This window comes from Amblyraja radiata, chromosome 22 (genome assembly GCF_010909765.2).
Source record: "Amblyraja radiata isolate CabotCenter1 chromosome 22, sAmbRad1.1.pri, whole genome shotgun sequence".
NCBI classification, from domain to species: Eukaryota; Metazoa; Chordata; class Chondrichthyes; order Rajiformes; family Rajidae; genus Amblyraja; species Amblyraja radiata.
Window position 1 is genome coordinate 13,271,306 of NC_045977.1, and position 72,089 is coordinate 13,343,394.

The window sequence follows — 72,089 nt, forward strand, 5'->3', positions numbered from 1 at the left end:
TGCCTGGTCGGAGAGGCAGCTTTTTCTCCGGGCTGCAGTTTCGACCCGTCCTCGCGGCCTACCAGCGGGCCTGGAGCGGTGTTTCCTGACGGGGACCGCCCAGAACCACGGCTTCGGCAGCGGCACAGCGCTGGAGCACTATCGTGGAGCGGGCGATGCCTTGCCTGGGTCGCCGCGCTGGAGCTCCGGTGAGCTGAAGACCGCCGGGAACAACATCGCGGAGCTGCGGGTCTGAGGAGCGGCCAGCTGCGGCCGGCGGCGCCGAACTGTACACCGGGAGCCTGGGATCTCACGACGAGATCGCCAGTAGTGGAGCACCAACCGGCGCGGCCTTGTTGGCTTTGGAAGCCGCGGCCTCCAGTACGGAAGCGGCCGTTCCAGGTGTCCCAAGCCGCTGTGAGGATTCTCCCGACGCCGGAGCACCATTACCCGGCGAGAACGGCCAGGAACATCGGGCCTCCGTAGAGGCAACTGTGGAGGCCTCAATTGGCTCGACTATGGGTGAACTGGGGTTGGGGACTGGACTTTGTGCCTTCCCTCATGGTGGGAGCCATTGTGGGGGGATGTTCTTTATGTTTAAATCTCTTATTAATGTTATGTCTGTATTCTTTCTTTATGTGCTGCATTGGCAAGAAGCATTTCACTACACCTAGGTGTATGTGACCAATAAATAACCTTTGAACCTTTGAACCTTTGAACCTTTGCTTCGCATAAGTAAATCAATGTTAAAAATGCAAGCCTTTGTTATTTTTTTTCCTTTTAAAGAGTAAAAGTGATGTCAGACGCTCGATATACTGGCTAGAAAAGCTGAGCATTAGGTAAACTGTAACTTAGATGTACTGACTTTTAGAATAATGATCAGCAAGATAAATAATCATTAATTCTATTGTCTACATGAAACTCTCAGCCTGGTAGCACTGACCTGACTTTTGGTTTGCCGGGAACTCTAAATTGTGAGAGATTTAATACAAAGTTGTAGTCATAACAAAATGGGTGTGGTTTTGAAGCACCATTTATTGATAGAAATCCCTCCCAACCAGTTTACCAAAGCAGTCCTGATCAAAAGAGTTAAAATAAAGTTTTGAATTTTAATTCCAATTCTATTGAAAGAGGTGTCTGCTGCCCACTCCAACACCAATACAAGTCGACCGCTGATTTTCAAGCAACTGGTGATCCGGCACCACCATTAGTCCAGACAAAATGACAAGAGCGCACTTGAATTCCCCCCCGGACGTCCCCCCGAGGATGTGACGCCCAGACCAGGTGAGGTGGCTGATCTCGACCTCATTGGGACTTCCACGGCCGATTGATGGGTCGAATTTGCCCCCTGCGGCTGGGGCTCTGGAACTCCAGCCTGGCCTGTGCTGGTGGATCCGTCCCCATAGCTGACTTCTGAGGCCGGTCTTTATGGATTGGTATCTCGGTCTTCCGGCGGCCTAGTCGGTCCATTCCTGTACCAGAGTTCGATTCTTCTTGGAGGCCGTGACCTCTGTTGATCCGGCCATATGGATAATCAATCTGGCAAGGCTCTGGAACCAAGGATTGGCGAACAATTGGTGGCAGAGCTGTATTCACTTCCAATAAAAATGGAGGAAATCCATCAGCCAGCCACTGCACACCAAGGTCCCAAACACAGCAATACATTCCTAATTTATTTTCAATGTTAAAAATGGAAAATGTTGGAAATACTCAGCAAGTCAGGCAGCATTGACAGAGAGATCAACAAAGATTAATGTATCAGATCGATTAACTTCTGTCAAAACTGGGAAAAAGTTAGAGATGATTAAATGTTTAAAATTGCAGAGAATGGGGAGGAGTAGAGAGAATGAACATAATTGGATGCCTGAAAGAGCAGGGTCTGGACTTAAATAACACAATAAATGCCAAGGAAGGTTTAAATAAGAAGGGAAGAACACCCATTGAAAATATCAAGAGAGAGAAAAAATCCTGAATGTAGGAGTTATGAGTTACACAATTGGATTTTCTGATTATCTGAAATAGGTGAATCAATGTTTGAGTTCAGGGGCTGTAAGGTGTTTGGACAGAAGATGGAGTGTCATTCCTTGAGCTGACTGTGTCATTTCAGACTGGGTCCTGACCCGAAGCGTCACCTATCCACGTTCTCCAGAAAAGCTGTTTGACCCACTGTTACTTCAGCAATTTGTGTCTTGTTTGTAAACCAGTATCAGCAATTTGTTGTGTCTCCATTCCTTAAATTGTGATGGAATGGCATTCTTGCCAGGAAATTGAGTTGTAGGGAATGTAATCAAGGCAGCAGTGGGAGTTTCTGGGCTAGTAATGGAGGTTAGTCACTAACCTATCCTTCAACTGGAGATTGAGATGTTATGAAAGGGAAGTGAACAGCTGAGTTGCTGCCTCACAGCGCCCGAGACCTAGGTTCGATCCTAACCTTGGGTGCTATCTTTGAAGAGGAAGAGTATAAGAGGAAGCAGATTAGACTTTATTGCCTTCCATCGCAGTGGGGAATGTGGGGAATCTGCTGTGGTGGATGATTATGTTAACTTTTGTGTAGCTGTGTGTCTTGTTGCTTTTTTTAGTATGGCTGTATGGTAATCCGAGTTTTACTGTACCTTAATTGGTACACGTGACAATAAACAGACCTTTGAACCTTTGAACCTTGTGGAATTTGCGGATCTCCCTGTGATCGTGTGGCTTTCCTCTGGTGCCCCAGTTTCCTCCCACATCCCAAAGACATGTGAGTTTGCAGGTTAATGGGCCTCTGTAAATTGTCCCCTAGTGTGTTGGGAGTGGAAGAGAAAGTGGGATGACAAAGAACTAGTGTGAACGGGTAGTCGACATGGACCTGGTAGGCCGAAGGCCTGTTTCAATGCTGTATATATTTAAACCTTAAATCGTAAAGTCAGAGATAGATCATGTGAGTGTAAGAGTAGAGGTAATATCAGCAGCAGAGTGGATGAAAGTTTCAATTACTGAATACAAGGGTAGAACATTGTATGAATGTAGGAATGAATTGGAGGAATAATGTTGCAAGATAATTTTCCCTGCCAATTCCAATACTTGTGAATTATTTATTTCTTAATAAGTGCAATTGCCTGGGATATGGTTAGAGGTACAATAGGTTTTGAGTTAAAAAGCGGAGATTGCTCGGTATTTTGAAAGTTCTTGAATAGTACGGGGGTCAAAGTTTACAGGGAGAAGGCAGGAGAATGGAGTTGAGATGGAAAAATAGATCAGCCATGATTGAATGGCAGAGTAGTCTTGATGGGCTGAATGGCATAATTATGGTCCTATGTCTTGTGAAAGTATGGACTTATAAGTAGTGGGATTCATCATAGGGTAGGTCCCCCATTAGTTTGTCTTCTGAATCATGTCTTTGGCTTAAAGAAAGAGATTCTCCTGCAACTTTGAAGGAAAAGAATCAGCTGCCAGCTGTGACAGCTGTTAAACCAACATATTTATCCACTATCTTCACTGGGAACCTTTGAACCTTGTGGAAAACCTCCCACACTTAAAAAAAAAACACTTGAACTAGATCGCTGAACCCAGCCTGCCTGAGCATTTGGAGGATGAAGCTGTCAAACTGCAGGAGGATAAATGAAGATGCGTTAACTGAGCTGTCATCTAAATTGGAGGACTGATCTGCACTATGATTAGTACTGAAGAGAAAAATGCTTTTGCTCAGATGCATTCACTCTTTCCTTGCTCTCCTGCTGTACAATGGTGTTAACAGCTTTATCGCCAGCTCAAGAAAAGAGATTGCATTTTCTTGAAGTGTATTATTTTACGGCAATGAACCAAATCAAGCACTATAAACTGTATAAAGCCAGATCTCAATTAGTCATGAAAATCAATCCCTTAATAAATTTGTAGGACAATTTTGGTAAAGGATTATGGTACAAAGGACGGTCTGGCGATGAAGGAATACTGTAAAAACAAAGAAAGAAAGAAAGAACCGGTGATGCAGGTTGATTCACAAAGGGACACAGAGTGCTGGAGTAACTCAACGGGTCGGGCAGCATCTCTGGAGAAGATGGATAGGTGACGTTTCTGGTCGGGACCCTTTTTCAAACTTCGGAATGAAGTCTTCAGACTTCAGAATGCCTGAAGTAAATCTGAAGAAGGTTCCTGACCCAAAGCATCACCTATCCAAATTTTCCAGAGATGCTACCTGACCTACACTGAGATACTCACCCTCTGTGTTCTTTAATAAAGAAACTCTGTTGATGTGGAGTATGTGGACTTCCAAAAGCGATTCAAAAAGAGCCTCATAAAAAATGTGTCATCAAGATTGAGGAGCAGAAGGGGCATGTTTGGAAAATAGGTTGTGACAGGAAATTGGAAGTAATAGTGAACAATTTGGACCAAAGGAAAATGGACATTGTTCCCAGGTTCAGTAGTACAACCATTGCATTAAAAATATGTATATTATTGATTTGATCGAGATGATTGGGCACTATTACAAGGTTTGTAGAGAACACAAAACTTGGAAGATTGAAGAATCCCAAGAAGGGTAGTAGTAGATATCAAATGGATATGGCAACCTCTTAGAATGAGTGGACATTTGCCTTAATGTAGTAAAATGCGGTATGATATTTCAATAGGAAGAATGACGAGAGGCGATATAAGCTGGAAGACATGATTCAAAAAGGCTGAAAGATCTAGGATTTCAAGTGCCGTTAAACTGTAGACATACAGCGCGGAAACAGGCCCTTTGTTCCACTGAGTCCACACCTGCACACCTGAACACTAACACCATTCCGCACACTAATGACGATTTACAATTTTTACCGAAGCCAATTAATCTATAAACCTGCGAGTCTTTGGAGTGTGGGAGGAAATCGGAGCACCCGGAGAAAACACACACGTCACAGTGAGAGCATACAAACTCCGTGCAGACAGCACCGATTGTTAGTATCAAACCCGGGCACATTATAGTGCAGACCAAAGTTCGGCTCATACAAATGCAGTTCGGTGCTGAAGGAAGGTTGTGGTTAGGGTGCTGAATGATAAATATCTCAGTAGGCTCCAAGATAAGAAGGAAGAGATTATCATTCGTCTGTAAAGTATGTTGGACATCTCGAAAGCAAGTGTTTCTATGCACCTGAGAAATGACAAGCTAGCCTTGGAAGAGTTTCAGCTCAAATTCAGGAAAATTTAACCTCCCAGATTGAGAAACAAAGTCATGTTACAGGATGCAAGAATTGGACTTGTAATCTCTTCATTAAGGAAAATGCAGGAAAAATGTTCCCGATGTTGGAGGAGTTCAGAACCAGGGGTCACAGTTTATGAACAAGGAGTAGGCCATTTAGGACTGAGATGAGGAAAAACGTTTTTACCCAGAGAGTTGTGAATCTGTGGAATTCTCTGCCACAGAAGGCAGTGGAGGCCAATTCACTGGATGTTTTCAAGAGAAAATTAGATTTAGCTCTTAGGGCTAACGGAATCAAGGGATATGGGGAAAAATCAGAAACGGGTACTGATTTTGGATGATCAGTCATGATCATATTGAATGGTGGTGCTGGCTCGAAGGGCCAAATGGCCTACTCCTGCACCTATTTTCTATGTTTCTATTAAGCATCAATTTAATTGAGGTGCTTGGAATGTTAAACAGATTTGAATTCACAGAGAATCAAATCAATAACTCTACCACAGCACAATGGCGCAGCGGCAGAGTTGCTGCCTTGTAGCATCAGAGACATGGGTTTGAGCATGACTACAGGTGCTGTCTGTATTGAGTTAGCATGTTCTCCCTATGACCGCGTGGGTTTTCTCTGTGTGCCCTGGTTTCCTTCAATATTCCAAAGATGTGCAGGTTTGTTGGTTAATTGGCATCTGTAAATTGCCCCTGTTGTGTAGGGAGTGGATGCAAAATTGGGATAGCACAGAACTAGTGTAAAGGGGCTGTCCCACTGCAGCGACCTAATTTGCGAGTTTAGACGAGTTTGCCCTTGACTCAAACTCGCAGCATGATTGACACAAGGCCCTCGGAGGTCCTATGAGGTCACTGGAACTGTCCTTCATGCTCGAGGGAAGTTCCTGCATACTCGTGGCCTCAGCTAGGTCGCGGAAAATTATTAAGCATTTTGAAATTTTTTCCGTGAGTAAAATTTGGTCGGCGTGGTTCTTTTTGACTCGTAGTGCAGTGGAGTGGGGTCGCTATTTAGTTACAGGTAGTCGATGGCAGCCGTAGGCAATCTCCTTCGCTGACCGGGCATGTTGATTGGCTCATTGGAGTTTTCAGGACCAGGGAAACCAACCGGTAGGTAAAATGCACGATAAACTTTTTTATACTTCTTAAAGGTGTCGCCACTCCTTCTCCCCCCTATTCCCCCCTTTCTCTCCCCTTTCTCTCCCCTTTATCTCCCCTTTATCTCCCCTTCTCCCCCCCCCCCCCCACTCGCTCTCTAAAGGACTTACCATACACTGTGAAGCCGTCTTTTACCTTCCTCTTCATCGTGAGTCTGAATTTCAGACAGCGTTCCCCCGCTTGCGGGGGGGGGGGGGGGGGTGGTGTGTGTGTGTGTGTGTGTGTGTGTGTGTGTGTGTGTGTGTGTGTGTGTGTGTGTGTGTGTGTGTGTGTGGATCGATCCAGCTCGCGGTTTCAACGCGGACGGTCGATCCAGCTCGAGATTTTCCAGGCGAGTGACCTCGAGCTTGAAGGTCGAAGACACTCTTCTTCTAGGTCGCCGCAGTGGGACAGCCCCTTAAGGGTCATCTTTGGTTGGTACAGGCTCGAAGGGCCAAATGGCCTGCTACTGCACTGTATCTCTAAATGAAGCTAAACTGTGTAGGAAGGAACTGAAGATGTCACCAATACTTTTTCTCCAGTGATGGTGCCTGACTCGCTGAGTTACTCCAGCACTTTTTGTCTATCTTTGGTATATATCAGCATCTGCAGTTCCTTTCTCCTACAGGGTCCTTGATAACATAGAATAGGACATTTATTTATTTAGTAACAGCAGTGCATCTTACAAAATTCTTAAGGGGTTGGACAGGCTAGATGCAGGAAGATTGTTCCCGACGCTGGGGAAGTCCAGAACAAGGGGTCACAGTTTAAGGATAAGGGGGAAGTCTTTTAGGACCGATGAGAAAAACATTTTTCACACAGAGAGTGGTGAATCTGTGGAATTCCCTGCCACAGAAGGTAGTTGAGGCCAGTTCATTGGCTATATTTAAGAGGGAGTTAGGTGTGGCCCTTGTGGCTAAAGGGATCAGGGGGTATGGAGAGAAGGCAGGTACAGGATACTGAGTTGGATGATCAGCCATGATCATATTGAATGGCGGTGCAGGCTCGAAGGTCTGAATGGCCTAATCCTGCACCTATTTTCTATGTTTCTATGTTTCTACAATATCCTCTTCACTGTGTTGGCTTAGTTTCCCATTATGCTTCCCATTATCACATCGACAACTGCTTTGGTGCCACCTCCTGCACCCACACACAACTGACTTACTTCATCCACTTCACCACTAACTTCAATCCGGCACTCAAATACACCTGGATCATTTCCGACACTTCCCTACCATTCCTTGACCTCACTATCTCCATCGCAGGTGATAGACTTCTGACCGACATCCACTATAAACCCACTGACTCCCACAGCTATCTTGGCTACTCTTCCTCCCACCCTGCTTCTTGTAAGGACTCCATCCCCTATTACCAATTCCTCCGTCTACGCCGCATCTGCTCCCAGGATGAGGCGTTCCACGCCAGGGCATCGCAAATGTCCTCATTCTTCAGGGAGCAGGGGTTCCCCTCCCCCATTATAGATGAGGCTTGCACCAGGGTCTCCTTCATACCCCGTAACACTGCTCTCTCTCCCCATCCCCCCACTCGCAACAAGGGCAGAGTCCCCCTGGTCCTCACCTTTCACCCCACTAGCTGTCACATACAACGAGTAATCCTCCGTCAGTTTCGCCACCTCCAACATGACCCCACCACTCGTCGCATCTTCCCATCTCCCCCCCTGTCTGCCTTCCGCTAAGACCACTCCCTCCGCAACTCCCTTGTCAATTCTTCCCTTCCCTCCCACTCCACCCCTTCCCCGGGTACTTTCCCTTGCAACCGCAAGAGATGCTACACATGTCGCTTTACCTCCCCCCTCGACTCCATTCAAGGACCCAAGCAGTTGTTCCAGGTGTGACAGAGGCTCACCTGCACCTCCTCCAACCTCATCTATTGCATCCTCTGCTCTAGATGTCAGCTGATCTATACCAGTGAGACCAAGCGTAGGCTTGCCGATTGTTTCGCCAAACACCTCCGCATGGTCTGCACTAACCAACCTGACCTCTTGGTGGCTCAGCACCTCAACTCCCCTTCCCACTCCGTATCCGACCTCTCTGTCCTGGGCCTCCTCCACGGCCAGAGTGAGCAACACCGAAAATTGGAGGAACAGCACCTCGTATTCCGCTTGGGGAGTCTGCATCCTGGTGGCATGAACATTGATTTCCCACAATTCTGTTAACCCTTGCTGTCTCCTCCCCTTCCTACCTCAGCCCTCAGGCTCCTCCTCCTCCTTTTTCCTTTCTTCTCCCCGCCCCCCACCCACCCACCCCCTATCAGTCTGAAGAAAGGTTTCGGCCCGAAACGTTGCCTATCTCCTTCGCTCCATCGATGCTGCTGCACCCGCTGAGTTTCTCCAGCATTTTTGTGTACCTTCCCATTATGCTTTGCTACTATATAAACTCTTGGGTTAAACACATTACAGACTATTCATCTTTCTTCCAATTATCAGAATTTGCTAGATCAGAATCCAGCAATTTATCTGCCTGATTCATTGCTGCACACAAAATCTGAATACTAACCTCCAATGCTTGAAGTATTATTTCTCCTTTTGTTTCCATTGTGTATGATTGTTGATTGTTGGGCTTGAATACAATCGCTTGTTGAAGCAGCATGGCCAGGCGTTATCTAATAAATGACTAGAAACTTCCCTAATGCAGTTAAAGGAAGGTGACTCATTTCACCGATCAGTAGTTACCTATTTTTACACTCAGCTCCTGGTTCCATACACACTCCTGGGACTAACCGTCCATCAACATCAGCTGACTCATGAGAGGAATAAATCGGGTAGATGCACAGAATCTCAAGACAAGTCAAGTCAAGAGAGTTTAATGTCATGTCTCCCAGATAGGACAATGAAATTCTTTCTTGCTTGCTGCAGCACGACAGAATATTGTAGGCATAAATACAAATCAGATCAGTGTGACCATATACCATAGAATATATTTACACACGTACACAGATAAAATGCAGTAAGCTGTTATAGTTCATAGGTTGTTTGAAGTTGTGTTTAATAGTCTGATGGCTGTGGGGAAGAAGCTGTTCATGAACCTGGATGTACCAGATTTCAGGCTCCTGTACCTTCTACCTGATGGCAGCGGAGAAATGAGTGTGTGGCCAGGATGGTGTGGGTCCTTGATGATGCTGGCAGCCTTTTTGAGGCAGGGGCTGCGATAGATCCCCTCGATGGTAGGGAGGTCAGAGCCGATGATGGACTGGGCAGTGTTTACAACTTTTTGCAGCATTTTCCGCTCAGGTTGCCGAACCAAGCCACGATGCAACCGGTCAGCATGCTCTCTACTGTGCACCTGTAGATGTTCGAGAGAGTCCTCCTTGACATACCGACTCTCTGTAATCTTCGCAGGAAGTAGAGGCGCTGATGGGCTTTTTTTTATGATTGCATCAGTGTTCTGGGACCAGGAGAGATCTTCGGAAATATGCACGCCCAGGAATTTGAAGTTCTTGACCCTTTCCACCATCGACCCGTTGATATAAATGGGAATGTGGGTCCCCATTCCCATCCCTTCCGAAGTCCACAATCAGTTCCTTGGTTTTGCTGGTGTTGAGAGACAGGTTATTGTGCTAGCACCATTTGGTCAATCGGATGATCTCACTTCTATACTCTGACTCCTCCCCATCAGTGATATGTCCCACAACAGTGGTGTCGTCGGCGAACTTGATGATGGAGTTTGCACTGTGACTGGCTACGCAGTCATGAATATAGAGTGAGTACAGCAGGGGGCTGAGCACGCAGCCTTGATGTGCTGCTGTGCTGATTGTTATCGAGGATGACACATTTCCACCAATACGGACAGACTGTGGTCTGTGAATGAGGAAGTTGAGGATCCAATTGCAGAGGGATGCGCAGAGATCTGAGAGCTTGGTAACCAGCTTGGAGGAGATGATGGTATTAAATGCCGAGCTGTAGTCAATGAACAGCCTGACATATGAGTTTTTGTTGTCCAAGTGGTCCAGAGCGGAGTGGAGAACCAGTGAGATCGCAATCTCTTGCCCACAGTGGGGGAATCGAGGACCAGAGGACATAGGCTCAAGGTGAAGGGGAAAAGATTTAATAGGAACGTGAGGGGTAACTTTTTCGCACAAAGGGTGGTGGGTGTATGGAACAATAGACAATAGACAATAGGTGCAAGAGTAGCTCATTCGGCCCTTCGAGTCAGCACAGCTATTCAATGTGATCATGGCTGATCATCCACAATCAGTACCCCATTCCTGCCTTCTCCCCATATCCCCTGACTCCGCTATCTTTAAGAGCCCTCACCAGCTCTGTCTTGAAAGTATCCAGAGAACTGGCCTGAGGCAGATAATTCCACAGCCACACAACTCTCCATGTGAAAAAGTGTTTCTTCATCTCCGTTCAAAATAGCTTACCCCTTATTCTTAAACTGTGGCCCCTGGACTCCCCAGGAACATGTTTCCAGCCTCTAGCGTGTCCAAACACTTAATAATCTTATATGTTTCAATAAGATCCCCTCTCATCTTTCTAAAGTCCAGAGTGTACAAGCCCAGCCGCTCCATTCTCTCAGCATATGACAGTCCAGCCATCCTGGGAATTAACCTTGTGAATCTATGCTGCACTCCCTCAATAGCAAGAATGTCCTTCCTCAAATTTGGAGACCAAAACTCCACACAATACTCCAGGTGTGGTCTCACTAGGTCCCTGTACAACTGCAGAAGGACCTCTTTGCTCCTATGCTCAACTATTCTTGTTATGAAGGCCAACATGCCATTCACTTTCTTCTCTGCCTGCTGTACCTGCATGCTTAGTTTCATTGACTGATGAACAAGGACCCCATATCCCGTTGTACTTCCCCTTTTCCCTACTTGACACCATTTAGATAATAATCTGCCTTCCTGTTTTTGCAACCAAAGTGGATAACCTCACATTTATCCACATTAAACTGTATCTGCATTGCATCTGCCCACTCACCCAACCTGTCCAATTCACCCTGCATTCTCATAGCATCTTCCTCACCGTTCACAATGCCACCCAGCTTTGTGTCATCTGCAACTTTGCTAATGTTACTTGTAATCCCTTCATCTAAATCATTAATGTATATTGTAAATAGCTGCGGTCCCAGCACCGAGCCTTGCGGTACCCCACTAGTCACTGCCTGCCATTCTGAAAGAGACCCGTTGATCCCTAATCTTTGTTTCCTGTCTGCCAACCAATTTTCTATCCATGTCAGCACTCTACCCCCAATACCATGTGCCCTAACTATGCTCACTAATCTCCTATGTGGGACCTTATCAAATGCTTTCTGAAAGTCCAAGTACACTACATCCACTGGCTCTCCCTTGTCCATTTTCCTAGTTACATCCTCAAAAAACTCCGGAAGATTAGTCAAGCATGATTTCTCCTTCGTAAATCCATGCTGACTCACACCGATCCTGTTACTGCTATCCAAATGTGACGCTATTTCATCTTTTATGATTGACTCCAGCATTTTACCCAACACCGATGTCAGGCTAACTGGTCTAACATTCCCTGTTTTCTCTCTCCTGCCTTTCTTAAAAAGTGGGATAACATTAGCTACCCTCCAATCCACAGGACATGATCCTGAATCTATAGAACATTGAAAAATAATCACCAATGCATCCAGGATTTTTAGAGGAACTTCCTTAACTACCCTGGGATGCAGACCATCAGGTCCTGGGGATTTATCAGCCTTCAGTCCCATCAGTCTACCCAACATGATTTCCTGCCTAATATGGATTTCCTTCAGTTCCTCCGTCACTCCAGATCCTCTGGCCACTAGTACATCAGGAAGATTGTTTGTGTCCTCTTTAGTGAAGATGGATCCAAAGTACCTGTTCAACTCATCTGCCATTTCCTTGTTCCCCATAATAAGTTCACCCTTTTCCGTCTTCAAGGGTCCAACTTTGGTCTTAACTAATTTTTTCCTCTTCACATACCTAAAGAAGCTTTTACGATCCTCCTTTATATTTTTGGCTAGCTTACCTTCGTACCTCATCTTTTTCTCCCTGTATTGCCTTCTTAGTTATTTTCTGTTGCTCTTTAAATGCTACCCAATCCTCTGGCTTCCCGCTCATCTTTGCTATGTTGGTTCATATCCTTCCAAAACCTGTCCTATCCATGTACCTTTCTAACTGTTGCTTAAATGTTAGGATAGTCACAGCCTCAACTACCTCCTCTGGAAGTTTGTTCCAAACACCCACCACCCTTTGTGTGAAAAAGTTACCCCTCAGATTCCTATTAAATCTTTTCCCCTTCACCTTAAACTTATATTCTCTGGTCCTCGATTCACCTACTTTGGGCAAGAGACTCTGTGCATCTACCGATCTATTCCTCTCATGATCTTATACACTATAAAATCACCCCTCATCTGCCGGCGCTCCATGCAATAGAGTCCCAATTTCAGTCAATTAAACTTTCCCAGCCTCAAGTCTTTCACACATGCATTGTCGAATGCAGAAGCTTAGGACTGACTGACCTGCAAATCTCTCATGGGCCTCGAGTTGAATGTTGAAATTCTGCCTTTACTGCAATTGTAAATCCGTTCCCACACCAGGCCAAGTGCTGGATCCAAAATCCGATCAATATTAATACAGAACTCTAGGCTTATGCATTAAACTAGGCAGATGGTAAATTATTTGTTTTAATTATTTAACTTTGCTATTATTAATGATTTCTTTGTATTTCATTAACTATTTTTATATTTTTCAGTCATTTAAAGAAAAATCTGCATGACAGATTAAAAAACTATTAAAATCTTGGACAGAAGATAAACTCCAGCCCAGCTTTGCTCTCTATGAATGCTGTTTGGGATATTTCAGGGTGGGTGCATCAGTATGACTGAAGCCCAACCAGACCATGGCCAATTTCAGAGGTCAAATGGTCAGAAGAATTAGTTCCCTATATCGTCCAAGTGTAGTCGAGAGTCAAGAGGATGGCGAGTGTCATGGTTAATTCAGAGACCAGGGTCCTGAATTTGAATAAAGGAGACTTTGAAGGTATGAGACAGGAATTGGCTGATGGACTGGCAAATTATACTTAAAGGGTTGACAGTGGAAATGCAATGGCGAAGATTTAAAGACCGCATGGATGAACTCCAGAAATTGGAGTTTAACAGAATATTCTGAAATGTAACAGAATATCCCTATAGTGTTAAAGTCAAGGAAGAGACAAATAAATTGGCCAGAGGAAGCGGCAAACCAGAGGACTGGGAGAAATGTAGAACTCAATAGAGAAGGACAAAGGGGTTAATTAAGAGGGGGGGGGGGGGGGGGGGGGGAGAGCATGAAAGAAAGCTTGTGACAAATATAAAAACTGACTGTAAAAGTTTCTATAGGCATGTAAAAAGGAAAAGATTAGTGAAGACGAATGTAGGTCCCTTGCAATGAGAGACAGGTGAATTTATAATGGGAAACAAGAAAATTGGCAGAACAGTTAAACTGATATTTTGGTTCTACACCTAAGGAAGATCACAAATAATCTCCCGGAAATACAAGGGGACCCTGGATCTAGAGGGAGGGAGGAACTGAAGGTAATCCACATTAGTCAGAAAATGGAGTGTGGTAAACTGTTGGGGCTGATGGCAGATAAGTCCCCAGGACCAGATGGTCTGCATCCCAGAGTACTCAAGGAGGTGGCCTTAAAATCATGTATGCATTGGTGATCATTTTCCAATGTACTCTCCACTCTGGATCAGTTCCTGTGGACTGGAGGGTAGCTAATGTAACTCCACTTTTGAAGAAAGGAGGGAGAAAAAACAGGGAATTTTACTTCGGAGTCACGTGAGTGACTACGTGAAGAACCCGTCCAGCACGCATGCGCTACATTGCGTTCACGCAGTGCAACAGCGACGCAGCGGGAGTACAGGCGCTCCCGCTACAAGCCTGAAGGAACGGACCGTTAGGTAAGTACTTACCTTCAGTTTTAATTCGCGACTTGCGTTCGTTTGTTGCTCCAGAGGGAACAAAGCAGCAGAGGCAAGTGGCCCCCGTTGGAATCCAAGGAAGGAGCGTTCCGTCAGCGGAGGGGGGAGAGGCGGCACCGGGTCCGCACACGCTGCGGTCCACAGCAGGGTACTGCACCGATGCCCAGTCCGCTAACAGCTGTCTGACCAACAGCAGCGGACTGGAGGGAAATTCAAAACCGGCCGGTATCCCTGCATTCTCCCGACAAGGAGACACGCCGCCCAAAAACCGTGGATGCCGCCCGAAAACGGCAGGCAGCCTCCAGAGCAAGTCAGCAAGCAAACCTCGGGCTGGAGACAGACACTGAAGATGGAACCAGCAAGTGTCTGCTCTCCAAGCCTGAGTAAGGTCATGGAGTATAAAACTCCAGCGAGACTTGCCTCAGGAGCAGGGGCAAGTCCGCCAAGGGAGCATAACACTCCCGCTCCAGTGCTACAGCACTGGTCATCTCCCTTGTCGAGGGATTGATGGCGACCAGAGCTGGGCTGGTCAAGAAGAGGGGTCACTGGCTGAACAACATCGGGAGTATGCTTGAGGTACAGGATCAGGAAGAGCTGCTGGGTGTGGCCGCTACGTGGCTTCACCACGAGCGAGATGGCCTTTCAGTCTCAACTGACGGCCAGCCTACTACCTGTCTTTTCCAAAAAACCTCTCCAAGACAGGTAGCCATGAGACGTTGGATTTTATCACGCCTCCCCTAAATTGCATTTACTCAAAGTGCCCACCATTATTGGGGGACACATTGAGCAGGGCATTTTAAAACCCAAATATCTTAAATTGCATTTGATACCCTGACGTCGGCAAGCAGGTTGGCCATTGGGCTCGCACCTGCATTCCGTGCCAGACAGCAAAAATCCAGCACCATGTCCGTGCGCCTCTCCAGGAGTTTGGTCTACCTCACCGGCGGTTCGACCATCTCCAAGTAGACATTGTAGGGCCTCTCCCGCCGTCCCGGGGCATCACCCACCTCCTTACAATGGTGGACCGCTTCACACGGTGGCCGGAGGCCATTCCGTTGACCGATACTTCAACGGCTACATGTGCTCGTGCGTTGTCCGCGCACTGGATTGCTCGCTTCGGGGTGCCGGCGCACATCTCCTCAGACCGGGGGCCACAGTTCACCTCCGAGCTGTGGTCAGCCATGGCTCGCTTGCTGGGGGTGCGGCTACACCACACCACGGCTTACCACCCGCAAGCTAACGGTCTGGTGGAGAGATTCCACCGGCAGCTAAAGGCAGCACTGAAGGCACGACTCTCCGGCCCGGACTGGATGGACGAGTTGCCGTGGGTCATGCTGGGCATCCAGACTGCTCCCAAAGAGGACTTGGCCTCATCATCGGCGGAGCTCGTTTACGGGTCGCCACTCACGGTGCCCGGGGAGTTCGTGCCGTCGGCGCCGGGGCAGCAGGGAACGCCCTCATCCACCCTAAAGCGCCTTCGCGAGCAAGTTGGCAGGCTCGCACCCGTCCCGACGTCCCGCCATGGGACATTTCGCCCACACGTGCCATCAGCCCTCAGGGACTGCCCGTACGTCTTCCTGCGCCGTGATGCCCACCGGACTCCACTCCAGAGGCCGTACAAGGGTCCGTTCCGAGTGCTGGAACACGGGCAGTCGACTTTTGTCCTGGACATGGGGGGCCGGCCGGAGGCAGTGTCGATCGACCGTTTGAAGCCGGCACACCTGGACATTGACCAGCCGGTGCTGGTTGCCCAACCTCGGCCTCGAGGGCGCCCCCCTTCACGGCCCCCTCCGCCTGTCACTCCACCTGTCCTCCCGCCGGTCCCTCGTCCTGTCCCTCCACCTATGCCTCCGCAAGCCCCACGAGCGGCTAACTTCCGCACGCGGGCCGGCCGGGTTGTGCGCCCGCCGGTGCGTTTCGTGCCTCTGGTTCTGGGGGTGGGATCCTGTGGCGGCTCCCAAGGGTCGTGCCATCATAGTGTCGAACCCCTCGGCACAGGAGTGGTTCAGTCCGGAGGCGGCCCTTAGCCGGAGGCTTTAAAGGCAGGGGTTTGGGTGCCATCTTCCTCTCGTTTGGTCTTCCCTACAACCGGGAGGAACTGAATAAAAAGTGTCTCTCAAAACACGACTTTGTGCTTAATTCCGAGACCCACGCACTACAGCATGCTCATTCCAGAAGGGCAGGGTAGTATTCAAGGGGGAATAGAATTAATATCTTGCCACCAGTTCAGCATGTACCCCAAGGGGTCTACCCTTCCACTAATAAAATCATGAGGGTCTAGCTACTGGAAAAGATATACCAGGGGTCATAAGAAATCTCATATGAGCCTTGGTACCAAAACACCCTAAGATGGTGAATGTCGCACCATCATTGATTAAAACCACTTGAGTATTCATCAGGTATACCCACTTATGGAATTTGTAGCTGCTACCATGGATTCCAAGGATACTTTATGGTAAACATCGATTTTAAAGATGCATACTATTCAGTACCCTCTCATATAGATTTCGGATATACCTCTATTTAACTGGATGGGGCAACCATGGCGAGCATTGCCATTTTCATTCACTGCACATCTCGCATGTGTATGTGACAAATAACTTGGCTTGACTTGATTGAGTTGACTTATTATTGACTTGGCTAATATGAGCCAAAGCTATTCCAGAATTTCAACCAGCCCGGACATTTGAAGGAACTTTCGTCATGGCATGTCTATATGTTAACGACAGAATATCCTTGGATATAGCTATATCAGCAGCATTAGCTACTAACTTATTTAACCTGGGCTCTGTATATCTACATTGACCCCATCCACAACATTGTCTATCTGGTATTCTTTAATGCTATCAGTTATGGTAACATTAACCACCTATCAACTACGTGCCAAGAGTATTGGGATTAGTAGCAGCATTACCAGCTACTGAACATTGTACCTTGCCAATGAGCTGAGATACTAGTGTTCAAACTATATCCCATACCTAGATTATGGTGGCAAATGGACTAATCTGGAGTTGTCATCATTATAGACACTGGGCATTAAACTTAGTCAGAAATTTGAGTATGTTCTATTGAGTATATTCATCGGACTGGCTGCTAGGCCACAAATGGGCCCGACCTCGGGGGTTTCAGAGGAAGAGGACTTAACATTCTTTCCCCACAGAGGAAATTTTTGATTCTGCTGTGGGGGGACGTTGGTGTTGAACTCTATATGTGTTGTGTCCATTTTCCTTATTGTTAACCTTTTTCTATGGTATACAAACTTATTATTTATTTTTTGTAATGCACGGTGTAAATGCGAGTTGACTTAAAACGTGCTACTATTGGTAAAGCATATTGCCCAGTAGTGCACCATTTTGCATGTTCGTTTATAAATTAACAACATCACAGTGGTGGCATATACCTAACTACTTGGACGGAATAAAATCGATATTATGTGACAAATTATTTAACAATTGGTAACCGTATGTCGTCAAACATATTTGACCATCAGCAACTTACCTATCAGATGAGCTAAATACTGTAAACGAACATTTAAACCAAAAGTATTTGCTGAGATTACAAAGCAATATGGACACCAGATATCGATTCCTTATATTCCAATTGAATCGCTACGTACCAATGTATGTCGCATGAAACCAAACTCAAGGCAGCGGCATGGGTACATTCCCGTGTATTGAGGGGAGGGGGGGGGGGGGGAATCTAATCTCTATGTTCTCCCTTTTCTTCTACCTCATCAATAGGTACTACGGCCTCATCAGTCGGGTACTACGCAAAATACAGTGGACTAAACCCACAGTCTTGGTTCCCAGTGGTCCTCGACATGGTCATCAAAACCCTATGATTCCCAATAGCCCAGGCTTATCAACCCACCCAGTTCAGGCATAAACCATCCATGCCACGATAAACTACTGGGTTGCAAAAAAAAAAAAAAAAACCCACTGCTGGGCCTGGATTGCAGAATTGGGAAGACCACTGCTGGGCCTGGATCAGACAGCACTATCAACATGATGACAGCATTCCGTCGCATATCCATTAGGGAACATACCTGGGAAGATACTGCTCAAACTCAGGAACTACACATTCAACTACAACAAAACCTGTACTAGAGTTCCTGACAGGCCTTCACCACAATGAAGGACTCAGCTACTGCACCATCAATATAGCCAGAAGTACTCTGTCAGCCTACTCAACTTAGGCACCACGACAAGGGCAAGGGTACCACCCACTGGTGATCAAATTCAGGAGACGTATATTCAATCCCATTCCCCAGAACTAGGTACACCCAAATTGGGATGTCAGTGAGGTCCTGACGTACCTTAGGGGATGATCACCAGCCAGGTCCCTCACCTTGGAACAGCCTACCCCGAAGATGGATATGCTGATGGCCTTACCTCAGCATAAAGAGCCAGTTCTTCCATCTACTGCGATTGGACAACATGGTTATAACACCAGACAGTGTCAAATTTCATTCAGGGGCTGGCCAAACAGAGCAGACCAGGAACGTCAGGTCCAGTCATGGAATTCCGGGCATACCCACCTGAACCACGGTTATGTGTCATGACCCACTTAGTGAACTACATTGACACAATAAGAAATACCCGAGGGAGAGGAAAAAGCCTTATGGGTCAGCCACAAGAAACCTCATGGTCGGGTGACGAGTAAACTATCTAGTGGCTCAAGCAGGTACTGGGAGTTGCTGGAGTAAATACTAGCGTGTACTATCTTATTCCACCAGAGCAGCTTCCACGTCAGTGACTAAGAGGATGGACGTGCCTATGGACCACATCCTGGCTACAGCGGGGTGGTCTAGGGAGTATACGTTCCAAACTTTGTAACAAGCCGCTGGCAGAACCTGTATCGGTTGCAGAAATAGCATTAGAATCTGCAAATATATAATTTAAGCCCGGGGGTGCATTTTTGTCTTGTTATTGATAATAACACCATTTCTTGTTTTACAAACAGATTCATGATTGATTACGATAACATACTTTCTCCCTCGAATTACTTCGGCAGCGAGTGAAGTATGAACTGTTACACGGTTTGAAATCACAGAGCTTTAAAATCTTCACGTAGTCACTCACGTGACTCCGAAGTAAAATAGTAAGATTAAACGAGAACTTATCAGTTTGAAGTTTGATCTGTATTTTATGAGGAGTTACGATGAGGGATTACGTGCCCTCCGCTCCCACCCTCAATAATAGAGATCAAACTGGTAACTAAGCTCTCCTTTTCTTTACTATATTTATTTCAATTACTGTGTCTGTCTGTGATTCCACACCGCTAATTTGAAGTATGTCGCGCATGCGTGCTGGACGGGTTCTTCACGTAATCCCTCATCGTAACTCCTCATAAAATACAGATCAAACTTCAAACTGGTAAGTTCTCGTTTAATCTTACTATTATAGACCAGTTAGCCTTACATTGGTAGTGGTGAAGTTGCTGGATTTGATTATTAAAGATGTTATAGCAGCGCATTTGGAAAGCTGTGACGGGATCGGTCAAAGTCAGTATGGATTTATGAAGGGAAAATCATGCTTGACTAATCTTCTGGAATTTTTTGAGAATTTAACAAGTAGAATGGATAAGGGAGAACCAGTGGATGTGGTGTTTCTGGACTTTCAAAAAGCCTTTGACAAGGTCCCACACAAGAGGTTAGTGTGCAAAATTAGAGCACAAGGTGTTTGGGGGTAGGGTATTGATATGGATAGCGAACTGGTTGGCAGACAGGAAGCAAAGAGTAGGAATTAACAGGTCCTTTTCAGAATGGCAGGCAGTGACTAGTGGGGTGCAGCAAGGCTCGGTGCTGGGACCCCAGTTGTTTACAATACTGTATATATTAATGATTTAGACGAGGGAATTAAATGTAACATCTCTAAGTTAGCGGTTGACACAAATCTGGGTAGTTGTGTGAGCTGCGAGGAGGATGCTATGCGGCTGTAAGGTGACTTGGATAGGTTGGATGAGTGGACAGATGCATGGCAGAAGAAGTATAATGAGAATAAATGTGAGGTTATCCACTTTGGTGGCAAGAACAGGAAGGTAGATTATTATCTGAATGGTGTCAGATTATGAAAAGGGGAGGTGCAACGAGACCTGGGTGTGCTTGTACATCAGTCACTGAAAGTAAGTATGCAAGTACAGCAGGCAGTGAAGAAAGGTTTTCATTGCGAGAGGATTTGAGTTTAGGAGCAAGGAGGTCCTACTGCAGTTGTACAGGGCCCTTGTGAGACTGCATCTGGAGTATTGTGTGCAATTTTGGTCTCCTAATTTGAGGAAGGACATTACTGCTATTGAGGGAGTGCAGTATAGGTTCACCAGATTAATTCCTGGGATGGCGGGACTGACCTATGATGAGAGAATGGGTTGACTGGACTTGTATTCGCTGGAATTTAGAAGAATGAAAGGGGATCGCATAGAAACATAAAATTCGTAGAGAATTGGACAGGGAAGATGCAGGAAAAATGTTTTCGATGTTGGGGGAGTCCAGAACCAGGGGTAACCATTTAAGAACAAGGGCTAGGCCATTTAAGATAAACGTTTTCACCCAGAGAGTTGTGAATCTGTGGAATTCTCTGCCACAGAAGGCAGTGGAGGCCAATTCACTGGATGTTTTCAAGAGAGAGTTAGATTTATCTCTTAGGGCTAAGAGAATCAAGGGACATGGAGAAAAATCCTGAATGGGGTCCTGATTTTCGACGATCAGCCATGATCATATTGAATGGCGGTGCTGGCTCGAAGGGCCGAATGGTCTACTCTCGCCCCTATTTTCTATGTTTCTATGTTTTTATAAAATTGGTTTATTGTCATATGTCCCGAAATGGGACAACAAAGTTCTTACTTGCAGCAGCACAACAGGTATGTAAACATAAATGCTGGAGAAACTCAGCGGGTGCAGCAGCACCTATGGAGCTAAGGAAATAGGTGACGTTTTGGGCCGAAACCCTTCTTCAGACCCGAAAAGTCACCTATTCGGCCCGAAACATTACCTATTTCCTTCGCTCCATAGGTGCTGCTGCACCCACTGAGTTTCTCCAGCATTTTTGTGTACCTTCGATTTTCCAGCATCTGCAGTTCCTTCTTGAATAGGTATGTAAACATAGTACTTTTGTGGCTGTAATGTTTAATAGCCTGAAGGCTGTAGGGAAGAAACTGCTCCTGAACCTGGATGTTACAGTTTTCAGGCTCCAATACTTTCTTCCTGTTGGCAGGAGTGAATGAGTACGTGGCCAGGATGATGTGGGTCTCAGATGATGCTGGCTGCCTTTGTGAGGCAGCAACTCCTGTAGATCCTTTCAATGGTTGGGAAGACACTACCGGTGATGGACCAAGTAGTGTTCACCATTTTTTGAAATCTTCTTCATTCCTAAGCATTCGAGATGCTGAACCAAGTTGTGATATGACTGGTCAATATGCTCTCCACTGTACAAGTTCAAGAGAGATCTTCAAAGAATGTATGCCCAAGAATTTGAATTTTTTTTACTCTTTCCACCGCCATGCTGTCAATGAAAACAGGTTTGTGGATTCTCAACCTGCCTCTTCCAAAGTCAACATTCAGTTCCTTGGTTTTACTGTGGGTGGTGATCCTAGGCAATTGGCTAGACCCAATGAAAAGGAGCTTCAACATTCAACCAGAGGATCACAAGCAGTTCACCAGTCAGTCAGTCCTGAGTTTCTCTGTACAACGGTGCATATGTTAAAGTCTGAGTCTTAGGGAGTTAAGAACTGACGAATAATTGTTAATTTAATTGTAATGTACTTTTAATCACAGGACATGCTGATTTCTCTGCATCCGCATGTGTGTTTATGTGTGTGTGTGTGTGTGTGTGAGCATGTGTGCTTGTGTGTGTATATGCATGTTTGTGTGTGTGCGTGCACGTGTGTGTCTATGTGTGTGCGTGTGCGCATGTGTACATCAATTCATGTAGTACAGCATAATCATGCAATGTGCCTCCTCTCAAATAGAGCAATTATTATAGCATTTGAAACTTTTGGTTTGCAGAACCAGCATAAGGTTTAATTATTATTTCTCTTCATGAGAATGGTAAAGAAAAATAAACAAAATTATAGAGCTCTTCCACTAGACATGCAGGTGCACTCAAGTGTATATTTTGCTTGATGCTTAATGCATTTGGTCTATGATATATTAATATTTACCTTGTGAACAAGCTCAAGTTTGCTAAATGTGTCATAAAACAATTTCACCTCCAATCATTGAACATATTTGTTTAATGCTGAAGTATCTAACTGCATACGCTAAGCAATCAAGATCAAGTATGTGCCCATGTGAAGAAGGGAATTGGAAAGGATGTTGACATCAATCGAACTACCGAACTCAGAGTGGATGCTACGTGAACTACCGTGGGCAGGGGGAGCAGAGAGAGGAAGGGATGGGGAGAGGCTTGTGGCAGAAGATAGCTTAAAAATGGAGTGATGAAATCCAGAGTGATACTCATAGTTATACAGCAGCAGGCAGTGAAGAAAGCGAATGGTATGTTAGCTTTCATAGCAAAAGGATTTGAGTATAGGAGCAGGGAGGTTCTTCTGCAGTTGTACAGGGTCTTGGTGAGACCACACCTGGAGTATTGCGTACAGTTTTGGTCTCCAAATCTGAGGAAGGACATTATTGGCATAGAGGGAGTGCAGAGAAGGTTCACCAGACTGATTCCTGGGATGTCAGGACTGTCTTATGAAGAAAGACTGGATAGACTTGGTTTATACTCTCTAGAATTTAGGAGATTGAGAGGGGATCTTATAGAAACTTACAAAATTCTTAAGGGGTTGGACAGGCTAGATGCAGGAAGATTGCTCCCGATGTTGGGGAAGTCCAGGACAAGGGGTCACAGCTTAAGGATAAGGGGGAAATCCTTTAAAACTGAGATGAGAAGAACTTTTTTCACACAGAGAGTGGTGAATCTCTGGAACTCCCTGCCACAGAGGGTAGTTGAGGCCAGTTCATTGGCTATATTTAAGAGGGAGTTAGATGTGGCCCTTGTGGCTAAGGGGATCAGAGGGTATGGAGAGAAGGCAGGTACGGGATACTGAGTTGGATGATCAGCCATGATCATATTGAATGGCGGTGCAGGCTCGAAGGGCCGAATGGCCTACTCCTGCACCTAATTTCTATGTTTCTATGGTTCTATGAAACAGGCCCTTCGGCCCAGCTTGCTCATGCCAACCAAGATGTCCCATTTACAGTAGACAAAAGTGCTGGAGAAACTCAGCGGGTGCAGCAGCATCTATGGAGCGAAGGAAATAGGCAATGTTTCGGGTCGAAACCCTTCATCAGACTGATTTACATCTGTCCCATTTACACTAGTCCCACCTGCTTGTGTTTGGCCCATATCCCTCTAAACCTTTCAATTCCATGCACCTGTCCAAATGTCTTGAAAATGTTGTGATAGTACCTGCCTCAGCTACATCCTCTGCCAGTTCGTTCCATACACCCACCACCCTTTGTATGAAAATAAGTTCTACCACTGGGAGATGAGAAGATCTAGTGAAGGTGAGCACTCGGTTGTGAAGACTTATACCTTCTGCCTTTAGGATGGTCCATGATTAAAGATATATTACGCTAACATAATCCAATCAGATTCCTGTGTAGAAAGGAATGGTAGTTGCTGGTTTCTACCAAAGATACACACAAAATGCTGGAGTAACTCTGCGGGTCAGGCAGCATCTCTGAAGAAAAGGAATAGGTGATGTTTTGGGTCGGAACGTAACCTCGTTTCGGGTCAAAGAGTCTGAAGAAGGGTTCTGACCCAAAAAATCACCTATTCCCTTTCTCCAGAGATGCTGCCTGACCCGCTGAGTTACTCCAGCACTTTGTGTCTATTATTCAGCATTCTCTCGGAGATTACAGGACAAACACTGAGATTGATCTCTCATGTGCTTCTGTTCAGGTTCCATGGCTGGGAGGAAATGGTAGTCAATGCATCTCATCTGTTCTTGGGTGGATGTGCCTGAGTCATTTTAAATAGATCAACACAGTGAGGTTACAGGTGGAGTTGCTGTCTCACAGTGCCAGAGACCCAGGTTCAATCCTGCCTCCGGGGTGGGAGATTACAACCTTCATGTGGTCCACTCTGTTTCAACTAAGGCAATCAACCCAACGAGCGCAAATAAAAGATCAAATAGAACAAGTTGACCTACAAGTTTAGGCTGTGCACGCCATACGCAAGAAGAAGAATCTTGCCCCCGGATGCTGTCTGTGTGAAGTGTGTACGTTCTCCCTATGGTTTCCTCTAAGTGCTCTGGTTTTCTCTCACATCCCAAACACATGTGGGTTTGTAGGTTAATTGGCCACCGTAACGAGGGGTGACATAAAACTGTTATGAATGAATGATTAATCATCGGCATGGCCTCGGCAGGTGGAAAGGCCTGTTTCCATATTATATGCCTAAACTAAACTAAGATTTACAAGGATGCCTGAGCTATGGGGAGAGATTGAGCAGGCTAGGACTATTCCTTGGAGCACAAGAGGATGAGGGGTGACCTTATGGAGGTGTACAAAATCGTGAGAAGAATAGATCGGTAAGACTCACATTGACTCTTGTCTAGGGGAATCGAGAATCAGAGGATGGTTTAAGAATCGGGGTGGTTTAAGGTAAGATTTAACAGGGACCTGAGGGGTAATTTTTCACACAAAGGGTGGTGGGTGTACGGAACATGCCATGGGAGAAAACAGTTGATGTAGGGGCTATTGCAATGTTTAAGAAACATTTAGACAGGTAACTGGATAGGCGAGGTTTAGAGTGGTTGTGGGGAAGGGGAGGTTGGGGGAGGGAGAAGGGGGGTGGAGAAGAGGGGTGGGGGGAGGGAGAAGGGGGGTGGAGAAGAGGGGTGGGGGGAGGGAGAAGGGGGGTGGAGAAGAGGGGTGTGGGGGGAGGGAGGGTGCTCACAGCAGGTGCAGCTCACACTCTGCTCACCCCGCTGCTTCAGCTTTTGGCCGCACGCAGCAGATCCCGGTCCCATTCCGGCTTCACTCAGAGGCTTCCAGTTCAACTCAGCAGCTTGCGGCTCATTGAGCTGGTCATTGCAGAAGCAGCCCGCACGCTGCTCACTCTCCGCAAGCTGCTCTCTGCCCGCACGCTGCTCAACACATTCTGCCCCTTCAGTTTTTTATTCTCCTCGCCACCGTTAATGACAGCAGGTGCCGGCAGGGGCGGTTTTTATGATTTTTAAACCTTCATAACGTGTACTATATCACCGATCGGAACAAAACTTATTTGACTTGCAGCAGAGGAGAATGTTGAGTAAGGTGGTGAAAAATCGTAGCGCTATAGGGGATCATTTTTGTGCAAATTTGAAAACAACGCAAACCGGAAGAGGACAAGATGAGAGTTTTAGTAATAGTATAGAAGTATAGATAGATGGGCCAAATGCAGGCAGGTGGTACTAGTGTAGATTGGACATGTTGGTCGGTGTGGGCAAGTTGAGCCAAAGGGCATGTTTCCACTCTGCATGACTCTATGACTCCAAAACTCTAAATGTAGTTATCCCTCAAACTAATCACTTGGTCACCGTTGTATTGCTGTAGTGAACACTTGTTCACTAATTATCTGCTGTGTTTATCATATTGCCACAGTGATTACATTTTAAAGACACTTCGTTGATGGTAAAGTGTTTCTGCGATGCTTTGAGAAGAGCATGAACGGTAGAGGAGAAATGTACGTCTGATGAGAGAAATCACAGAATCTCAATGAGCAATGATGCCCTTAGAAATGAAAAGTTTGATGAAAAAGGGGCTCATTCTAATTTTAAGTGTGTAAAATGAGCAACATTTCATTTAGCCGTCCTTTATAGAGCTTTACTGGTTTTCATTTATTTCTTCTATAATTAAAGGTTAAAAGAAAATCGCTGAAGGATGGGTAAAGGGAGAAAGCTTTTGAAGTGTATCAAGGCATGGATAATGGTATAAAGAAGTAACATGGGGAAAGAATCAGGATAAGTCTGCTCTATCCTTTGTTTAATTGTTTAATTCAGAGACAAGTTCTATATCAAGGAAACCCCCAGGGTATGTTCAGATATGAAAGGTTTTAATAATCTAATGTACAAACCATGTAATTCTGACTAATTTGAGACATTGCACTATGAGGCAGCTTTGCTACTACCAGTTGGAACGTCACCCATTGCTTCCCTCCAGAGATGCTGCCTGTCATAGAGTCATAGAGTGATACAGTGTGGAAACGGGTCCTACAGCCCAACTTGCCCATACCGGCCAATATATCCAAGCTGCACTAGTCCCACCTGCCTGCACTTAGTCCATATCACTACAAACCTGTCCTATCCATGTACCTGTCTAACTGTCCCGCTGAGTTACTCCAGCGTTTTACATCTATCTGTGGTCGGGTTGTGCTGGACTGGAAACAGTTTCTGGAATGCTACCCTGCCCATATTAACTCTTGCCTGGACTGGTTGCAGAGCGCATGTCTCTGTGCCTTGCATGCCCTGTGTTCTTGCGGCAAGGTCTGTAGTTTGACTGGACATCAGCTGGCGTAAACCTGAGGCACAGTTGACTAGGTGGGAATGTACATGGCATGATTAATAAGTTTGCAGATGACACAAAAGTGGGTGGCATTGGAGATAGCGAAATGATTATCAAAAAATCCAGCAGGATCTTGATCAGTTGGGCAGATGATGGCCTGACGAATGGTTATTGGAGTTTAATACAGATAAGTGTGAGTTGTTGCACCTTGGGAAGTCACGCCAGTGCAGGACCTTCACAGTGAATGACAGGGTTATGGGTAATGCAGTCGAGCAGTGGGATCTAGGAATGGAGGTAGATAGGGTTTGAAGAAGGGTCCCGACCCGAAACATCACTGATCCATGTCGAGTCTGAAGAAGGGTCCCAACCAGAAACATTCTCCCAGATGCTGCCTGACCCACTTAATTCCTTTAGCACTTTGTGCCTTTTCTTGTAAAAAAAATGCACCCGCAGTTCCTTGTTTCCACTGTAAATTGGTTGTTAGTTTCAGGTGATTGGTAGAATCTGGGAGGAGATGACGGCATGTGGGGAGAATGAGGGAAGGTCATAAGGTCAAAAGTGATAGGAACAGAATTAGGCCATTCAGCCCATCTAGTCTATACTGCCGTTGAATCATGGCTGATCTATTTCTCCCTCCTAACCCCATTCTCCTGCCTTCTCCCCATAACACCTGACACCCGTATTAATCAAGGAATAGTGGAAATGGATGTCTGTTGGCTAGTGTGAAGTCAATGGGTTGAATGGCCTATGTTCTTCCTGTATTACTCTATTAATCCTTTGCAAGAAGACAATGGAATTGTAAAGTAGATTATAAAACATGAGGTGTAAACTCTGTTTCTGGTGCGATGCAGATCTGCTTTATGATTGACACCGACCCAGAGAAATATTCATGTCACATCACGCTTGTATCTGTTGCTTTAATAACTGTGTATGTATATGGAGGAATTATTCAGTTTGCCAGGCAGGTTCTACATTTGAAAGATTTATAACAAGAGCTCAATAAAAGGAACATGAAATAGGACAGATCTCTTCTTGAATTTTGGAACATGTTCTGATGAAAGGATCATTTCCTATCAGGGGGATACAAATGAAGTGGAGAATATCACCAGACAAAATAGCTCAAGCTCAGAATGTATCAAATATATAAAGATAAGGAAGATTCACTGTTGAAGAGTAATGGGTATAAATTTACAAAGTCTGAGTCATAGAGTCATAGAGTGATGCAGTGTGGAAAGAGGCCCTTCGGCACAACTTGCCCACACCGGCCAACACGTCCCACCTATACTAGTCCCACCTGCCTACGCTTGGTCCATATCCCACCAAACTTGTCCTATCCATGTACATTTCTTAAGCCCCTGTCCCACGATGCGAGTTCACTCAAGAGCTCTCCCGAGTTTAAATAAAATCAAACTCGTGGTACTTCATCATGAGTATTTTTTTTACTCTTAGAAATTTTTCACACTGTTGAAAAAACTTCATGAGTTTCCGTGTTTCCCGAGTACCTGCCGTTAGCATTACGAGCTGCTACGAGACATCCATGAGCTCCGACCCACCCGCTACGTACATTCTACGTACTTACCACGAGTTTGATTTTTTTTAAAACTCGGGTGAGCTCTTGGGTAAACTCGCATCGTGGGACTGGGCCTTAACTGTTTCTTAAACGTTGGGATAGGCCCAGCCTCAACTACCTCCTCTGGCAGCTTGTTCCATACACCCACCAACCTTTGTGAGAAAAAGTTACCCCTCAGATTCCTATTAAATCTTTTCCCCTTCACCTTGAATCTATGTCGCCTGGTCCTCGATTCCTCTACTCTGAGCATTTTCACTCATTTGAACTAGACAACTTTGCAGGTTTTCAACATGGTAACTTAAATGCAAAATCACCCAGTTTTTAATGAGGGTTCATATTCATGAATATTAATCAGCATGCATTAATATTACAATTATTTTAATTCTAATAACATTTCCTCATAAAAGAAAGTTTTATGATGCACGTTAAACTTATTTTAATAAAACAGTTTCATGCGGTGAACCTTACCTTCATCTTCTCGTCCAATTGCAGTTTGGATCCCGAAATGGGTTGGATACCTTTCATTCTTCATCATTGCCTCAAAGTGCTGGGATTTGCAGGGAGAATCTTCACCACATATGTAGCTGTTATAACCTGCACATGCATCACTATAAAATGAATCACTATTAAAGAAATGCAGGTGAACTCGGGGCTAAAGCTGCAACAGTATGATAAACCTTTTTCTTTACAGTCATTTTTTTCAGTGCAGCTCCTCTGTGTCACGTTCCACAGGATACAGTTCTACATAGTTATTGACTATTGGTATCTTTTACATGCCTTCCAACATTTGTCCCCAACCTTCTCACTTCTTGTGGGTTACCACTTACCAGGCTAAAGGTTTCGTTCCTGATTTGGGGATCTGGTACTTTTTCACCCTCTTCTCCCCAGTACTGCATGGATGAGAGTTTGTTTTAAAGTTATAAAACTCTTCTTCTTTTTCTTCTTTCGTGTGGCGTGCACAGCCTAAAGTTGTAGGACAACTTGTTCTATTTGATCTTCTGTTTGTGCACGTCGAGTTGATTGCATTAGTCGAAACAGGGCGGACCACGTGAAGGTTGCAATCTTCCTCCCCTTATAAAACTCTCTGGTGCCTTGAATAACCAATGTATATTTGGCATATTTGGCACCATGTTGGCTTCAAGTCAAAGGGTGTTGCATTCAAATCTCACTATAATCACTTGATTTTTTAAGATTGAAAAAGATTGATGAAATGTCATAGAGTTATAGACCATACAGGAAGGAATTAGGACCTTCGGCCCATTGAATCCACAATGACCATCAAGTCTGCCCATTAAGTCTGAGCTGGCCAACGATCGACACACATTAACACTACCCTACACATACTAGAGAAAATTTACAATTTTACTGAAGCCAATTGACCTACAAACCTGTACGTCTTTGGAGTGTGGTAGGAAACCAAAGATATGGTATAAACCATACGTATGAAGATGTGGTATAAGATATGCCTGATATGATAACAACATGTAAGACGCATTTAGGCAAATGCATAAATTGGCAGGCAAAATGAAAGGCAGCTCATGTGCAGGGAATGGGACGTTAGATTAGCATCTTGGTCAGCACACACCTGGTGGGCCGAAGGGTCTATTCTGAGATATGTTTCATTCACAGTATGGAGATAGCCTGTGGCGCCTTCACGCCCACATTGGTGTTGCATACAGACTATCACCACCTATCGACTCATCAGCACCCTCAAGAGAAGGCCCAGCCACAAGAGCTCAGCAACAACTCCAAGGTCAGATGCACTAATGGACCTTATCTGCACATGGATTATGATTGGTGAGAATGAAGGTAAAAGGAGTTTCTGGAATAAATCTGACACAATTAATCTGACACAATAAATCTGACACCTTTAATCACCCATTCACACTAATTCTATGTTATCCCTCTTTCTCATCCACTCCTTACATAATTTCTTTCAGAGAGGCCAATGAATCTACAAACCCGCATGTCTTTGGGATGTGAGAGAAAGCTGTAGCGCCTGGATGAAGCCCACATGGTCACAGGGAGAACGTGCAAACTCCACACAGACAGCACCCAAGGACAAGATCGAACCCGGGTCTCTGGCACTGAGGGGCGCCTGCTCTACCAGCTGCACAATTGTGCCGCCCCGGTTCTATATTCTATGCATGTAGGTAGTATTGGTTTAAATAGAAGGTCAAAAGCCTGGCTGAACATTAGAAAGGGAGCAGGCTGGTATGGGAACTAAGTTTGTGTTGGAATGCAAAACTGTTCTTTTAATACCTGTCTCTTCCATTTGCTGAAGAACTAATCTGACAATTGACAACTCTGGAGGGAATTGTCCCTGCTTCAAATTATTTAAACACATCTACTCTTCCATGTGGCTGATGGGGAGCTGAGATATATTTCCCTAGGGACACGGATTCCCTGATCCAAACCATGAATCCAGTGACAAAACTTCCAGATGATCATCTTCCAGATTTCGCACCTTTGCAGGGACAGGATTCCCATTAGTTTTAGGAAGAGATTGAGAGATTTTAACACAGTCATTGCTTAATAGCGGCACCGAGCAGATACGGAGAAACCTTTTTATTCAGGCTCATCATTAATTATAATGGGAGAATATTTGGCTGTCAGCCTCTGTGCGAGCTTCAAGTGACGATTGGGGCAAATAGTCATCATCCATCTGCCATTGTTTCACATGTTCTCTCTGCTAATTAATGGCGGGATTTGTGCACCACTTATTTCTCTTGTCATAAAATAATGAATTTTAGATTAATGTCTGGTCATAATAGCTAGGGTGATGAAGGGTCTCGAACTGAAACGTCACCTATTCCTTCTCTCCAGAGATGCTGCCTGTCCAGCTGAGTTACTCCAGCATTTTGTTTCTATCTTTGGTTTAAACCAGCATCTGCAGTTCCTTCCTGCATATAATAGCTCAGCCAGAATTCCTGAAGTAGTGAAGATCAAAGGGCGACCAATTGCACTATCTATACAAAGGGCTGGAGTAACTCAGCGGGTCAGGCAGCATCCCTGGAGAACATGGCTAGGAGACATTTTGGGTCTGGATTTTCAGCAAGTTCCCACTCACGGAAGGTACGATGCTGGTGTGAGATGTGAATTTTCTTCAGTCACGTTGAGTGCATCACAGATCGTAAGCTCTTAGTTTAGTTTAGAGATCCAGCATGGAAACAGGCCCCTCAGTCCATAATGGCCATATATCACCTATTCACATGAGCCCTATGTTATCCCACTTTTGCAGCCACTCCCTACACACGAGGTGGAATTTCTTCACTCGAACAGACTTAGTTTGAAGCATTCTGACCCGAAACATCATCTATCCGTGATCTCCAGTGATGTTGCCTGATCTGCTGAGTTACTCCAGCACTTTGTGTTTTTCCTTGGTAAACCAGCATCTGGGGTTCCTTGTTTCTGTATTCTGCATTGTATATACTCTGTGCATTGGCGTAATCTTTTAGTGAGAGAAAATATAAGCAAGTATGCTACTGGATATGTAATAGCCGATTCAGATCTATTCTTGTTGAAATGGGGAAAGGTTTATAAACAAATAACACTGAACTGTTATGACTGTGATATGATAATATTGAATGAAAATCACAATGGATATAATATAAAGAAATGTAAAGGAAATTCGGCAGTTACCTGTATAGTTGCAAACAGTTTTATAATGTTTTAGTTCCATTTTAAATGATACATTTTTTTAAATGTAAAACTTGCTTGAACAATTTAATAGTGTTTGGATATTTCTAGATGTCAGATAAATGTAAAGTTATGGACAGTATTAACGTTCACTGAGGAAGATAGCAGCTACATTAATATTTGTTGGGACTTTGCTACCCAAGTGAAAGCATTTCCATTGCAGAAGGTCCTGATTGCACATGGCCTCCAGCCTCTCTCAGCAAATTCCCACTCAAGGAAGGTGAGATGCTGGTGTAAAATGTAATCTTTCTTCAGAGTCACGGCATGTGGGTAGTGGCTTTACTGCTGATAGTAAGTTCTTAGTTTAGCTCAGAGATCTTCTTCTTGCTTATGGCGTGCACAGCCTAAAGTTGTAGGACAACTTGTTCTATTTGATCTTACTTGATTGTGCACGTTGATTGCATTCGCCGAAACAGGGCGGACCACGTGAAGGTTGCAATCTACAGCATGGAAACAGAACTCTCAGCCCACCGAGTCCATGACAACTACCTGCTATTCACACTAGTTGGATGTTATCCCATATTTGCATCCATATTCCCTTTACAGAGTCCATTCAACCTACAAACCCACATGTCTCTGGGGTGTGGGAGGAAACCAGAGCACCTGGAGGAACTCACGCAGTCACAGGGAGAACGTGCAAATTCCACACAGACAGCACCTGAGGTCAGGATTGAACTCACGTCTCAGGTGCTGTGAGGTAGCAAGTCCACCAGCTGTGCAACACTTCAAATGTTGGACTTTCACGTTGGAGCAATAACAGAAAGCCACTAATCACATTGAGCGATGCTATCACCTGAGCATGGGACCATTCTGGTTATATGGTGGGAGAGTCTTGGACCAGGGGCTATAGCCTCAGAATAAAAAGACGAATCTTTAGAAAACTGATGAGAAGGAACTTCTTTGGTCAGAGGGTGGTGAACTTGTGGAATTCATTTCCACAAACAGCTGTAGAGGGCAAGTCATTGGGTATTTTTAAGGTGCAGATTGACAGATTCTTGATTAGTGCGGGTGTCAAGGGTTACGGGGGGAAGGCAGGAGAATGGGGTTGAGAGGGAAAGATAGATCAGCCATGATTGAATGGTGGAGTAGACTTGATGGGCCGAATGGCTTAATTCTGCTCCTGTAACTTATGAACTTATACCTGGGCTGTTAAACCAAACAGCTGAATTAAAAATCCAGTAAAATATGAATTCCAATCTCATCATTGCAGCTTGAGAATTTTATTGCAGTTTAAAACAAACATGACTGACTTGTCATAAATAAGAGAAATTAACACATGCACTTTGGCGATAAAATAATCCTCGCCCACTATTAATGAATGAAATCCCACACTACTGATTCTTCATTTTCTTATCTCAAGCAATGCAGATCGGGATGCTGGAAATAGATGGACGCAGTGCCTTTAAAAGGGAGTTGAATGGGCACTTGATGTAAGGCATGCGGTTAAGAGCAGGGGATGGAATATCTGAGGAAGGGTGTGCTGGCTCTGGAGAGGGACCAGAGCCGGTTTACAAGAATGATCCCAGGAATGTGTAGGTTAACCTATGATGAGCATTTGTCGGCACTGGACCTGTACTCGCTGGAGTTTAGAAGAATGAGGGGGGAACCTCATTGAAACGTACAGAATAGTGAAAGGTTTGGAAAGAGTGGATGTGAAGAGGATTTTTCCACTAGTAGACTTGATGGGCTTACTTCTGCTCCTATCACTTATGACGTTATAACTGAGAGGACTAATCTAGGACTTGATGTGTACTCCATGGGCCACTTTTGCTCCTCCTATGCCATTAACAGCTCTCTGATTGAAGGCAACACACAAGACTTCAGTGGATTATTTCTTTAAATCTAACTTCTCTTGTGATCCCAAATGGTCACATTCAGTATCGAAATGGAGCTGCCTGCATTTTTCCAAACAATGAACAGTCCAATAGCAAACTATTGATCTTAACAACTGCAATTTGGCTTTTTTTAAAAGCTTGCTCCAACCGTAGCAGAATTATTGAAAAACAGACTTTAAGAGTCTTTTGAGTATAGAAGTCGGGAGGTCATGTTGCAATTGTATAAGCTGTTGGTGAGACTGCATTTAGAATATTGTGTTCAGTTCTGGGCACCATGTTATAGGAAAGACATTGTCAAGCTTGAAAGGGTTCAGAGAAGATTTAAGAGGATGTTTCCAGGACCAGAGGGTCTGAGCTATAGGGAGAGGTTGAGTAGGTAGACACAAAATGCTTGACTAACTCTGCGGGACGGGCAGCATCGCTGGAGAGAAGGAATGGGTGATGTTTCGGGTCAAGACCCTTCTTCAGATGTTGAGTAAGCTGGGTCTCTATTCCTTGGAGCACTGGAGGATGAGGGGTGATCTTGTGTCTATGATCATGAGAGGAATAGATCGGGTAAATGCACAGGATCTCTTGCCCAAAGTACGGGAATCGAGGACCAGAGGACATAGGATCAAGGTGAAGGGGAAAAGGTTTAATAGGAATCCGAGAGGTAATTTTTTCACACAAAGGGTGGTGGGTGTATGGAACAAGCTGCCAGGGGAGGTAGTTGAGGCTGGAACTATCCCAACATTTAAGAACAGTTAGACAGGTACATGGATAGGACACATTTGGAGGGATATGGACCGAGCATAAGCAGGTGGGACCAGTGTAGTTGTGCCATGTTGGCCAGTGTGGGCAAGTTGGGCCGAAGGGCCTGTTTCCGCACTGTATCACTCTATGACTCCAAGACAAAATGCGTAGGAAGGAACTGCAGATGCTGGTTTAAACTGAAGATAGACCCAAAATGCTGGAGTAACTCAGCAGGACAGGCAGCATCTCTAGAGAGAAGGAATGGGTGACTTTTTGGGTAGAGACCCTTCTTCAGACTCGACCCTAAACGTCACGCATTCCTTCTATTCAGAGATGCTACCTGTCCCACTGATTTACTCCAGCATTTAGTGTTTGCGACAGATTTCAAGAGATGAGTTGTTTATGGAGCATTGAAGAGCTTTCATTCTTCACTCTGATCGACAGAGATTATAGGCTTGTTATGTTTCAGTCATACTCTTTGAATTGTTTTTCTCTTTAATCCATGACAAATTGCTTGAGAGTTCATCGACTCTGAGCAACAGTTTGTAAATAATCAAGGTGCTATGTTCTACACTGATTACACTTGTGATGCTTACATCATAATCAGTGCTGCAATCTTCTTACTAATCTTCACAAATTCATTATGAAACAGAGCGATAATTCCTTATTAGTCATTGCTTCTAAAGGCATTCAGCACATATTAGAAATCAAAAGGAAAATGTTGGAAGTACAGGCCAGGCAGCATCGGTGAAATAAGAGAGTTAAGATTAGTTTTGTTTAGTTCATAAGTACGTGTTACAAGAGCAATAGACAATAGACAATAGACAATAGGTGCAGGAGTTGGCCATTCAGCCCTTCGAGCCAGCACCGCCATTCAATGTGATCATGGCTGATCATCCCCAATCAGTACCCCGTTCCTGCCTTCTCCCCATATCCTCTGACTCAGCTATTTTTAAGAGCCCGATCTAGCTCTCTCTTGAAAGCATCCAGAGAACCGGCCTCCACCGCCCTCTGAGGCAGAGAATTCCATAGACTCACAACTCTCTGTGAGAAAAAGTGTTTCCTCGTCTCCGTTCTAAATGACTTACTCCTCATTCTTAAACAGTGGCCCCTGGTTCTGTACTCTCCCAACATCGGGAACATGTTTCCTGCCTCTAGCGTGTCCAAGCCCTTAACAATCTGACATGTTTCAATGAGATACCCTCTCATCCTTCTAAACTCCAGAGTGTAGGCCATCCAGACTACACCATTCTATCATGGCTGATCTATCTGGTTTATAATTGTCACATGCACTGAGATATAGTGAAATATTTTTCTTTGCATGCTGTCCAGCAAAAGAAAACTACGTGAATGTAATCAAGCTATCCACAGGGCACAGATAAAGGGTAAATGGTATGACATTAAGTGCAAAGATATAACATTGAAGTCCGATAAAATCGGATTAAAGAAAATACGCAGGTCTCCAGTGAGGTGGTTGGGAAGACAGGACCGCACTCTAGTTGATGAGAGGACCATTCAGTTGCTTGATAGCAGCTGGGAAGAAACTGTTCCTGAATCTGGAGGTTAAGGAGAGTGCTGCAGTCAAAGAATCATAGTGATACAGCATGGAAACAGGGCGTTCAGTCCAACTCTTCTGTGCCAACCAAAATGCCCCATCTAAGTTAGCCCCATATGAGTGATGAGTAGCAAAAATGGAATACCTTTGAGAGAGTGTGACCAGTAACAGTTTAAAGCAGATTGTATGATATGATGCTAATAGCAGGACTGTGGGACATGCCTGGCGGGTCAGGGTACACTAATGGACAGAGCTAAATGAGTTAAAACCACCGAGATTTTACCAGGTAAATGAACAGTCTTAAAACCACAGATGGATGACTGGTTAGTTCTGACACTGGCAGGAGGAAAGAGCAAGTGTGGTTGTTTCGATACTGAATCTGGAAGATTGCAACGTACTCAGATGGAAGACGAGATGCTGTTCCCACAAGTTGATGTTGCGTATTGTTGTAACAGTGGAAGAAGTCAGAGACAGAGCGGTCAAAGTGGTGACTGTGATGGGGAATGGAAGTGACAGGGATACGGAAGCTCAGGTTAGTCATGTATTAAATTCTCTGTTACTCTGGTGTTTGGAAAGTGTTGTTTAGTTTAGCTTAGAGATATACCATGGAAACAGGCCCTTCAGCTCACTGAACCCACACCGACCATCAATCTCTCATGCATACTATGTTATTGTTATATCACTCCCTGCAAACTAGGGGGCAATTTACAGAGGTCAATTAATCTACAAACCTGCATGTCTTTGGGATGAGGGTGTAAACCGCGGGACTTACCATCGCCTGCCACTTGGTCACAGGGAGAACGTGCAAACTCCACACAGAAAGCACCTAAGGTCATGATCGAACCCTGGTCTCTCGCTTTGAGCCACGGCTCTACCAGCTGTGCCACTGTACCACCCTTGACCACCTAAGTGATCACCTAATCTGCATTTGTTCATTGCTAGTAGTCATTGAAATCTTTGAATCACACAGCATGGAACAAGTTCCTCAGCCCAGCTCCTCCATGCCAACCAAGATGCATATCTGAACTAGTCCTATTTTCCTGCATTTGGCTCATCGCCTCCAAACCTTTATCATCCATGTGTGCATCCAAATGTCTTGTAAATGTTATAACTTTACGCGGGTCTACCACTGCGGTGGTTAAGTTTCTGCCTTACAGCACCAGAGACCCGGATTCAATCCTGACTACGGGCGCTGTCTGTTCGGAGTTTGTACGTTCTCCCTGTGACCGCGTGGCTTTTCTCCGGGTGCTCCGGTTTCCTCCCATATTCCAAAGATGTGCAGGTTTGAAGGTTAATTGGCTTCTGTAAATTGTCCCTAGTGTGCAGGATAGAAATTGAGCACAGGTGATTGTTGGTCGGCGCGGACTTGGTGGGCCGAAGGGCCTGTTTCCACCCTGTACCTCTAAAATACAAAACACTAATGCTAAGAGCTCTGTAAAAGGACATTTGCCTAGAAATTGGATCCATTTATGTGTATTTTTATGCATAAAAAGGGTAATTTTGTACATGCTTTAAAGTGTTGCACTGATTTCCTTGTTGAATTCCTGCTCATTCGGAAATAAGGATTGGCAGTGTGATTTACTACAGTGCATAGGGTCACTTCTTCAGCATCTTTCATGCATCTGCTGACATCATCAATATGGGGAAAACTGATTTCCTTAATAATGACTGAAATTGATTTAAAAAAGTGCAAGGCCTGGCTTTCAGTTCTCACTCATAGTTCAAAATAGAACTATGAATGCAGCAATTCATTCATGATACTTCCATTAAAGTCTGGCACATCAAGATCTCCCACTGTGTGTCGCACAGACCACTGACTTGTTACAACAACAGACCAGTCCAGTTTAGTTTAGTTTAGTTTAGTTTAGAGATACAGCCTGTATAGAGGCACTTCGGGCCCACCGAATCCGCACCGACCAGCGATCCCCATTGTACAAACACACACTACACACTAAGGACAATTTACAATTTTTACCGAAGCCAATTAATCTCCAAATTGTTACATCTTTGGAGTGTGGGAGGAATCCGGAGCACCTAGAGAAAACCCACACGGTTACAAGAAGAACGTACAAACTCCATAGTCAGGACCAAAACTAGGCCCCTAGCGCTGTAAGGAAACAACTCCACCACTGCACCACTGCATCACCAAGTCCTCTCTTTATTTGCAACCCCACTAAATTTTAATCTCTACCCATCCCAATCCTCCACTCTGGACCCTTGAGGTAGAGATCTTAATCTTCAGACAAGACTTTAAACTAATGGGTCTGTCCCACTTAGGCGTTTTTTCACCCTGAAAAACCGGCAACTGGAACGGCGACTGTCAGAGTGGAACACACACATTGCTTCCTTCACCAGCCCGTTATGCAGGGCAAGCGGGGAGAGCGCCGTCTGAGTGAAATTCACACGGTGCAAAGCCAAGGTGATACAGACACACACCGCGATGAACAGGAAGATTGGCGCTGTAATTAAGACGGCTAAAGCACAGTTGTACGATAAGTCCTGCAAAAGAGGGGGGGAGAGTGGGGAGAAGGAAGGAGAAGGAGTGGAGACAACTTTTCAGAAGCCAGAGGTACATGGCTGTGAAGTTCGGCAGACATTAATGTTACCGGTCGGTTGGCCTTGGTTCTGTAAAACTACTGCTTACGTTTTTTTCCCCCAATGAGCCAATTAAATTCACCGGTCAGCACCGGCTCTCTCTACTCTCCATGGCGGCTTCATTCTAGTCGCCGTTAATTTTTCAACATGTTGAAAAATTCGCAGCGACCATAATGAGGCCACGACTAGTTCCCAGAATGCGGGAACTCCTCACGACCATGAAGGCGACTCCCCGGCAACCACCCGAAAACATGTGGCGACCATGTGGTGACCTAAAAAGTCGCCTAAGTGGGACAGGCCCAGAAGGTTTAGTCCACACAGTGAATGCAAAGGATCCCATGCATTATACTGATGGGAGAAGTTATCCGGAGAGTTCTTGCCAATATTTCAACCTCAATCAACATCACTAAACGTTACATTAACATTACTACTTTGCATCTGACGAAGGGTTCCGACCCAAAACATCACCCATCCTTTTTCTCCAGAGATGCTGCTTGATCCGCTGTGTTACTCCAGCATTTTGTGTCTATCTTCACTAAGTATCATTTGATTGCTATTTGTGGAATCCCACTGTGCCTAGATGGGCTGTTATGTTTAGAGTCAAAGTCATATAGCTCAGAAACAGCCCCTTCGCCACAAATTGTCCATGTTAACCAAGCTGCCCAATCTACGCTAATCCCATCTGTCTGCATTTGACTCCTATCCCGCTAAATCTTTCCTAATTATGTATCTGTTGAAATGTCTTAAAAGCTGTTGTAGTACCTACCTAGACCACCTCCTCTGGCAGTTCATTACATCTGAATGTTCCCATTAAATCTTTCCCCTGTCGCCTTCAACCTATGTCTTCTGGTTCCTGGCTCACAGGAATAAAGTTCTAGCCGACCCAACCTCTCCTTATAGCACAGGCCTCAAATCCTGGCAACATCCTCATGTCCACTTTGATCTCTTTCCAACTTAATGACATGGAGTTGAGAGGGAAAGATAGATCAGCCATGATTGAATGGTGGAGTAAACTTGTTGGACCAGATGGCCTAATTCTGCTCCAATAACTTATCAACTTATGAATTCATGAACATCCTTTCTCTAGCAGGGTGACAAAAATATGAATCCTAGAGTCATAGAATCCTAAAGTCAAACAGCATTGAAATCAGATCTGGTGTGGTGTGGCGGCACCTAACGGCAGCGGCTCGACTGCAGTCCGTTTGTCTTGTTAAATGTATTTTTTTATCCTAGTTTAGCTATGTATGTGTGTGTGTGGGGGGGGGGTGGGGTGGGGGAAATCTCTTCCCTGTTCGAGGACCCGACTTTTTCCCTATCAGGTCTCCGATGTCGTTAGGTCTAACATCGTGGAGCAGGCGGCGGCCTCCTGCCGGAACCAACCTGAGGGCTCCGGTCGCGGAGCCTGCAGACTCGCCATCGCGGAGCTGGCCGACTTCGGAGCGGGAAGAGGTGTGGTGGCGCGCGGCTGCGACCCAACCTCAGAGCTTCTGAGGCTCCGGCCGCAGGCCCTGTGGACGGTAACATCGGGAGCTCGCAGGTCCCTAGTGGGAGACTGCTTTTCGGAGCTCCCGCAACGACAACATCTCCCGCTGGAATCGCGTGGTGAAATGACTTGGAGCGGGGCCTAACATCGCCCGGCGCGGCTTAATGGCTGCGGGACTTAACATCGCCCGCCGGGGGCTTTAACATCGGGAGTCCCAGTTCGCCTCGATTTTGCAGTTGGACTGCTGGACCGTGGGAGAAGAACAAGGGAAGAGATAAGACTTTTGCCTTCCATCACAGCGAGGAGGTTTTGGAGATTCACTGTGATGGATGTTTGTGTAAATTGTGTTAAGTATGGGTCTTGTTTTTTTTTGTTATTGTTAAGACTGTAGAAAATGCAATTTCGTTCAAACCAAGCTGTTTGAATGACAATAAAAGGCATTCTATTCTATTCTATTCTTTGGATGACCAAGTCTGTGGGAACCATCAACATCTACAGTATTTATACTACTTCTACATTATTCCCATTTTTTACATTCTCTCCACATTCTCATCATCTACTCCCAGATTCTACCCCTCATCCACACACTAGAGACAATTTATGGTAGCCAATTAACCACCAACCCATCTTTGGGATGTGGGAGGAAACCAGAGCCAGAGCTACATGGAGAGGTTGAGCAGGCTAGGAGCCCTCTATTGTGCCTCAGGAAGGCTGTCAGCATCCATAAAGACTCCTCACACCCTTGTAATGGACTGTTCGAACTACTTCCCTCCGGCAGACGTTACAAGGCCTTCTACGCCCGAACCTCCAGACTCAGAAACAGCTTTATTCCCAGAGCTATAGTGGCTCTGAACCGGCCCTGCTGAGTGCCCCCCATCCCCCCTGGACTGTCTCCCTCGGATGGTCACGTCACACAGCTTATTTATTTATTTTACTTTTCTTTACATCGGTTGGAAGCTGCATACTAAATCTCGTTGCACTGATGTGCAATGACAATAAAATATATTATTATTATTATTATTATTACTTGGAGTGCAGGAGGATGAGGGGTGATGCTATGGAGGTGTACTAAATCAAGAAAGGAATATTGACAATAGACAATATTGTCTATTGTCTATTGAATAGATCGGGTAAATGCACAGAGTCTTTTGCCCAGAGTTGGGGAATCGAGAAACCGAGGATGTAGCTTTAAGGTGGGGGGGGAAAGATTTAACAGGAACTTGAGGGGTCACTTTTTTACATAAAGGGTGGTGGGCGTATTGACTGAGCTACTGGAGGAGGTAGTTGAGGCAGGGACTATCGCAACGTTTAAGAAACATTGGGACAGGTACATGGATAGGATATGTTTAGAGGGCTATGATCCCAATGCAGACAGGTGGGACCCATGCAGAGGGGACATGTTGTTTGTCATGGGAAAGTTGGGCCGAAGACCTGTTCCATGCTGTACGACTCTATAAACACACAGCCACAAGGCATATATATCCAAACCCCATGCAGACAACACCAGAGATCAGGATTGAATCTGGGTCTTTGTTGGTGTGAAGCAGTAGCTCTATCATTGTTTGAATTTCAAGGACCAATCGTAACTGCCAAAGTCCTGCAATAACAAAATTAAGTTATTGGAAATGTTACTCCGTTTCAAAAATAACGTAACTGGTTGGAACGACATTTCAAGCCTCCAGGCTCTTGTTGAAACTTGATTATTTTGTTATTGCAGGACATTTGCAGATAGGATGGCTCCTTGAAATTCAAACTGTGTCAGGCATCGAGCCGCAGATGCTTTAATGGGTTCATTTGAATCATAAGCAACATTAAACCTGTCACTACACCAGTGACTTAGATGCATTTTTTCAGTCGGCAACCGCCAGTTATGAACTTGTCCAGAAAAAAGGATCTTTCAAGATTGTGCAAGAAAGAACTGCAGACGCTGGTTTAAATTGAAGGTAGACACAAAATGCTGGAGTAACTCAGCAAGACAGGCAGCATCTCTGGAAAGAAGACCCTCCAGGGTCTCGACCCAAAACGTCACCCATTCCTTCCCTCCAGAGATGCTGCCTGTCCCGCTGAGTTACTCCAGCTTTTTGTGTCTACTTTCTCCTAGAAGATTCCCGCACGTCTATTTCTTCTGGCAATTAATGAGAGTGAAAGAGTAAGTGCAAGTATAAAATAGGTTCATAGCTCATTGCAAATGAACACGAGCAGAAAGATGTGACAAAACTAAATAGATTACCCACATTAGGTGCCTATTAAATTTATTATACATTATTAAAAGCACACAATTTCAACTTGCGTTTCTCCAGGAAATAATTTGGTGCACATCACAGTGAGTGGATTTCATGAATGAATAGTGTTTGAAACAGTGAGCTGCACTCAGGTAAATGGTCAGTTATTCCAGACTTGTATAGCTGGCACCATTTTCTTCCTGGCTGCCAGCAATGTATTTGGAGAATCTGAGTGTGCACAGTGTATGATATCCCACTTACATGTGTACGTGTCACTCAACCAATCTACTTCATGTTCAAAAGGTATAGTAGTAGAATTGGACCATTTGGCCCATCAAGTCTACTCTGCCATTCAATCATGGCTGACCTATATTTCCCACTCAACCCCATTCTCCTGCCTTCTCCCCATAACCCCATAGCAGAATAGTAATCTGAGGGGTAACTTTTGCACACAAAGAGTGGTGGGTGTATGGAACAAGTTGCCAGAGGATGTAGTTGAGGCTTGGACTATCCCAATGTTTAAGAAACAGTTAGACAGGTACATGGATAGGACAGGTTTGGAGGGGTATTGACTAAGCACAGGCAGGTGGAACTAGTGCAGCTGGGATATGTTGGCTGGTGTGGGCAAGTTGTGCCAAAGGGCCTGTTTCCACACTGTATCACTTTATGACTCTATGACCTGTACTAATCAAATCATAGAATCTTAAATAGCTGTCTTATCTTTATGCTTAAAGATTGTCAAACCTTAATGTACTTTGCGTATTCTCCAGTGAAATTCTCGAGGGAAATACTCCAGAAATTCATCCACAGGACATTCTTCTACTGGGTTTCATCCTGAATGCCTGTTTGTTGTGTGGAAAAAAAACCTTTCCTATCTAGACCACCAGTCTCCATGTAAAACTAGGTTAAATTCCTACTTGATCTCAACAAAATATTTGTCTTCTTTCGTACAATGTAGAATTCACTGTTGCAGTATCTAAATCAGTGTTTCTTAACCTATAGGGGTAGTTTGGGGCTTTGCCGGGGGTCATGAAGGGGACACAAATAACACATCAATTTGTTGAGCCCATGTTTAGGAACCTAACAAAGGTACATATCACATACAGTATTTTGTTCACATATGCGCGTACTGGTGCCAAAAAGGTTAAGAACCACTGATCTAAATCATATGGGGATTTGTGTGCTACTAGGTTTGATGAAGATGCCCACTAAATCTTGGAGAGGCAACATGAGTGAGATGTTAAGTCTTTCAATAGGTCTGTTCATGGTATATTTAAAGATCAATGCTCATTAATCTCTTCTTAATATCGTTGGCAGCCCACTTTTGCCCAGAAATGGAGTCTGTGCGGTTGATTGCTGCTTGCCTGTTTGGGGTTCTAGTTGACAGAGTGGAGCAGCTGGTAGGGCTGCTGCCTCTGACAAAAATAAATTGCAAAGTTTCCAGAAGACTGAAAGGGATATGGATGGGTAGAGTGCCTAGAAATCTTAAAGTCCTCTTAATGTTTTATAATAATTCTGTTTTAAAGAAGGGTGAAACTGAGCTTGTGTAAATAGCACCTTCTGCATCTACTTCAGTCAGATCCTGTTCTCTGTTGTAAAAGGGCAATCGTAAAACAATAAAACAAGGTCGAAAGGATAACAGGACGTTTGCTCATCTGTAATGGGGTGGAATTGGGCTGTGTTTACTCTGCTGTGTCTTTCAGAGGTGCATGATGTATATTTGTTATAAGACCATTTGGGAAGAAGGAAAATTCCTAAGGTGCTTGCTATGGTAAACAGAGCATCAAAAGGGAAGGTGTGTGTATGCGGAGTAGATGAATCTTTATTCATTGAGCAATCTTCTAGATTGCTCACAGTGATCACTGTATTTGGTGCTCTTGTATAAAATCTGGATTTTCTCGCCCAATCTTTGCATTGTGTTTCAAAGTTTTCTTTAACAGAGTTGGTGCAGTTGGATGACTACGACTGAAGAAAGAAGAAAGAAGAAAGATCTCGTAGAGTCCTTGTTTAAAGGGCCTGTCCCACTAACGCGACTTTTCAGCAACTGTCTTCGACCTTCAAGCTCGAAGGCACTCGCCTGAAAAACCTCGAGCTGGATCGACCGTCAGCGATGAAACCGCGAGCCAGATCGACCGTCTGCACAAACACATCGCAAAGGCGGGGCCAGGGAAAGCGGATGAGCACTGTCTGAAATTCACATGAACAGGAAGGTAAAAGACGGCTGGCACAGTTACAAGTTCAAGTTCAAGTGAGTTTATTGTCATGTGTCCCTGTATAGGACAATGAAATTCTTGCTTTGCTTAAACACGCAGAAAATAGTAGGCATTTACTACAAAACAGATAAATGTGTCCATATACCATGATATAAATATATACACACATGAATAAATAAACTGGTAAAGTGCAAATAACAGAAAGTGGTTGTTAATAGTCAGAGTTTTGTCCGAGCCAGGTTTAATAGCCTGATGGCTGAGGGGAAGTAGCTATTCCTGAACCTGGTTGTTGCAGTCTTCAGGCTCCTGTACCTTCTACCTGAAGGTAGCAGGGAGATGAGTGTGTGGCCAGGATGGTGTGGGTCTTTGATGATACTGCCAGCCTTTTTGAGGCAGCGACTGCGATAAATCCCCTCGATGGAAGGAAGGTCAGAGCCGATGATGGACTGGACAGCGTTTACTACTTTTTGTAGTCTTTTCCTCTCCAGGGCGCTCAAATCGAGTATGAGTCGAGGGCAAACTCTTCTAAACTCGCGAATTAGGTCACCGCAGTGGGACAGCCCCTTTTGGACTCCTGGAGGGGTTTGTCCAATGTGCAGCACACGTCATCCGAGCCGAGCAGATCCGGTAAGAAAGACACTCGATGTTTAAGGGAAGGGCAACTTTTTCCCGGGTCTCATTGGGGAAGCGAAAGTAAGAATTTTGAAGGCAAGGGAACGTGAGAAGAAGGAGTGATATTAGAAATTCCCAGAGCAAAGTGATAGGGAACTAGGGGAAAATGGGACAAGGAGGTGGCAGGATACTGCAGCCTCCAAAAGGAATGCCGGCATGTTATATGTACCATAATTATGGGGAAAAGGAAATGCAAGTGGGTAACACCTCACAACATCAGTCTCCTGGGTAAATGTCAGCTTGGGTGTTGTCTGCGCAGAGTTTCAAATTCTCCCTGTGACTGCGTGGGTTTCCTCTGGGTGCACCTGTTTCCTCCTACATCCCAAAGACATGCATTTTTTTTAGGTTAATTGGACTCTGTAAATTGCCCCTAGTGTATTGGGAGTGAACGAGAAAGTGGCATCACATAAAACTAGTGTGTAATGGGTGAGGAGACGGGTGAGATCCCTTTAACTTGCCATCATGTTTCAGTTGCTCCTGTTTCCTCCCACATCCCAAAGACGTGCAGGTTTGGAGGTTAATTGGCCCTCTGCAAATGGCTCCTAGAGTGTGGGGAATGGATGGGGAAGTGAGAACTGGTGTGAATGGATGATCGATGGTCGGCGTGGACTCGGTGGGCCAAAGGGTCTGTATCTTTCAATCAATCAAAAGTGTGCCAAGTGAACGAGAAAGGCACAATGGAATTATTTCAATGAATAACCATGAGAATAATTTCTATCTCCCTTGCTCTGTGCTTCACAGCTGTGCCCGGATGTCTCCTTCTGCCAGCAGCATATTGTCGGAGACTTTCTAAAGCTCCCATGGCGCATCAATATTTACACGGCACTTGCAGTTGTTTAGTTTTCACCCCTGAAACATAAGGCAACTCCATTCCCGAGTCCCACTGGAGCAGGGACAGTTGCAATGCAGAGTTAGGGAGAATCATGACCGCAGATTGGTACAAGCAACCTGGTGGCAGATGAAACCTCAACAGCTTTTCATCCATGTGGACATCAAGCTGTCAGAGCGGGGGATAATATGTGCCATTTTACTCTCTGTCCAAGGACAAAATAGACTGTCTCTCCCAGTTACAAACAAATCGTGAAGCATTTGGTTTCTTACCAGTTGTGTTGGTTGTGTTGCCACCATGAAGCATCCTTCAGTTCTACAGACAGCAGGCTGCCTATGTTCATATTTGTAGCAACACCCACTCTACCTCTCCCCCTCACTCTCCTTCTTCCTCAGAACTTACTGCTGAGACCCTCATTCGTGCTCATGTTAGTGTGGTCAAGAAGGCTTTTGGCACATTGGCCTTCATCCGTCAGAGTACTGAGTATAGTTGGGAAGTCATGTTACAGTTGTATAAGACGTTGGTGAAGTCACATTTGTGCAATATTGTGAGTATTATGTTCAGTTTTGGTCACCTTGTGATGTGAAAGATGTTGTTAAGCGGGAAAGGGTGCAAAGAAGTTTTATGAGGATATTACAAGGACTCGAGGGCCTGAGCTACAAGATGATACAGTGGCACAGTGGCAGAGTTGCTGCCTTACAACTCCAGAGACCTGGGTTAGATCCTGACTACGGGTGCTGTCTGTACGGAGTTGATACATTCTCCCCGTGACCACGTGGGTTTTCTCTGGGTGCTCCAGTTTGCTCCCACACTCCAAAGACGTACAGGTGTGCAAGTTAATTGGCTTCGATAAAATTATAAAATTGTTCCTAAATAGTGCTCGTATACAATAGAGTAAAACCAAAATATCCACGATCACTGGTTGGCATAGACTCAGTGGGCTGAAGGGCCTTTACCAACAGGTAAAGGCCTAATTGTGACGATCCAATTACGAGCAACGAAATGCAGAACCTTTCAGTTTCTGAGAACAACTTTTAGGTACAGTGAAAAGCTTTTGTTGCATGCTATCCAGTCAGCAGAAAGACAATGCATGATTACAATGTAAATGATTTCCCATGATAAGGGAATAACGTATAGTGCAAGGTAAAGCCAGCAAAGTCCGATCAAGGATGGTTTGAGGGTCGCCAAAGAGGTAGATGGTAGTTCAGCGCCGCTCTCTGGTTGTGGTAGGATGATTCAGTTGCCTGATAACAGCTGGGTAGAAACTGTCGCTGAATCTGGAGGTGTGCGTTTTTACACTTCTATACCTTTAGCCCGATGGGAGAGGGGAGAAGAGGGAGTGGCCAGGGTGTGACTTCCTTAATTATGTTGTTGGCCTTGCCAAGACAACATTGGCTGCTTGGGTAATGGAAGCAGGGAATGCTGTGATGATTAGAAGATGTTTGGATCCTGGGGTTTGGAGGAAAAGACAAAGAAAGACCTAGGTTTTGAAGTTAAAGTTTAGTTTATTGTCACGTGTACCGAGGTACAGTGAAAAGCTTTTGTTGTGTGCTGACCAGTCAATGAAAAGACAATTCATGATTACAATCGAGCCATTCACTGTGTACAGATACATGATAAAGGGAATATAATTTAGTGCAAGATAGCAAGTGTAGCCCGATCAAAGATAGTCCGAGGGTCTCCAATGAGGTAGGTAGTAGCTCAGGACCACTCTCTACTTGTTGATAGGGCGGTTCAGTTGCTTGATCCACAACTAAAGCAGGGTTCGGAACTACCTTTTTACATAGACTCCTATCCCTTCCAAGATGTGACAAATAATGTTTTAGTCAATGAACTGCAGATGTTGGTTTACAAAAAGCACACAAAGTGCTGGAGTAACTCAGCAGTTCAGGCAGCACATCTGGAGAACATGGAAAGGTGATCTTTTGGGTTTGGATCCTTCTTCAGTCTAAGCTATCCGTAACTTTTGTAATGTCCATCTTAAAGAACAATTAGACTTTAGTTTTGAAGGACGAGGTCACGCTGACTGCAAGCAAGTCATTTTACTAGGTCCAGGACATTTCCTAACAAGTTCAGAAGGTCATAAGTGATAGGAGCAGAATTAGGCCATTCAATCATGGCTGATCTATCTCTTCCTCCTAATCCCATTCTCCTGCCTTCTCTCCATAACCCTTGACACCCGTACTAATCAAGAATCTATCTATCTCTGCCTTAAAAATATCCATTGACTTGGCTTCCACAGCCTTCTGTGGCAAAGAATTCCACAGGTTCACCACCGGCTGACTAAAGAAATTTCTCCTCAACTCCTTCCTAAAGGTCCTTTAATTCCGAGGCTATGACCTCTGGTCCTAGACTCTCCCACAATTGGAAACATCCTCTCCACATTCACTCTATTCTATCATCACAAGTTGCATTGAGGGCCCCCTCATCCTAAACTCCAGCATGTAGAGGCCTAGTGCCGTCAAACGCTAATGTACTGAGAAGGCAAAGACACTTCGTATCTGGCTCCTCAGCTCCTCCCAGCTACAGATGGTGTGTCCAGCACAGCGTCTTTCTTTTTAATGTCTGTTGAACTTCATTAAAAAGATAACAGAAAGGGTTTTTTTTAATGTTTACTTAATTCAAACATTAATAATAATTAAAATAATGTCTAAATACATTTTAAAGTGATTCTTTTTTTAATGGTTCATTTAAAAAATATTTTTGTTTAATTATTGAAATTGCTTACAGCCATATCTAATTGCTTTGGATTATTAAAGATATTTGGAAACAGTGCCAGCTAAGTCATCAGTCTAAAGAAGGGTCTCGACCTGAAACGTCACCTATTCCTTCCCTCCATAGATGCTGCCTCACCCACTGAGTTTCTCCAGCATTTTTGTCAACAGCTAAATCATCAGATCTGTGGGCAGGTCTCATCAGGACCTCATGTATTAAGACCCTAACATTTAGGAGTCGAATTAAGCCATTCAACCTATCTAGTCTACTCCACCATTTAATCATGGCAGATCTATTTTCCCCTCTCAATTCCATTCTTCTGACTTCTCCCCGTAACTTTTGACATTCCTTACTACTGAAGACTCTATCTTGAGTAGTAAGGTCTTGAGTGGTAAGGAATATTTTAAAATATTCAATGAAAAATAAATATTCAATTAAAAATATCTAATGAATTGGCTTTCACAGTGGTCTGTAGCAATGAATTCCCCAGATTCAACACCCTCCGGCTGGAAAAATTCCTCCTAATCTCCATTCTGAAGGTATGTCCTTTTGTTTTGAGGCTGTGCTCTCCGGTTCTAGACTTTCCCGTTAACAGAAACATCCTTTCCATGTCCACTCTATCCAGACCTTTCATTATCTGGCAGGTTTCAATGAGACCCCCTCATCCTTCTAAACACAAGCAAGAACAGTCAGTGTGTCTTCAAACACTCCTCATACATTAACCTAATCATTCTAATAAATCTCTTTTGGACCCTCTCCAAATCCAGCACACCCCTCCTCAGATACGGGGCTCAAAGATGCCCACATTTCAAATGTGGCCTCATTGGTGTGTGATAAATACTCAGCATGACCTCCTTGTGGCCCAATCACTGTTGATAAACCTTTCTGTCTCTTACAATGGCCACAGCTGTGAGGTTGACAGTGCATTAGGAGTTGTACAAGGTTAGCAAGGCCATTGTGCAGCAGGGGCAATCTTGAGGTGAGGCAGATCTGGCGTGCGATGGCACAGTGGTAGTGTTGGTTCCTTACAGCGCCAGAGACCCGGGTTCGATCCTGATTGTGGGTGCTGTCTATACGGAGTATGGACATTCTCCCTGTGACCATGTGGGTTTTTTTCCGGTGCTCCGGTTTCCCCCCCACACTCCAAAAACGTACAGGTTTATAGGTTAATTGGCTTTGGTAAAATTGTGTATAAGATAAAGTTAGTGTACGGGGTGATCGCTGGTCAGCAGGGACTCGGTGGGCCGAAGGGCCTGTTTCCGTGCTGCATCTCTCAAGTTTAAAAAGTCTAAATCTGGATCAATCTGGGCAATTATCCCATCCAACGAACCAGTCGAGATTCCCATGCTCCAGTCCTTAGGGAAGATCTTGAACCCGCAACCTACTAACCCAGATGCTACAATGCCACAGAATGAGCCAGGACTGACAGTGGTGTGTGCTGTGTGCTTGGATTAATGTCAGAGGGCTGGATGGTCACCTCTCTATTTCATCTTTGATAAAAAGCATTCTGACAAAATTTCATCTGGAAATTTGCTATCTTACGTCCATGTTGAGTGTTTGGAGAGTTTAAAAGTTTAAAGAGCTGAGCTAAGCTTTCCACTGTCAGCGTTTAAACTCACTGCTGGGATATAAGGCGATGAACAGATGTTGGTGTGTGGAGCATGAGGGGAGCACCATGAGATGTAACTGCCCCTAGAAGAATTCTTAATTATGATAAAAACACTTGAAACTTGTTTTCATTTCCAGAAGGCTGCAATACTTTATTTTTAATTGTATTTGGACAATAGGGTCACGTCCTCTGCTGTGCGTTGCACAATTCCAAGGACAATGCACATAGAGACACAAGGAGAATCTTTTCTTTCTGCATTCCAAGAAAGCACACCAGCGCCTCTACTGCCTTGGAAGGCTTAGGAAGTTTTGCATGTCCCCAACACCTCTCAACGAGTTCTACAGATGCGCTGTAGAAAGCATTTTATTGGGATGCATCACAGCGTGGCCTGGGAACAGCTCCATCCATCACACAAACCAACCTCCCTTCCATTGACTTAATTTACACTTCACACAGCCTCAGCAAGGCCACCAATATAATCAAGGACGAGTCTCACCTAGGTCACTCCCTCTTCTCCACTCTCCCATCGGGCAAGAGTTATAGAAGTGTGAAAACGCACACCTCCAGATTCAGGGACAGTTTCTTCCCAGCTGTTATCAGGCAACCAATTCACTCTATCAACAACTAGAGAGTTACTATCTACCTCATTTAGACCCTTGGACTTTCTTTAATCAGACTTTACAAGGGGAATAAGGGGAACAGTATTCCCCTTATCATGTATCTGTACACTGTGGATGGCTCGATTGTAGTCATGTATTTTCTTTCAGCTGACTGGTTAGCACGCAACAAAAGCTTTTCACTGTACCTCGGTACACGCGACAATAAACCAGCAAGGATCAGGGAGAAATCGATACCTCAGAAGTAACAGCAAGGAAAGTCTCTTCTCACCCTCAGGCCAACAGTCTTCAACTTCCAGTAACCATATTTATCTGTCTAAACCAGAACAAATAATTATTTACTTATAAATAACCAACACTGTGGGCAGTACCGTAGAACAATTGTAGAGTTGCTGCCTTACAGCACCAGAGATCCGGGTTTGATCCTGACTATGGAATGCTGTCTACCGGATTTTGTATGTTCTCCCTGTGACCACAGAGGCTTTCTCCAGGTGCTCCGGTTTCCTCCCACATTCCAAATACGTACAGGTTTGTAGGTTAATTGGCTTCAGCAAGTTATAAGATCGTCCCTAGTGTGTAGGGCATTGCTAGTATCCGAGGCGATCACTGGTCGGCATGGACTCGGTAAGCCCAAGGGCCTGTTTGCATGCTGCATCACCAAAGCCTAAAGTATAAAATGTTGTCGAAACACCTTCAGGAGAGTTTCAGTGGGAGCAGGACTAAAGATTGGTGGGGAACAGAGCTAGGAGGCAAATTAGAAAGCTCAGTACCGGTCTGGTCTTCCATCAGCATTAGCCCACAGTGCTGTTTTTCAACTGATGCAGAGCACCGAGGTAGATCAAAACAAACTGCCCTGCACCCCCACTATAGTCTAGGATGCTGGTCAACTTTTCATGATTCAAATCTGCTGGCCCTACATTCTTCCATTCCTACCCAAGGCCCAGTCAGTAAACCTAGACCTCAGTGGCCTTTCCCAACCTCCATGCACTTCCACCACCTTCCTTAGGGTAATCCCTTGCACCCAGTGACGTGGCCCAGATATTGACACAAAGAACTGCAGATGCCTGGTTAACAAAAAAGACACAAAGTGCTGGAGTAACTCAACATGTGTGCACATGGACAGTTGACATTTCAGGTCGGGAAGGTTTTTTTTTTTTAATCCCCCTCTCTTCCCTGTGCTCCATCTGTATTCACATCCATTTATCCCCTCTTCCCTCCCCCTATCCCCTTCCACCTGTATTCCTTCCACTGGCTTCACAATTCACACCTCTTCTAGCCTTATTTCACACTTTTGTCTTTTCATCTCTGCCCCCACAACAGCCATTTCCCTATCAAAACCCCGTTTCACCTGTATCTACCTCTCACTTGCTAGGCTTTGTTCTACCCACCCCCCCCCTCCCCCCCACACACACTACAATCAGTCTGAAGGAGGGCCCTGACCAAAAATATCACCTATCCGTCTTTTCCAGAGATGCTGCCTGACCTGCTGAATTATTCCAGCATTTTAGTTTAGTTCGGAGATTCAGCATGCAAGCCATTCATGCCGACCAACAATCACCCATACACTAGTTCTATTTTACACACTCACACTGGGGATAATTTACAGAAGCCAATTAACCTACAAACCTGCATGTCTTTGGATCAGAGCACCCCACGTGGTCACAGTGAGAACGTACAAACTCCGTACAGGCAGCACCCGTAGTCAGGATTGAACCCGGGTCTCTGGTGCTGTGAGGCAGCAGATCTACCACTGTGCTGCCCTTTGTGCCTTTATTCTCCAGATGTTGGCCAGAGGTTGCATTGCATTAGTCCAGGCATGTGAATGACTCCAACAAGTTCACACCTCTGGCAACTTCGTGCTTCAGCCAAACCTGTCACACCACCCGCATACCGACAGTGCACGCCGAGGGATTCTTGCATCTAAATCCTTGCCAGAGGAGTTCATAGGAGTTCTATTCACGCCGTGTGGATAATTGCAACTTTGCAACTTCTGTGGGTCGGAGTTATAAAGGATGAGTCGGAACCATAAGCACTTAATGAGCTCGTTTGCAGCAAAAGGGCCAATGTTTTGTCATCAGCTGTCATGAATTTCCGATCAGGCCATGACAATTAGGGTAAATGCATCTTCATTACTCAGGCTAAGATAAGACTGAGATAATAAATTAGCCATTTTCACCTTCTAAATGAGCTTAATATTATAGTTCTAGTGCAGTAATCAAACTCCCACTCAGCAGACTCTATTAGTGAGAAACCACAAGGAGAGCCAGGCCAGTGTTCAGAGTTTTCCCAATGCCTCATCTCTCACTGCTAATACGGCATGTGCAAACTCTTTCAGATATTTTCCTTTATGAGGAATCGCTGATTTCCTGTTGTGCAGAATTACAAAAGTTCGCATTTGAAGCCTACCGGTGGCAGAGCAGTGAGTGCAGTCCAACTAACACCTTCTCCATAAACTCAGTGACAACATAAAAGAATATCTCAGCTGCCTTTCACAATCTCAGGGCATCCCGAGGTGTTTTACAGCCTCCGCTGGTGTAATTACTGCATTGACATGGAAAATACACCGCCCATCTTGTAAATAGCAAGCTCCTACACACAGCAATGTGAAAATAATTAGGTGGCCTCATTAGTGAATGTTGATTGAGAGATAAATATTGACCAGAGGTACTTCCCTGCAACTTTTTTTAATGGGATTTGTTACATCTTCCCCGTGAGAGCAGTGAAACATTAATTTAACACTTCAGTCAAAAGGAGACTGACAAAATAAATGTTTATTTTGTATATATGTTGTGCCTCTGGTGTAGTATACTGAATTTATCAACACGTGAGATTTCTGTGCTCTAGTTTAGAGATACAGCATGGAAACAGGGCGTTCGGCCTACCGAGTTCGTGCTAACCATTGCTCACCCGCTCACTAGTTCGATATTATTCCACTTTTGCCTCTGTTTCCTCCACACGTGCAGCAGCTTTACTGAGGGCCAATTAACTGGTGAACCCCTCCCCCCCCTCACCTTTGGCATGCGGGAGGAAACCGGAGCACCCGGAGGAAACCCACGTAGTCACAGGAAGAACGTGCAAACTCCTCAAGACAGGGGTCAAGTTTGAACCTGCCTCTCTGGCGGGTTTCACTTTAGAAAAGGAATTTTGAAAAGGGAATTTGATAAATACTTGAAAGGGAAAAGTTTGCAGGGTTGTTAGGAAAGGGGGGGGGGGGGGGTGCTGCTAATAATTTCAAGCTCCGATAAAGAGTTAACTATGAGTATTGGGTCTTTGTGGTCTGGAAGTACCCTGTACTGTTATTCATTCACAGTATTTATGCATGTGTCTCGCACTGCACAGTTTTTCAGATTGAGAAGCAAAGCAATATAAATGCACAATTAGAGAAATACAAAGAACATCGGTCCCCTGACAATCTACTCCATCTTGGAGATCGTTGCAGCTCCAGTAATATCTTGAAAAGGCGCAATATCCTTTACTGAGAGCAATCTTGCTTCCTTACTCACTGGTTTATGGCTGTTAGTTCTTTGGAGAGGATCAGTTTGCACAACAGCACAGTGCAAATGAATCCTCCCATAACCTTAACAGTGATAATCAGTGGTTGCAATTATGATCTGCTCTTCAACAATGTGCAATTAGTTGTTTCGTTTCAAGATGAGGAAGCTTTTCCGTGACATGGGTTTCAAGGTTTCGAGGTCAGGTTATTGCCACATGTAAAAGTTGAGGTACAGTGAAATGTGAGTTACCATACAGCCATACTCAGTGAAAAGCAACAAAAGTTGACATAAACATCCACCTTAGTGGATTATATATTCCTCACTGTGATGGAAGGGAATAAAGTTAAATCTTCTTTGGACAGTCAAACCAACCGCAGTCGGGGCAATCAAAGCCCCCGCGACCGACGATCGAAGCCCCCATCAGGAATATTGAAACTCCCGCGTCGGGGCGGTTGAAACTCTCTCCGCTGCATGGAGCTCCTGAGTCGGCCTCATCTTACCGGCTCCACAATGTTAAGTCCACAGGCCCCCACGGTTGAAGCTTCGATCCCCGGCAAAGGGATCGCAAGCTCCGCGATGTTAAAGTCCCGCAGACTCCCACGGCTTGGAGGGCCAGGTCAGTCTCTAGGAAAGGCCGCCAACTCCTCGATGTTAGGCCGCAGTGCAGACGGAGATACGATATGGAAAAAAGTCACATCTCCGTCGAGGTAAGAGATTGAAAAAAAGTTTAATCCCAGATAAAACAAACCAAGGAACAAAAAAGAAGAAAGGACAGGCAGACTATTGGTGAGGCAGCCACTGCTGGTGGCGCCACCCAGTGGCCCAGATTCTAGGCTATCACGCTCTGCCTTACCACTGTTACAATGGTGACTGAAATAAAAGTTGAACATTCTGGCAACAGGCAGTATCTGCGGAAAGAAAAATGGCTAGGAAGGAACTGCAGATGCTGGTTTCAATCGAAGATAGACTCAAAATATTATTGCCTCATTGTCTCATTGTAACTCGTTCTCACCTACCCACAGCTAACAATGGCCTGTTTCCTTTATCATAGTTTTTTTTTTTGGCATATCATTCATTCATTTGTTCTATATCTCTGCACATCACCATCTATGTCTCTCATTTCCCTTCCTCCTGACTCTATCTGAAGAAGGGTCTCGACCCGAAATGTCACCTATTCCTTTTTTCCAGAGATGCTGTCTAACGCTGTCAATCTCTTACCTCGACCAGCTTTTTTGTGTCCATCTTTGAAAGAGAAATGGTTAATGTTTCAGGTCGGCAACCCTCGATCTGAACTGGAAAAGAAAGAAAGAAGTTTGCCTGGGTAACAGAGAAACTGGAGGAGAGCAATGAGTGTAATTAAAGGAATTTCTCTGATAGATTAAGACAGGATAATTACTTATTTTGGCCTTAATGGAATATGCATGTCTTGTGAGCTATGTATTGATTCTTTAAATGCTAGCCATTATCAAACTAGCCACTGCCAAACCATTTTAATATCAGCTTTCCACAGCCAACACGTCCTCTCCTTTTGTCGTTTGATCTAAGACCTCGATTTCAGATTGAACCATTACTTATTTAAAACGTTATCACAGCATTACTGACCGCTTCTGAAAGATTTTAATTACCAGACTGTAAACAAAATTGCAGCTTTATCAGACTTTACTTAAGCCGCATTCAGAGTACCCTGGGTGGACAAAAATACTGGAGAAACTCAATGGGTGAGGCAGCATCTATGGAGCGACGTTTCGGGTCGAGGTGCTTCTTCAGACTGATGTGAGGGTGGGGGCGGGAAGAAGAAAGGAAGAGGCGGAGATAGTGGGCTGAGGGAGAGCTGGGGAGGGGAGGAGAAAGCAGGGACTATCTGAAATTGGAGAAGTCAATGTTAGGGTGTAAACTGCCCAAGCGAAATATGAGGTGCTGCTCCTCCAATTTACGGTGGGCCTCACTCCGGCCATGGAGGAGGCCCAGGACAGAAAGGTTGGATTCGGAATGGGAGTTGAAGTGCTGGGCCACTGAGAGATCAGGTTGGTTTTTGCGAACCGAGCGGAGATGTTGGGCGAAGCGATCGCCAAGCCTACGCTTGGTCTCACCGATGTAGAGCAGCTGACATCTAGAGCAGTGGATGCAATAGATGAGGTTGGAGGAGGTGCAGATGAACCTGTGCCTCACCTGGAAAGACTGCTTGGGTCCTTGAATGGAGTCAAGGGGGGAGTTAAAGCGACCAGTGTAGTATCCTGTGTAGTTTTGGTTGCCCCATTAAAGGAAGGATGTGAAGGGTTTCGTGAGGGTGTAGAATAGGCTTGCCAGATTGTTGCCTGGATTAGAGGGTATTACAAATAAGGTGAGTTTGGACAAACTTGAATTGTTTTCCCTGGAATGTCAGAGGTTGAGAGGAGCCCTGATAAAACTATAAAAATCATGAGAGGCATAGCTAGTGTAGGCAGTCAGAACCTTTATCCCAGAGGGTAAATGTCAAAGATTAGGTGAGAGGGTCAAGATCGTAAGATAATAAGTGATAGGATTAAATTAGGCCATTCGACCCATCAAGTCTACTCGGCATTCAATCATGGCTAATCTATCTATTCCTCCTAGCCCCATTCTCCTGCATTCTCCCCATAACCTCTGACATCCATACTAATAGTAAGATTAAACGAGAATTTACCAGTTTGAATTTTAATCTGTATTCTATGAGGAGTTACGATGAGGGATTACGTGAAGAACCCCGCCACGGCGCATGCGTGTCATTCTTCAAAGCAGCGGTGTGAAATCACAGATAACTGTAATGACTAAACATAGTAAGATTAGAGAAGAGATACCAGTTAAGTATATGATCAAGGGTGGGAGCGGAGGGCACGTAATCCCTCATCGTAACTCCTCATAAAATACAGATCAAACTTCAAACTGGTAAGTTCTCGTTTAATCTTACTATTTTACTTCGGAGTCACGTGAGTGACTACGTGAAGATTTTAAAGCTCTATGATTTCATGCCGTGGAAACGAGTCCATGCGTCACGTCTGCCTTGACTGTAGGAGGAATAGTGTTAACATAATTTGGACATGAATTCAACATTGAAATCATAAAATTTATTAACACAAAATTATAACCCTTTTATGGGTTTGAATTAATTTACAGAACTTTAAAAAATTTCTGCAAACATTCCAGGTTTCATTACTGGTTTATTGTAAAATAATTGGAATGTTCTTTCCCCTGACCATCCTGCTGCTTCGAGGACTTGGTCCATGGGCACATCCAATTGTATTGCTGCCGATGTAGCTGCAGCCCTGGTGGAATGAGATTTTAAAATGTTAGTATCCACCCCAGCCTGTGTAAGCACCTGTTTCATCCATCTCGAGATGGTCTGGACCGTCACTCTTTTGTGTGGCTGCTTGTGGCTGACCAGAAGTCCCTCCTCATTGCCTCTTAGGATTTTTGTTTTCTCTATGTATAATAACAGGTGTCTAACTATACAGAGACGGCCATCTGTAGGGTATGACCTAAATTGTATATTGAGGCCTGCTGATCCCTGTCTGTTCTGCTTTACTAGCTCGCAGATGTGGAACATAATATTGTCAGGTGAGGAAGTCATGTTATCCAGTCTAAGTTTATGCAGTGACTGTACCCTCTGTGCCGTGACCAATGCCATTAGCATGACTGTTTTTAAAGTCAGTCTGTGTAGGGACAGAGCTGATGCTGGAGACCAGTTTCTGAGCGTCTTCAGGACAATGCTTACATCCCAAATTTCCCTCATGAGCTTAGTTACCAGTGGGTGAGTTCCTACAGAGTAACGCTCTGTCCCTTGCCATAGGTAAGTCAACAGGGCACTTCTGGCGCTGTTGATGGCACTGTAACTGAGCCCCTCATCATAGTGGAGGCCTGCCAGATATTCCAGAACAGACGGGATGTTCATGTTTCTGTTGGGGATGTTGTTTTTATGGCAGTACATTTCCCACTTCCTGATATAGACCAGATATTGTTTTTTAGTCGATTGTCTTTGGGCCGCCGAGATCATGTTCGCTGTTCGGTCCGTTAGTCCCAGTTGTAGTAGTGGTGTTTTTAAACTCTACAAATTAATAAGTTCAAATATTTATGGCATGGGTGGCTATCCCCTGTTACGGGATGTAGCAATAAGTCTGGTCTTTGTGGGATGGTAATACATGGTTCTAATACCATGTTTTGTACCACTGGGAACCATGGTTGAGTAGGCCAATCGGGTACTACCAAAATACCAGACGCAAAGTCTTGTTGTATTTTCCTTAATACCCGACTGATGAGGCAGAAAGGAGGGTATGCGTAAATAAACAATTTCCCCCAATGCAGCGAAAATGCATCTGTCGCTGCTGCCCCAGGGTCTGGTTCCCATGAAACATAGTTTGGTATCTGATGGTTTAGTCTGGATGCGAATAGATCGATATCTGGTGTTCCATATGTTGCTGTAATATCAGCAAATACTTTTTTGTTCAACATCCATTCGGTGTTTTCATTAAATTTGCGTGACCTGGTGTCTGCCACTAAATTTAGTCTTCCTGGTAGGTAAGTGGCTGATATCCAAATATCTCTCTGGATGCACCATTGCCAAATTGAATTAGCCAGATTGTCACATGATATCGATTTGTTTCCACCCATGTGGTTAATGTATGCTACCACGGTGGTATTGTCTATTTGTAGTCTAACATGCTGGTGATATGACCCAGTACAATATGACTTTAGGCCATGGAATGCACCCAACATTTCCAAGTAGTTTATGCCCAGTGTGAGTAAGAAAGATGCCTCCTGTGCAGTCCATCTACCTCCACAGCTGGTGATGGTATTGGTGGCTCCCCACCCAAGTGCACTGGCATCAGTTTGTAGTACCATAGAAGGGTTACTGACAATGATTGGGTTGGAACAAAGCCAGATGTTATCTATCCACCATATTAGTTCAGTTTTGGCTTGGATTGGTAGTCTCATAGGTCTGTCAAAGTGACCTGCATTAATTTTGAGCGCTTGTATTTTAGCTCTCTGTAAGTTTTGGTAATGTAGAGGTGCAAATTGTGTGGCTGGGAAAGCAGCCACCATTTTACCAATTACTTTTGCTACCAATCTGATGGATGGTTTTCTGATGTCAATGAGGTTATTGCAAGCCTCTATTAAATCTCTAGCCTTTCCCTTAGGTAGTGTCACCATCATGTGAAGTGAGTCAATGGTGAACCCCAAATAGTCCATAGTAGTGGAAGGCGTTAGTTTAGATTTAACTGGATGGATGATAAATCCCAGTTTTTCAAATAACTGTTTTGTGGCTGTTACAGTTTGTATGGCCAATTCCAAAGTTTTGCCCACAATGAGTATGTCATCTAAATATGCCATAACCATGTGTTTACGTTTCCGTAGAAATGCTAGGGCTGGTTTAAAATTTTTTGTGAACAGCCTGGGGGCTGATGATAGACCATTTGGCAGTGCTTTATACTGCCAGTGTTGTCCCATCCAGTTGAATTTTAAGTAACATCTGTGGTCACCTCGTATAGGCACTGTATAGTAAGCATCTTTTAAATCGATGCTGGCCATGAAGTAACCTTTGGAAATTAATTGTTTAGCAGTAACAAAGGTTTCCATTTTAAAGTGAATATATTGTACAAATGTATTCAATTTTGTCAGATCGATGATGATGCGACAATCACCATCTTTTTTGATTTTGGTAAATATATTGGACACGAATTATAATGGTTCGTGTTGAGTTTTCTCAATTACACCTTTTATGTAAAGCCGCTCCAGTTCAGCTTGTGCCTCTGATTTTTCTTTATCAGAGAGCACGAACACTCGGTTTGGTATATGTTGAACTGGAGGGCTGTACTTGTGTATAAACTCTATTGTATATCCCTGGATACTGCTTAAGATGTAAGTATTGGTTGTTAACATGCTCCATGCATTCAAAAACCAGTGTAGTCTCCCCCCAACCTCCATGCTCTCCATATTTTTTAGGGAACCAGACCCACCTACCTCCATTGTTACCAGTGGCAGGTTTACTTCTTTTTGTAGTTTCTTCGCTGTTGTTGTTGCGCTGGTGTCTGGATTTTCGGTTTGGCTGGCGTTGGAGGTCCCCGCATCGCCCAAGAAGGCCGGCCTGGGCCATGGCCTAAAAAAGACTCATGTTTAGAATATCGTGCCTTCGAGCTTTCACCAGTTCTGCTGGTGGGTGCGTAGGGGTGCTGTCTTTGGGCTGTAGTGGGTTTTTGTTGATGTTCCTTTTTATTAATCCCAAGGTTTTGGCTTCCTCATCGAGCTCTTTTACCTGCTTCGATAGGTTGCCTCCGAACAAGAGTATGGGTGGTTTCGTGGTCCCAGGTTTGCACAGTCCCGCGAATTTTGGGTTCAGTGTGGGTTGAATGGCACTTTTCCTGATGTTATTTATTTCATGCTGGGTATTGCAGAATAGTGCCAGTGCATCTTGTTGGTCCTGGGACATGTCTCTGTCGTCCACTGTACGGGCAAATGCTGTTATCCCTGTGGTCAGTAATTTCAGTACTTTTTGCAATTTTACGTCCATACTCCTGACTCCTGTTCCAATGTGTTTCCATATACAGTTGTTAACGATTGGAATGTTCAGAGATATGCAATTGCCCGGTGCCAGGTGTCTTCCTGTGGTGTCCAGTACAGCCTGCTCTTGTAACTGGTTTAAAGACATGTAGTCTATACTGGCAGCAAGCTTTGGCTCCAGATTTTGTCCAGTCTGGTCCAGCTGTATAAAATTGGCCACCATGTCCAGTAGGTTCTCTTTTTCCCGCACCCCATGCACGCTTGTCTTTTCTTCTGCGGACCCCTCTTCCAGGTCAGCCCAGAACTGACCCGCAGTGCTCCCCTCCGATGAGGTAGAAGCACTGTGCTGCCCTTGAAAAGGTACCGCTGTGGGTTTATCATAGGGCCCACAGTGACCCGACTCCATCTCCCGGAGTCTGTCACGTTGGAGCAAATGCTCCATACACCGCTCCATTCGGCTCCAGCGCTCTCGGTCGTTGGCCGCCCACGGTGGTTCAAAGTCGGACTCCTCTGAGTCCACGACCTTGTTTGTTTTGTGTCTAGCCTTGCCGCCCGGCCGCGTGGATTTGGCCGGTGCGGAGGCAACATCGAGCACAGCTGATCCCACTATGGGTGATCCAAGTGCCGTCGGCTGCTGTTGCTGGCTGCCCGCTGCTCCGCGGTCCTCCCTCCCCAGCTTTGTCGCAGCCCTTCTCTTCTTTGTTTTATCCATGTTCCTACCTGTAGTTGGAAATGGAAACAAAAAAGACCGCAGAGTAAACGCTTTCCTGCAATTAGCGGCTTTTAAACTGCCGCCGCGGGGGAGCGTCTTTCCACCGCGTCTGATGTTTCGCAATGCGTGTAGCGATACGGCACGCATGCGTCCTGGCGGGGTTCTTCACGTAGTCACTCACGTGACTCCGAAGTAAAATCAAGAATCTATCTATCTCTGCCATAAATATATCCACTGACTTTCCCTCCACAGCCCTCTGTGGCAAAAAAATCCATAGATTCACCACCCTCTGACTAAAGAAATTCCTCCTCATCTCCTTCCTAACGGAACGTCCTTTCATTCTGAGGCTATGACCTCTAGTCCTAGGCTCTCCCACTAATGGAAACATTCTCTCCACATCCACTCTATCCAAGCCAAAACCAAGCCTTATCCTTCTATCTAAGGCAAAGTTTAAAAGAGAGGTGTGGGCAAGTTTTTACACAGTGGTGGGTGCCTGGACCAAGCTGGGATGGTGGTGGAGGCAGGTACAATCGTGGCATTTAAGAGACTTTTGGATAGCCGCAAGGATATGGAGGAAATGGATGGGTATGGATAACGTGAATGCTAATGTTAGTTTAAAGGCACCATTATGGCATATTAGTTTAATGGCAATGTTCTAAAGGTTTCCTCATTTTACAATGTTGAATTTAATATGGCCTCTTTCCCCACTGGTTCTTCAACCTGCTTTGCCAAATTACTCAAGATGGACATAAAATGCTGGAGTAACTCAGCGGGACAGGCGGATCTCTGGAGAGATGGAATGGGCGACTTTTTAGATTGAAAACCTTCTTCAGACAGACTCTCTTGAAAGACTTTGTTTTATATTCTGACTTCCAAATTCGGCTTCACCCTTCATCAGACTTGGAATCTCTAATCTGAACCGTTGACTTTGTTTCTCTTCCACAGATATGGCCTGACCTATTGAGCAGTTTTTTTCTATTCCAACCAGCATTTTCTGTCTATGTTTGAGCTTCCCAGTATCTGCGGCTTAATTTAAGTTTTCACGCCCTACACTGACTTGCCGTGTCTATATGTAAATTGAAGTAGAAACGTATAAAATTATAAAAGGACTGGACAAGCCAGATGCAGGACAAAATGTTCCCAATGTTGGGGGAGTCCAGAACCAGGGGCCACAGTCTAAGAATAAAGGGGAGACCATTTAAAACTGAGATGAAAACAATACATTTTCACCCAGAGAGTTGTGAATTTGGGGAATTCTCTGCCACAGAAGGCAGTAGAGGCCAATTCACTGGATGTATTCAAAAGATAGTTAGATAGAGCTCTAGGGATTAGCAGAGTCAAGGGATATGGGGAGAAGGCAGGCACAGGTTACTGATTGTGGATGATCAGCCTTGATCACAATGAATGGTGGTGCTGGCTTGAAGGGCCAAATGGCCTCCTCCTGAAACCTATTTTCTATGTTTCTATGAAGTCACATTTGTAATACTTTGTGCAGGAAGGAAATGCAGATGCTAGTTTATATTGAAGATTGACACAAAATGCTGGAGTAACTCAATGGGTTAGGCAGCGTCTCTGGTGAGAGGGAATAGGTCATGTTTCGGGTCAGAAACGTCACCTATTCCTTCTTTCCAGTGAGAATCTGAAGGAGGGTTCCAGCCCTTTTGGATCATAGGATATCTACAAGATTTAGCAGCTTTGAGGTTTAGTTTAGTTTAGCGATACAGCATGGAAACAGACCCTTCGGCGTACCGAATCCACAATGACTATTGATCACAACTTTCACACTTGTTTGATGTTATCCCACTTTCTTATCCATCCCTACACATCAGGGGCATTTTTAAAAACAGAGGCCAATTAACCAGCAAACCTGCATGTCTTGGAAATGTGGAAGAACTCCACGCGGTCACAGGAAGAACGTGCAAACTTCACACAGACAGCCCCGGAGGACAGGATCGAATCCGGGTCTCAGATATTGTGAGGCAGCGGTTCGACCAGTTGTGCCACTGCGCTGCTTAAGGGACGGTCTGGTCACTGTTGTGAAACAATAGGCAGTGGAGTCATTCGTTCCAGACCAACTGAATGTTTCATTGCATCTATTTAAACATTTCTATCACGTTGCCTGCCAGGTATTTTTAGTTGCATCAAATGCATCTTTGGATGTGCAAATTTGATGTCATTGTTAAATGGAAATTTTAAATAGAAAATACTTATTTAACTCTGATTGCGTGATTAGCTGCTAACAGAAGTGACTTAAAGAAAAATTGGTTTGGTAGTCAATGAATGGTTTGGAACTGTGCATTATCTTTATATGACAGTGTATGATCTTATTGAGGTGTCTAAAATGATGAGAGGAATAGATCAGGCAGATGCACAGTCTCTTGCCCAGAGTAGGGGAATCGAGAACCAGAGGACATAGGTTTAAGGTGAAGGCAAAAGATTTAAGCCCCTGTCCCACTTAGGCGATTTTTTTGGCGACTACATGCTACTAGGCTGTCACCACATGGTCGCGGGGTGATACCTATATGGTCGTGAGTAGTCTCCTCAAGTCGCCGAAAGAGTCGTAACGTTTTTCTAGTCGCCGCTGGATCTTGAAATGTTCAAAACTTTTCGGCGACTGTGGGCTTGACGTAACTTGTCTTCTCCTGTCGTAGGTTGTCGCCAGGATGACGCAGGTTGTCGCCGGGTGCTGACCAGAGAATTCCATCAGCGACTACTTACGTCAACCTACGTTAACCAGGGACAGGTACCGGCGACTGAATTGTCTTCGGATGTCTTCAGTTGTCGCAGACAGGGTCGTTGCTTGTCTTAGCTTGTCACGGGTGGACGTAGGTTGACTTTGGTTGTCATAGGTGTGGTCGTAGTTTGTCGCCTGTGTGGTCATAGGTTGTCATACGTGAGGTCGTAGGTGGACGTCCTAAGTCGCGACGATTAGGTCACCGGTTGTCGGTTGCTTGCCGTAGCTTGACGTCAACTAGATGGTAGGTTGTCGTAGCTTGTTGTAGACATTGTCGTGGGGGGGGGGGGGGGGGGGCTTTTTTGACGACCTGCTACAACTGTGACAGTCGTTGGCAGTCGCAGAAAAAAATCACCTTAGAGGGACAGGCCCTTTAATAGGAATCTGAGGAGTAACTTTTTCAAACAAAGAGTTTAGTTTAGTTTAGTTTAGTTCAGTGATACAGCGCGGAAACAGGCCCTTCGACCCACCGGGTCCCCACCGACCAACGATCCCCGCACATTAACACTATCCTACACCCACTGGAGACAATTTTTACACTTACCAAGCCAATTAACCTACAAACCTGTACGTCTTTGGAGTGTGGGAGGAAACCCAAGATCTCAGAGATCTTATAAGAAACAATTAGATAGGTACATGGATAGGACAGGGTTAGAGGGATATCTGTCAAATGCAGGACTAGTGTAGATGGGACATGTTGGTTGGTGTTGGGAGTTGGGCCAAAGGGCCTGTTTCCACGCCATATGACTCTATGACACTATGTAGCTGCCCATTCAGCCCATTATGCATGTGCTCGTTCATTGAAAGAAATGCACATTTTAATCCATTCTCCTTCCAGAGAACCCAGATATTTATTTTACACATATTTCTTCATTTAAGAATTGTTTTGCATTGCTATCTGTAGGATGTCACTATGCTCACATTCCCTACATGACAATGGGTATTGCTCATCTAAAATGCTTTGCTGTCTATGGAGCGCTCTGGCACATATTGGAAGGAGTTTGAAAGGTTTATAAATGGAAGTAAAATACCAAGTCTGTAGGAAGGAACTGCAGATGCTGGTTTAAACTGAAAATAGGCACAGAAAGCTGGAGTAACTCAGCTGGCCAAGCAGCATCTCTGGAGAGAAGGAAAGGCTGGTCTGAAGAAGGGTCTTGACCCAAAATGTCACCCATTCCTTCTCTCCGGAGATACTGCCTGTCACGCTGAGTTACTCCAGCTTTTTGTGTAAAACACAAAGTGCTGGAGTAACTACGTGTGTCTGGTTGCTGTAAAGGAAATGGACAGGTGATGTTTTGGGCAGGAAGGAACTGCAGATGCTGGTTTACACTGAAGATAGACACAAAATGCTGGAGTAACTCAGCGGGACAAGCAGCATCTCTAGTATGATCCTCTGAATGCCACGTAAAATAAGACTTGCATTTCTAAGTTGAAGAGAGACTAGGTCTGAAGAAGGTTGAAAACTAAACATTGATGATGTTTTGGTATTGTGACCATTCTTCAGACTCTTCAGCTTATAAACACGTCTTATTTTACAAGTGGTGTTTAGAGGATTTGGGGAATAAAATGAACTTTCCCCCAATCTTAGTGTGCTGAATATCGAATTAAAAACTAGTTTGAATATCATATTCCTGTGAATCTAAGCAGTACAACATTGCACCATATAGTTTTAAGTTCTACGAATTCAGAAAGAATGCACAAATGCGTAATGTCATCAGGAAGCGGCTTTGTAAATCTACTTACGGAGTGGCTAAAATGATTTAAGGTGCATTCCAGTCATTACTAATTAGAATTTAAACAAGCTGATCTAACGTCATTGCACATTGACCTCTCGTTCAAGGCTTTTGGCTGCTGTGACGTTAGGCTGACTCGGCATACAAGTTAAAGTACTTGGTTTGGGTGGAGTGAGATCCCTTGATAATTACAACTGAGGAAGTATCTGCAATTTCACAAACCTGGGGTCATTAATGAAGTCACGGTGCAGTTGGTTTGAAAGAAACTGGAATGGAAAGTAGCGGGCTCACGGGGTGTGTGTAGCGGGCTCACGGGGTGTGTGTAGCGGGCTCACGGGGAATGAGTAGCGGGCTCACGGGGCGTGTGTAGCGGGCTCACGGGGTGTGTGTAGCGGGCTCACGGGGAATGAGTAGCATGCTCTTGGAATCTATCAGCGCAAGTTGTCTCAAATGATCCGCCTGGCAACACTTGTCCACTCACAGTGAAACTGGGCAGCAGCTCCTGATGCCAACCACATGTGGATTAGACAGCCATCAACTTTATACCCTCTTAGCCCCCGGTTTTTTTATTTCAATTTTCTGGCCATTTGTACAAAGGCAAGATCACAGCATTCATGCATCTCTGTAGAAGACACTGAACTGGGAGCTGGGGAGCAAGCTGTAGGTTAATTGAATGATCGAGAATGATCCCAGGAATGATTGGGTCAACATATGATGAGCATTTGACGGCAATGGGCCTACACTCACTGGAGTTTAGATAGATGAAGGGGGATGTTTCGTTGAAACTTATCGAATCGTGAAAGGTTTGGATAGAGTGGATGTGGAGAGGATGTTTCCACTAGTGGGGAGTCTCAGACATGAAATCATAGCCTCAGAATAAAAGGACATACCTTTAGAAAGGAAGGTAGACAAAAATGCTAGAGAAACTCACCCGCTGAGTTTCTCCAGCATTTTTGTCTTCCTTCGATTTTTCCAGCATCTACAGTTCTTTCTTAAACCTTTAGAAAGGAGATAATATGGAATTTCTTCAGTCAGAGGAGGGTGAATCTGTGGAATTCATTGCCACAGAAGGCTATGGAGGCCGTCAATGAATATTGTTATGGTGGAGATAGATAGATTCTTGATTAGAACGGGTGTCAGGGGTTATGGGTTATGGAAGGGAATGGGGTTAAGAGGGAAAGATAGATCAGCCATGGTTGAATGGCAGACTTGATGGGTCGAATGGCCTATTTCTGCTCCTATAACCAAAGAACATGATTTGGCCTCTGTACATTGCTCAGAGAGTGTAGGGAATGGACGGGAAAGTGGGTTAACATAAAACTAGTGTGAATGGGTGATGGATGATTGGCATGGACTCATACGGCCAGAGCCTGTTTCTATGCTGTACCTCTGAACTAAAACAACTGAAGATGGGTCCCAACCCAAAATATCACATATCCATGTTTTCCAGAGATGCTGCCTGACCTGTTGAGTATCTCAAGCATTTGTATCATTCTTTGGTAAACCAGCATCTGCAGTTCCTTGTTTCTACATTAAACCAACATCGCAACATAAGTTCATCAACTTATGCTCCAATATTAGATCTCTGACTCACTTTCTATGGGATGCACATTCAGTAAACTATTTTAAATATTACCAGAAACATTTATTATGGTCTTACATTTTCATAACAATTTTGTCTCATACTCTTCCAACTTTTCCTTCTTCATCAATCTTTTAGTCATTCTTTCCTTGCTTTTAATACTCTGTCAATTTTCTGATCTGCTCTCTGACTTTGCACAATTATGTTATTTTTTCTTTAAATTTGATATGATCTTTAACATTTTAGTTAACTGCAACCTGCAGGTTCTTGCTTTAGATTATTATTTCTCATTGGAAAATATTTAATTCTATGCGTTCTGAAAAATCCTGTCAATTGCCTGATCCTGAGGGCCAAGAGTGCTTTATTGTCATGTGTCCCAGATAGAACAATTACATTCTTACTTGCTGCAGCTCAACAGAATATGTAAACATAGTACACTGTAAACAATATGATAAACGAGAGAGAGAAAAAATTCAGTGTATATATACACATACTCACAAGTACACACACATATATGCGTTTATCATATATATATATATATATATATATATATATATATATATATATATATACACACATACACACACATACTCAAAAAACAAACAATAGTAGTGCAATAATAATAATAATAATAATAATAATAATAATAATAATAATAATAATAATAATAATAATAATAATAATAATAATAATAATAATAATAATAATAATAGTTTATAGTGGTTCAGAGCTTATTTGAGGTTGTAGTGTTTAATAGCCTGATGGCTGCAATATGAGTGAAGCGTTTACCCAATTTGCATGCTCACTTTAGCTAGTTTTGCTTTTATGCCTTCTTGGTTGCCCTAATTGAAGTTAAAAAATATTAGTCATGTCCCCATTCCTTTCTTCCTCAAGTTGAATCTGTGATTTATGGATATTCTGTACACTGAGGATGCTTCTCTGTACACTGAGGATGTTTCTCTGTACACTGAGGATGGCCGATTGTACTCCTGTATTGTCATTCCGCTGGCTGGTTAGCACGTAATAAGGCTTTTCACTGTTCCTCGATACACGTGACAATAAACTAAACTAAACTGAGTGTAAAATTCAATCATATCACACTTACTCCTATCTCTGGGTGCTGATGGCACGAGGCCCTTAATTAATCCTGTTCTGCTGCACAATACCTAGCCTGGTATAGCCTGCTCTCTGATCTGCTCTGAGCGGCACAGTGGCGCGGCAGTAGAGTTTCTGCCTCACAGCACCAGTGACACGGGTTCGATCCTGACTGCAGGTACGGAGTTTGTACGTTCTCCCCATGACCCGAGTGGGTTTACTCCGGGAGCTCGGATTTCCTCCCACACTCCAAAGACGTACAGGTTTGGACGCTAATTGGCTTTGTAAAATTATAAATTGTCCCTAGTGTGTTGGATTGTGGTAGTGTGTGGGGGACTTGATGGGCCGCTCTGTATACAGTAGGGAAATGGGCCCTTCGGCCCAACATACCCACACCAGCCAACATGTCAAATGTAAATTGTCCCTAGTGTGTGTAAGATAGGGTTAATGTGTGGGGATCACTGACCGGAGCGGACTCGATGGGCCGAAGGGCCTTTTATCATGCTGTACCTCTAAACTAAACTAAACTTAAACCCTTCTCCAATGCCAGTTTGCAACTAAATGTCCGTTAGAAATTGGACAAGCGTCTGAACCATCCTTCCATAAGCTAGGGTGCAGTCTGGTTCTCCTACCTACCCTAATGTAGACATTGGACTTTTCATCTGGAACTGTTCTGCTACAACTGTGATAATTATATTCAGTGCACTATCTTTATCATCACTCAAACTATTATACTTGAGTTTGTCTTGATTGTATTGTTGTTGCTGCCTTTCCTGCTCTGAAGGTGGGAAGACACACCAGTAACACTAAAAATAAGTCTAGTTTTACGATTTATCAGATCTGTAAGAGATGAATAATCAGACTGGTAACAACCTCTGATTTGTCATCCCATGAATGGATTTGCATGCTGTTCAGCACCAGAGATACATTAATCCATGGACATTAACCTCAAACAGGCTTAAATTTGTTGAACCTGAAAATGTTCTCAGGTTTACTTTTAATCAATTGAATGAATGGACATCGCCTTCAATAACTCCCAGGGCAGTTTGCTGCTTTGCCAGGCACCAGTTTGGCTAAAGTAGTGCACTTGCTGCACAGAATATTACTCACTGCCATTCCAGGAAGGAGCATTGCACTCCAATCACAATTTCTCGGAAGCTGCGGTTTTAACCGCAACAGCTTTTCCGCTTTGAGTTTCTCAAACACCAAGGAGTTTAGATGAGACTCCATGGCACTCCTCGGCTCTCTCAGATGGAAGTGAGTGATTCTTTCCTGTTATAGTCATATAGAGTCATAGAGTGAAACAGCGCTGAAACAGGCCCTTCGGCCCAACTTGCCCACACCGGCCAACATAACCCAGCTACACCAGTCCCACCTGCCTGCGTTTGGTCCATATCCCTCCAAACCTGTCCTATCCATGTACCTGCCTAACTGTTACTTAAATGTTGGGATAGTCCGTGCCTCAACTACCACCCCTGGCAGCGTGTTACATACACCCATCACCCTTTGTGTGAAAATGTTACCCCTCAGATTCCTATTAAATCCTTTCCCCTTCACCTCAAACCTATGTCCTCTGGTCCTCGATTCACCTATTCTGGGCAAGAGACTCTGTGCATCTACACAATCTATTCCTCTCATGATTTTATACAGCTCAATAAGACCACCCCTCATCCTCCTGCGCTCCAAGGAATAGAGTCCCAGCCTATTCAACGTCTGCCTATAGTCCTGGCAATATCCTTGTAAATCTTCACTGTACCCTTTCCAGCTTGACAACATCTTTCCGATGACATGGTGCCCAGACCTGAACACCATCTGGTCCAAGAAGGATGCTTAACCCTGTTAAAATACCTCATCTGAAGGTGGGGTTGGATTAGAGTTCAAAGTATTTTATCTGCCAGTTTCTTTGGGCAGAACAATGGCATGGTCTGCAGTGGGAGATTAGTGCAGGATTTGTGTAAAGAGGAGCTTGATGATCAGTGTAGACTCAGTGTACCGAGGGGCCTGTTTCCATGCTGCATGGCTTTGACATTTCTTGATTTGTACGGATGTCAGAGGTTATGTGGAGAAGGAGAATGGGGTTAGGAGGGAGAGATAGATCAGCCATGATTGAACGGCGGAGTAGACGATGGGCCGAATGGTGTATTTCAACTCCTATTCCTTATGACAATTTACTTTCATTCCATTCAGTCCAAAGTGGACGAGCTGATCAAATGGTCAGGTTTGTTTTCTGTCTGCAAAAGCACAGTCTGGTCTTGAAACCTGTCTTCTGTTGGTTTTTTCACGTCAGACCTCAGTCTGATTGATGGGTTTGGCAGAGTCGAACATGACTCCTAGACGACAAGTGATAGTGAAAGTGCTGAGGATACTCAACAGGTCAAGCAGTCATGCGTAGAGGGACAAGCCGGTAACATTGCAAGTCAGTGAGCCATCATGGATGACAAACTTGAGTTATTTTTACTGGAAAAGCAAGTGGCTTAATAACTGAACGTATCTGAGGATCAAACAATTCAATGGGACAAAAAAGGCTGCAGCTTCGCTTTGAACTGAGCCCGAACATTTGGAAATGGACTGAGCGAAAACTGGGAAATAAATCACACACAATCTCTTTTCTGCTTCCCAATCTTAATAAGCATATGGTCCTTCCTGTACCATCCTGGCCTGATTACTGCAGAGTTTGAGAGTGCACGTCAGAAGCCAATGTGAAATGCATACTGTAATAAAAAGGAGCTGTACAGTAGATGCTAGTTTATACCAAAGATAGACACAAAATGCTGGGGTAACTCAACGGGTCAGGCAGCATCTCTGGAGAAAGTGGATAGGGAACGTTTCGTGTCGGGACCCATCTTCAGACTGAAGGTTCCTCCACTCTCCCTACCACAATCAGTCTGAAGATGGGTCCTGACTCAAAACGTCACCTATCCATGTTCCCTAAAGATGCTCCTGACCTGTTGAGTTACTCCAGCATTTTCTGTCCCTCTGTGAAATGCATACAATATACATTAGCTTCACTCCCATTCCAGCTCTCTCCCACCTCTCTCCATGTTACATTTTTTTTTTGGCACATTAGGACAGTGCATATTGTGTGTAATATGTATCTAATTTGTGTGTAATTACTGTACAATTTATATTTGTGTGTGTTTTCTGAGCCGATGTGCCTGGGATGCTGCTCTAAGTAAGTTTTTCATTGCACCTGTCCCTCATGTGTAATTTCTCTTATG